Source organism: Petromyzon marinus, chromosome 29, assembly GCF_048934315.1.
Source record: "Petromyzon marinus isolate PM22_M1 ecotype Great Lakes invasive population chromosome 29, UKy_Petmar_22M1.pri1.0, whole genome shotgun sequence".
Lineage (NCBI taxonomy): Eukaryota > Metazoa > Chordata > Hyperoartia > Petromyzontiformes > Petromyzontidae > Petromyzon > Petromyzon marinus.
The window spans coordinates 131,877-192,824 of NC_133695.1; the positions used below are offsets into that span (position 1 = coordinate 131,877).

General features: G+C 40.7%; 1 protein-coding gene across 2 annotated transcripts; it reads right to left on the reverse strand.

The window, feature by feature from the left end:
* Positions 1–17,057: 17,057 nt before the first annotated feature.
* LOC116947394 (pantothenate kinase 3-like) lies at positions 17,058–59,138 on the reverse strand. Of its 2 annotated transcripts, XM_032963077.2 has the most exons (8): positions 58,690–59,138; positions 47,605–47,957; positions 40,623–40,876; positions 39,906–40,082; positions 32,499–32,622; positions 27,819–27,944; positions 24,970–25,021; positions 17,058–18,516 (listed from the first exon to the last, which is right to left on the reverse strand). In XM_032963077.2, exons 1-7 carry the CDS (start codon positions 58,976–58,978, stop codon positions 24,971–24,973), a joined length of 1,374 nt encoding a protein of 457 aa, XP_032818968.1. In that variant the 5' UTR covers positions 58,979–59,138; the 3' UTR covers positions 17,058–18,516; position 24,970. The 2 variants fall into 2 exon arrangements, with proteins under 2 accessions (XP_032818968.1, XP_075926558.1); XM_076070443.1 differs by having other exon boundaries at positions 17,058–25,021; positions 58,690–59,132.
* Between the last annotated feature and the right edge of the window lie 1,810 nt (positions 59,139–60,948).

A 60,948-nucleotide genomic window follows, 5' to 3' on the forward strand; every position in this document is an offset into this window, starting at 1 on the left:
TCACGAAAGCTTTAAATCGAAATTTAACTTCATTTTAAGTTTGCAGAGGCTTTTCTAACAAATATCAATGTTCAAATGGGTATTGGCTCTGCCATTACACAGACAAAATACGAAATATATTGTCTTCAAGTAAATACATTTCAGCAAGGTATAACAGCATTAAGAATGTAAATACACTCTTTGGTTCTTTTGGTAAAGTTACATAGAAATAATAAAATAAATAATAGAATACGACGTTTCGATTGCAACACAAGCAACCGTCATCAGGTATGAATGAATGAGAAAACGAACCTAGTAAACTTAGAAATGTAATGCAATGCAACACAGAGAGTCGGCTAACACAACAGTTGACACTACCTGGTTGATTACGTTCTTCCAAAGATTGCTAAATTTGAGAGAGAGACAAACACAGACACGGAGACACAGAGAGACACACCAGCAGAGAGAGAGAGACACAGAGACACACAGAGAAACAACGACTCTTTGTCGAGGCATTGTCTCTGTGTGTCTCTAGCTATGTGTCTCCGTGTCTGTGTTTGTCTCTCAAATTTAGCAATCTTTGGAAGAACCTAATCAACCAGATAAAGTGTTAACAGTTGTTAGCCAACTCTCTGTGTTGCATTGCATTACATTTCTAAGTTTACTAGGTTTGTTTTCTCATTCATTAACACCTGATGACGGTTGCTTGTGTTGCAATCGAAACGTCGTATTCTATTATTTATTTTATTTTATTTCTACGTAACTTTACCAAAAGAACCAAAGAGTAATTCCTGCAGTCACGAAAGCTTCGAATCAAGTTTGAACGTAAATACATTTAACAGCTAGCATTTGTAGCCATAATGCATTTCCATTATTTGAGATGTACTGTATGAGAGATGTTAAAACATCTCCTTATCCGAGTCAAACTACTGTATACACACAGTATGTAATAAATTACTAAAATATATGCTTTATGGTGCATGGAAAACGTGACTCATCTTGTCCATGCAGGTTTGAAATAGCTTTCGTGAATTGTGAATTGTCTATGTTGCCGATAAGAAAATAAAAGTATGGTAAAGGTGCAGCCTTGTAACACTCTCTCGCGCCACTGCTGACGGAAGCGCCTCGATTCAAGCGAGAAAACCACTATGGAGGTGATTTGGTCTACTCTACCACTACTGGGTAGATGTCTTGAAAGAGGTGGAAGTCCCCACACTTTACCCTACCACATGCCACCAGCTGATCAACTAACCCACACAGTCACTCGCACAAGATGAACATGCAAATGGCAGTGGGTGGGATTGCGTGATACATATGTAGTGGTTGATTTCACTCGGACAACTTTTGTCTTTCTTCCAACACCACTTTATTTACAGTTCTCCACATGTCCTCAATGCTCCACAGTTCCCTTGTTGCCACAGCTCGCTCGCCGTGCTTCACTCGACTCGCTCGCCGCCTTTGTCTCTCCAATCTCTACTTCTCCGTCAGCTCCGATGTCTCTGTGCTTCCCCCACTGCTGGCTGCTTCGCCTCTGCTCTTCGCTCTCCGCTATCACTGTGCTCTCTCCACTGCTAACTGCTTCGTCTCTGCTCTCCGCTATCACTGTGCTCTCTCCACTGCTAACTGCTTCGTCTCTGCTCTCCGCTCTCCGCTATCACTGTGCTCTCTCCACTGCTGGCTACTTCTCTCTTCAGCTGCTCCACGTCCTGCCTCGTCCAGCCCCCGACTCCAACTCCCGTTTCTCCTCGCGTCTCCCCCAATTTATCCCTGCTCTCATTACTCTCCAATTAATTAACCCGCGTCCCAACGACGCTCCGCGTGCCTGTGCGCATGTTACCTCGCCAGACTTCAAGACGCCACCCCAACCCTTACAACCACACCAGCCAATCACAGCCGTTCTTGGCTCCCCCCCAGCTTAATTGGCCCAATCGTTACCTCATCGTCCCAATATGACCCCTACTGTCCTGTTCCCGCGCAATCTCACCAATTACCCCCATGTGCCTATTTATTCCACTACACATATGTAATGACAGTAGAATCAACCTGAGGTGTGAGTGGACTAATGGCCACGGGAGGTAATGACAGGGGTGTCAGCTTGCAGTATGAAGGGACTGGTGGCTCCGGGAATGATCGAGAATGGGAGTGTGGTCAGGTGACGGAAGAGGACGGTAGAGTCTGCTGGTGGAGCAAGCGTCCAGAGCCAGCGAGAAGGTTCGGGAAGGGGGGGTGGCGTGGCCTCGGTCCGTATATAAGGGAGATGCACGGAAGACACGGGGCTGTTGTAGTGGGGTCTCCGCCTGTTTGAGTGAAGGTGTCTCCTCAATAAACAAACATCTCAAGACAAGTGTGTCAAGTCATCATTACACAGAACACGAGTAGGTCAAGGCGCAGCCCTGTAACTGTTCGCTCACGCCATTGCTGGTGCAAGGGCCTCCTCTAGAGGGATCTCTAGAGCCCCTCTAGAGGGTATTTGGTCCTCTTCCATGCTGGTCAGATGTCACATGCGACATGCCAATAAACGAACGCTCGTCTACCCATTTATACTGCTGAGTGAACAAGAGGCTGCGGGATTTAATAAGCGTGCCCATTGTTTAAACTGCCATGCTGGTTGATTGAACTGGCGACCTCTGGATTGCAAGCGCAGTATGCTAACCATTGCATTATAGTAGCATCATTATAACGGGTGTTAAAGGAATAAAAATAACTCAGACTTTGAAACTTGCCTAAAGAGTGAGTGAGCTAATCGTCACAATAATGCTAAGAATTCTGCTCAAAGATAGTTTCGGTAAGATGACTTCTGATGTACGTATGTATAAAATATTACACACTGATGTCGAGCGCATGCCGGACAGTACTGCAACAGCAGACAGCTTGCACAAACATTTTGCAAGTTTAAACAACGCAAGCATTTGCCCAGTCTACAGAAACGCCACACACCACGTGGGCCAGCTGCCTCATCGCGTTATGGAGTCCACAACCAGTTAAAGCTGGTTAGAATGTTCAGAGAAATTAGTCTGCAACTGGCACCGAACCAGCTTGGGTTGGAAGAGTGACTTGTGTACAATGAGTTACTATAAAACAACTGGCCTCGAGCTGTGGCAACGTGGTAAACGCACTGCAATGTGAACGTGGTTACCTGAGTTTGATTCCTAATCACAGCTAACAGTGGCGAGTGATTGATAAACCGGTCCTGAGTCAAACCATTCAACCTGCTTCTGACCAGCGTGGTGAAGTATGTTCAAACAAACCGTTGGACCAACAGGGTGTGGGGGAGGCCTTCATCCAAGTGGTGAACTGATAAAGGGAATATTGCTATAACTATAAAACAAATATTTATCCAAAACTGTACTCACCTTGAATAGCTGATGAGACAGTAGCTCAGATTCAGCAGCACGTTGATAGAGGAAGCCGCTGTAAATTTTTTTGGAGTGAGGAAAGAATCTCACATACGTGTTTAAACGGACGAGTAGGGCCGTGTGACTTCTCACATTGCATTCTCAGAATGGTAGGCCCTGGATAGCAGTGTTGGATTCATGCCAAGCAGTATTCATCGCCACGGCAAGCGCTGATGTCAAGTTACATCTTCGAGCTCATACCTGCTGGCCTTCGGGTAGGGTTTCTGGTTAAAACCTGCGATTCGGAATGCTTACTGCAATGGCAGTCATCACTCTGAACCCCATAGCAACACCACCACTTGCACAGTTTCAGATATTCACCATGCGGCTGCTTATTAAGCCATTCACTGTCTCACCCACCAACCTCAGGACCATATACACGTTCCTTGTCAACTCTCCACTATATGAAAGAATTCGTAAAGCCATGAAGCATGCCCGTGCTTCTCTAAAAACAACGCGTTTGCAATTCACCACAGTTTTTTAATTAGACATGCACATTGCTGCAGGGTAAAAGTTACGGATGATTAGAAGTCATCTTTCCTGGCACTGTCAACAGGGTTTTAGAGATGGGTGCGGCGGTTCATGCAGACATCAAGAACCACCCGCCTACTAGGCTACAAGGTGACCTGTAAAAGGCAGTAAAACAAGGATGTTGGTGACCTATAAGTATGAAATCAATAATGAATTAGCCAAAATGTCTAATTGCAGGACTCTTGTGAAAATGTCTCGAGACTCGCAAAGCCTTTACTTCTTCTCCACTGATGCATGTGTAGTGTAGCACTCAGAGACGCTGTCTTGCTTAAGATATATATATTTTTATTATACAACTAGGGGTTGTTCAGGGGCGCCTTAGGCGCCCCCACACAACCATTTACGGCCTTCGGCCAGGAATGTCACGAAAAAATTACACGAACTGACACATTCACGCAAGCACCCGATGCTCCGTTTTGAAGTTTTAAAATGAAACATATTTTGAATTGTATTATGTTTTGAATTAGATAATTGTATTTCTTCATTAAAAGCTTATATCATTTTACATCTGGAATACTTAATTGAAAAAGACATTTCGTGTGAATTTCCTCTCGTCGTTAAGTAGATGGCCTTGCTGGGGGTTTGGTTCGGTGCGGACTTTTATCCGCCCCTCTACAGCCCCGCCAAGCGTTGGTTAGCTGCTTGGTCCCGGTCACGTGACGCACTTCAACCAATCCGTGCCGCGTTAGTCACAGAATGACAGAATCACAGAGCTGGGTGTTATTAGAATACAGTCCACCCGACTTGATGACAGGTTATCAGATGGACACAGGTTGACTAATTTACAACTGGGTGACTTCTATGTAACTGCTACATGACGCTCACTACATAGCAGACTGACTATATAGGAGCTGTCGGAGTAGTAGCTACGGCGTAAATATATAACTCCCTTCGCTAGCCTTCCAAGACGATGAGGGTGATCCACAGAGATGACAGCGACGATGGTCCGGACCCCGACTCCCCCACGCCAGCTCCGCGCTGCCTTTGATCTCACCTTGGCTCCGCCATGCCCCTTTTCCCAAACTCTCTCCTGTCGGAGATTTCCTTAGCCTCACTAACACCTCGTGGATTCCACCCCTCCGCCCGCAGTGACTCCTCACCCAGTTACCTCACTTAACCCTGCCTGTCCTCATTTCTGCAATCATTATTTGCGGCCACTAGGCTACATACTGCCCTTACATCACCCCCCTCTTAAAAATATAGCTGTCCCAGCGAACACAATCCTAACATAACCTCTTTTTTGGGCAGAACCATCTGCGTAACAACAACCATCTGATGAACACACCGTGTATTAGGACAGATGAGCGGTAAAATCGAACTCACCCGAGGAACCAAAAAAACTCGTACAATGCACGCGGCGTGAACCAACCCGATCCCCACAACAACCAACGGACATTCCAAACAACCGATCGCAAATTAACATAACATTTTTCGGTGATCCGTCAACGGAATATCCCACTCTATGACCAGGTCCTGGACATTGGACCATCATTCTTGGTGGGTTGTCGCACCTCGTTGGGTGGCAGGGGGCTTTCCCACAAGCCATGGAGGGGAAGGCTCGTCCCCAGTCTTCCCTGAAGACATCGACCGATCTCCTGTCAGTGGTCCCTCGCCCATGGCGGAATCCGGGGGCTCCCCTGACTTCAGGGCTTCGTGAACTGCGGCCGGCACAACGCATTTTTCTCGGTTATTCCAGCTCACCGCCCCAACTCATCGGACACACCAGACACCGGCCGCATAGACATTGGGGAGGAATCTGGCTGGGGATGTACATAAGGCTTCAGGCGCGGCGGGTTAATACACCACCGGCGACGTCCTGCCTGCACACACACACACTGCGTCCGCTTAATCTCTATCACCTCCACCGGACCGTGCCATGGACGGTGCAACTTAGGAGATGTATGTAGTGACACCTGCGGGCAGTGAAACCATGCTCTGTCCCCTACAGCCCACGGGAGCACGTGCTCAAGGTGGGCAGCGCTCTTTTCGTTAGCGGCCTGTGGCCCTTGCAGTGTTCTCCTTGGCTGCTTCACGTGCTTCCGATATCCGCTCGAGCGTGACCTGCAGGGGCACAGGCATGGTCGACCTCTTTTTCACTGATGCTATGCCCAATTGAGCCTCAATGGGAGGTTCATTTTCCTGGCCATACATAAAAAACGGGGAAAACCCTATGTAGGCATGTGGGGTCATCCTATACAAAAAATCAATACCCAAAAGGCAAGGCACCACCAGTGTGTTTTTGAGACCAGCACCAGTCCCGACATCTCAATCTCCACAATTTTGATAGAAGCCTCTATTTGCTCCACAATTCCCAAGCTCCCACTGTTAGCTGCCACACATGCCTTGACCACAGGCCTGACATAGCGGTCTCTCAGTGGTAACAACTTAAAATTGTCGGAAATGATGTGGCCTAGGCTCCTGTGTCCACTAAGATTCGCACTTCTACCCGCTGAATGGAGCCGGCGACGGCCGAAGACCCTACTGCGGCTGCTATTACTTAGCGCGCCAGTTTTTGCCATTGCATGCCCAAACTTGGCCACCCCTTTACCGACCCGCTCTGTTGGTTGCGCACTGACCGGGGGATGAGGGGTGGAGATGACCTCTGAAATTTGTGATGGCCTAGGTGCGTGATGTGGTACGTGGGGCCGGGTCTCTGATGTGTCGCGATTCGCCTGTCGGGGCTGGGCGGCAGAATGACCCCCTCCATTGCTATCCCAAATATCTTGTCCATGATGAGGGAGTCGAGTGCCACCTGATTCAAAAGCGGGTACGCCGCCTACCCTAGTGCCATCAATGCGCTGCGATAAGCGAGGGCCGTTTCGGCCTCCCCCTGCCTCCGCTGCAGGAATTTTCTCCGCGTGGTTGATGATGGGTCATAGACTGCCGCCATCTCCTTGTATGTGTCCCGGAGCGTTGCTCGCCTCTCGTCGGGAATAGCCAGGAACGCTGCCAGAACGTCATCATTAAATGCAGTCGGCAGTGCTCTCAAAGCCTCCCCCTCTGTCCAGTCCACGGACAGGTATGCGGCCTTAACTCTGCGGGTTAAAGCAGCACAATCACCCCCCGCACCATTAATTCTCTCACGGGGGGCAGTCTGCGGGGTCGATCAGCTGCCTTGCATCCCACCGCCGAGGTTGCCACCGCCTCCTCCGTCTTTGTTTCTGCTACCGGAGCCGCCGTCACCTGTGCTGCCTCACGCATCCTGCGCAAAAATAGTGGCCGTCGGCTGCGCCGCTTCCCGCAAAATGGCGGCCGATGACCGCGCGGGCTCGGCCGCGGAGCTCTCGGTCGTAGGCGGCCATCCGGCTTCCCCCAGGGGTGCTTGCAGCACCCCCTCGGCAGCTTTTACCGTGCCCAACATCACCATGAGCTCCCGAAATTGTTGCGCAGAGGAGATCAAAATACAATTTACATGGTCACTGGCTCGATTCTATCTCCCATCGTGGCTGTTTAAATAATGGGTAGGTTTCTTAGATCGCCCCATCCGTCCCCAGTAGGTATATACGTGGCTACACCACAGTTCATCAGGAGATAGCGTGCAGTGGAGTAAAGTGTGGGTACTCCCACCTCTTCCAAGATGTCTGTCCAGCATGGAAGAGTAGACCAATCACCTCCTAGACTCCCTCAGTAGCCAATAAATTGCAGGGCTGAACCTTTTTTTGACTAATTTTGCTTAGAATCGGTGACAAAAAGTGTACCGGAACAGCATGTACGCACGAATTGGTCATCTATTGTCATTTCTAAAAGGTTGAGGGGCACTCTTAGGCTAATGCTGGCACAATGTGGAATGCTGCCCAGAAGAAATTGCAAATATCAACCAATGCACTTTATTTAAACAATGACAGTGCTACAATGTGATGTAAAATACCTACCTGTAGAAAATAAAGATTGTTTAATGATGCCCATTCGAAAGTTGCATAACTGTGCATTATAAGATTGAAAGAGCAAGTCAAACAAAAACTTGCACCTTCCATGCAGAATGAAACCTATCCGTGACGTCACCTTGTTGCACAGGTTCGCTCTTGTTGCTGTCCACATCAAGTCAAGGACTTTGAGTTTGTAACCTGAATTCCGATGCATGGTCAATATCACAAAGTTAATTTGTATCAATTGTAACATTTTTTAAATCTAAAAGATGCTGGAAAATGTGCAGCCCTCCAATTGCTTGCTTTCGCCACTACTGGTCGAAGGGCCTCCAACTGGAGGGCGTGCTAGCGAGCGTCTCTTTATGGTGCTTGGCCTATTCTTCCACGCTGGCCAGACGTCTCAGAAGAGTACTCACGTTTAACCCCTCCACATGATGGGTGGACAGGGGTAGAGGGAAATGTAAGAAACTTGTGCCATTGATTTGACTGCCGCGCCAGGAGATTTAACCAGCGACCTCTGGATTGCAAGCCCACAGTGCTCACCGTTACACAAAACAGCAGCACCCGAAACGTTATCGCTTATATATGAATTACACAGGTTGCTTCAAAAAATGTTAACACGTATAATGGGACTATCGTTTTCAATGGAAAAATAACAGATAAGACACTGTAACATGATAACAAATGTATGCTAATCGTTTCAAAAAGTCAAAGGGGTCTCCACTTGTTCGCCATCATTGTCAACACATGCCTGGAATCTTCTCCAGGTGCTCTCCAGGGCCGGAGGCACATTTCTCAGAAGTGTTAAAAAATGTTAAAGCACCCTGTATACGTATCTCGTAATAAGGGTGCCATAGAGAAATAACTGTTTACTTCAACACTGTATTTTTTTCTGCTCTTTCACTTTATATTTGAACGGAGGCTAAATGCGAAATCCACGTGCTGCTTTGCGGGCATGGGGATGTGGGTGCCTCTGTCTAGACCTCGTTAATGCCTCATTAAGGATACCATGCAGAGGCAAATGTGAAGAGTACAACCCTAAATTTTGATTTAAAGCTTTCGTGACTGCAGTAATTCATATTCTTAGTTTTTTCGGTAAAGTCACGTTGAAGAGAAACAACAAAATAACAAAATATATATAAAACAATAAAAAATTCTCACGACGTTTCGACCATAACTCAAACGGTCATCATCAGGTGTGTCGGTTTGCATAAATTTATTTTGAAAACGGCATATTTATTTATATATATAAAAATAACGTTTGCGTCACGCGCAACGATGGCAGTTTGCCAGGACTAGTCCATCTATTTTTTGAAAAGAGGAGGGGGGAGACGAAATTTGTTTTTATGTATGCTGTCTGAAAGGCACTGTAAGCGTGAACAATCAATCAAGAACTGAAATGATTTATCAAATCTTTCCAATGATTGCTAAGATAGAATCCATCTTCTCGGTTGAAATTGTCTCTGTGTTTGTATATGTGGATAGCCTCATGAACGAATCTCTCATGGAAGCCAGATGGCTTACAAAGAACCTCCGTCTTGGAAAAGTCAATGGCATGTGAGCCTACTGAATTAGAACAATGATCTGCTACGGCCGAGGTGTTGGTCCTACCGTGTTTAAGGTCTGCTTTATGTTCACGAATGCGGTCCGAGATATGGCGTTTGGTTTCTCCAATGTAACTACTACCACAGAGGCAACTTAGTTTGTAGACACCAGGGTATTGTATGTCCGGAATCACATCTTTTACAGACGGAACCAGATCACGGATTTTATGTAATGTGTTGAAACGGACCTGGATCTTGTGTTTATTCAAGATTTTGGAGATCTTTTTTGTGATCCCAGCAATGTAGGGTAAAGTGATGGTTTTGAAAGGCTCCTCAAGAGGGTTCTTCTTCATGGTTTGAGTGATAGCTTTGCGGATTGTATAGTCGGAGTAACCATTAGCCCTAAGAGCTTGGTGTACGTGCTTGAGTTCACTGCTTATGTGTTCCTGGTCGGATATGCATTGGGCTCTATGATACAGAGTCTTGATGAGAGAATTCTTCTGTGATGGATGGTGGTGGGAATCCGGTTTCAGATAAGCATCCGTATGGGTAGCTTTCCTGTAGACAGAGTGGCTCATTGAACCATCAGGTCTCTTTTTAATTAGGACATCCAAAAAAGGTATCTTGCCATCTATTTCGACTTCCATGGTAAATCTGATGGCTGGGTGTATGGAATTGATGTGGTCGAAGAATTTGTCTAGAGCAGGCTATTAGCGATAAAAGTTACTTACCAGGGAACCAACAGCCTATGCTACTCCTCGCAAGGTGGCCTCCACGAGGAGCTCTAGAAAGTCGATTCGCTACGCGCCTAGAGATCCCGTGGAGAAATGGCTGAACGGTCTGCTGTCTCGACTGCCTCAACATCCAGCGTGTGTCCGTGGGATGCCCTGTCCCTGACACTTGTGACCAGTATCCGATCTCAATGCTGCTGTTAAATCCTGTGGTGTCATTGAATGTTGTAACCGTCCAAAAACATAATTTCTTAGGCGCTCGTTCTCAACATTTCAACACCCGTTTCATGGTGTGCAATTTTTTCAGATGGCTTTTTCTTCGTCGCAGTGAAAATGTTGTTGCCCTCTGGTTTGGGGGGGGGGGGATCCATTTGCCGGTGTAAGAGTTCGTAAAGAAACATTCCCCATGTGGTCCTGACATTCGTCATTGTGCGTGAACTGCCAGTACTTTTTTCAGGAATATTTTGCTGTTTTTCTCATGGATTTTCTGTTTGCACAGTCACATAGTCACTTTAAGATGTTTTCTTGTTCGTGTTTTTGTTTTTTGTGGTTACACCCGATTCAAGAGCCGAATGGCTCACAGGGCTATACCAAATAAATAAACTGAAAAACTAAAAGACCCACTCGAGGGTATTTGGCCTCATTTTCCATGCCGGTTCGACGTCCTAGAAGACGTGAGAGTACCCGCACGTTACCCCGCCATATACGACTTGCCCCGTTGGTCGACTGTGCCGTACCGATTTGTACTCTTTGGGTCACAGATGCACGGGGGGTTAAACAAAACACTTTACCATTGTTTTCAAATGCCGCACCGGGAGATCGAACCTACATCTGCATTGAAAATCCAGCGTATCAATCATTAGACCACGGCAGCATCCCATAATGTGTGTGAGGTTGCTTCAAACGGCGACCGAGGTCGTTCCGGTTGATGGCGGCTTGGTTGTTGTCAACAAAGCGAGCCGAGGGCTCATAACCTGAAAAGAGGACTAAGGCACGGAGTGTGTCCAGGTAACATTTGTAACGTGTTGCAGTTTACGAGGACGCCAATTATGACCGCGACATTCTTAGTCAAGCGATAGCATACGCAATTCCAGGCCACGCTGACATTTAATGGCAAAGCCATGTCACATTCGCTCGTAAAAGTACGGTGGTAAATGGTGGCACACGGCTGTTGAAAATTCCCTTTAAACCACCAGGAAGTTGCAACATTTAAGTCCCCAATTTTCAAAAACGTGTCCATTGTTTCAACTGCCGGGCGGGGAGATCAAACCGGACTGGCGACCTCTGCATTGCCAGCCCAGTTGGCTAATCATAACACCACTACAGCATCCGACATTGCCGCATAGGATGTATCACACATGTTCAATAGAAACTGAATGAGCCACACAAACAGCACAGTTCGTAATCTGATGTGTTGTTAATGAAAGCAGCGCCCAATGAGAAACAAGACGCCTTCCGACCTGACCAGGCTTTACCAGTGGTTTAACTTCAGATACTGCAACGATTGTTTGGCAACGGAAAGACACTGCTTGGACAACCAAGATGCTCTTTGTGAAACTGCCTTATCTATAACAATGGTGTACGATTACCTACGACTTAATACCCATGTAACCTGTCCACTCCTCCACAAGCAAATATGCAATTTGATTTATTGACAGTTGTGACTTCATTGTTTCCAACACATGTTTCTACATTGTTACTCTTGAAACGCTTCAATGATACATCTGCATATTGGACATCCACTTCCTCACACACAATTACGTTCAAATATACGTCATGGCTCTGAACAACTCATGGAGCATGTTATGTTTGATATTAACGATAAAAACAGCTTAATTGTTGCAAACAGGGAAAATGACAACAATCCATTGCTTATTGAGTAAACCTTAACAGAAATTGGTGCATAAGCTCACCCACGTTCTTGTTTACGCATTCAGAACAACTCCTTCTACTCTCCAGCGCTTGTTGTTAATCAGAGTTGTACGGTGGGTAAAGGTGCAGCGCTGCAATTTCTTCCTCGCGCCACTTCTGGCAGAATGGCCTCCACAAGACAGCTCTTGAGAACCCCTCCAACGAAGGTATTTTGGCCTACTCTTTCACCATGACCAGACGTCTTGGAAGAGATGGGAGTACCCACACTTTACCCCATCGCACACAACCTGCCAATCGACTGCGGTGTACTCATTTACACGGGTGGGTGGACAGAGACAGAGGCAGAGGGGATTCAAGAACCTGGCAGATGGAACCAGCGTCCCGTGTGTTAACCATCGTACCATGCAGCATCCCATACCAGTGTACAGTAATCTCTATATTGTAAAAAGAACATAGGTTTAATCTTGTTTATAAGCACGACTGTCCAATCACATGGTGATGTGGTAGATTGGTGGCTATAAAGATGGCAAAACTATTGGAGTAAAGAAGTCATGCTATTCCTTTTAAAAACAGGCAATAGCGAAAAATAATCAGATGATATATCAATTAAACGTGTAGAGTATAGCAGAGGATAATTGTGCAAAACATGTGCTTGAAGAATTGTTCACAGCAGCATCCTGAAAATGAAACCAAATACAATACCGTACACGTGAATTGGATCGAGCTTAATCTTAGTTCTTTCGGTAAAGTCACGTTGAAGGGAAACAATAAAATAATAAAATATATATAAAACAATAAAAATTCTCACGACGTTTCGACCATAACATAAACGGTCGTCTTTAGGTGTGTCGGTTTGCATAAATTTATTTATTTTTAAACGGTTTATTTATTTATTTTAAAAAACGTTAGCGCCACGCGCAGCGATTTGGCAGTTTATTTAGAAGGACTAGTCCATCTATGTTCTGAAAAGAGGAGGGGGGAGACGAAATTTTTTTTTAATGTATGCTGTCTGAAAGCCACTGTAAGCGTGAACAATCAATTAAGACCTGAAATGGTTTATCAAATCTTTCCAATGATTGCTAAGCCAGAATCCATCTTCTCGGTTGAAATTGTCTCTGTGCTTGTATATGTGGATAGCCTCATGAACGAATCTCTCATGGTAGCCAGATGGCTTACAAAGAACCTCTGTCTTGGAAAAGTCAATGTCATGTGAGCCTACTGAATTATAACAATGATCTGCCACGGCCGAGGTGTTGGTCCTACCGTATTTAAGGTCTGCTTTGTGTTCACGAATGCGGTCCGAGAGATGGCGTTTGGTTTCTCCAATGTAACTACTACCACAGAGGCAACTTAGTTTGTAGACACCAGAGTATTGTATGTCCGGAATCACATCTTTTACAGACGGAACCAGATCACGGATTTTATGTAATGTGTTGAAACGGACCTGGATCTTGTGTTTATTCAAGATTTTGGAGATCTTTTTTGTGATCCCCACAATGTAGGGTAAAGTGATGGTTTTGAAAGGCTCCTCAAGAGGGTCCTTTTTCATGGTTTGAGTGATAGCTTTGTGGATTGTATAGTCGGAGTAACCATTAGCCTTAAGAGCTTGGTGTACGTGCTTGAGTTCACTGCCTATGTGTTCCTGGTCGGATATGCATTGGGCTCTATGATACAGAGTCTTGATGAGAGAATTCTTCTGTGATGGATGGTGGTGGGAATCCGGTTTCAGATAAGCATCCGTATGGGTAGCTTTCCTGTAGACAGAGTGGCTCATTGAACCATCAGGTCTCTTTTTTATTAGGACATCCAAAAAAGGTAGCTTGCCATCTATTTCGACTTCCATGGTAAATCTGAAGCTGGGTGTATGGATTCCCACCACCATCCATCACAGAAGAATTCTCTCATCAAGACTCTATCATAGAGCCCAATGCATATCCGACTAGGAACACATAGGCAGTGAACTCAAGCACGTACACCAAGCTCTTAAGGCTAATGGTTACTCCGACTATACAATCCGCAAAGCTATCACTCAAACCATGAAGAAGGACCCTCTTGAGGAGCCTTTCCAAACCATCACTTTACCCTACATTGCGGGGATCACAAAAAAGATCTCCAAAATCTTGAATAAACACAAGATCCAGGTCCATTTCAACACATTACATAAAATACGTGATCTGGTTCCATCTGTAAAAGATGTGATTCCGGACATACAATACCCTGGTGTCTACAAACTAAGTTGCCTCTGTGGTAGTAGTTACATTGGAGAAACCAAACGCCATGTCTCGGACCGCATTCGTGAACACAAAGCAGACCTTAAACACGGTAGGACCAACACCTCGGCCGTGGCAGATCATTGTTATAATTCAGTAGGCTCACATGACATTGACTTTTCCAAGACAGAGGTTCTTTGTAAGCCATCTGGCTACCATGAGAGATTCGTTCATGAGGCTATCCACATATACAAGCACAGAGACAATTTCAACCGAGAAGATGGATTCTGGCTTAGCAATCATTGGAAAGATTTGATAAACGATTTCAGGTCGTAATTGATTGTTCATGCTTACAGTGGCTTTCAGACAGCATACATTAAAAAAATTTCGTCTCCCCCCTCCTCTTTTCAGAACATAGATGGACTAGTCCTTCTAAATAAACTGCCAAATCACTGCGCGTGGCGCTAACGTTTTTTTATAAATAAATAAACCGTTTACAAATAAATTTATGCAAACCGACACACCGGAAGACGACCGTTTGTGTTATGGTCGAAACGTCGTGATAATTTTTTATTGTTTTATATATATTTTATTATTTTATTGTTTCCCTTCAACGTGACTTTACCGAAAGAACTAAGAATATGAATTACTGCAGTCACGAAAGCTTTAAATCAAAATTTGGATCGAGCTTACCATGCTTGACACTGAATTCTAGCATAATGCCAATTGTTACTTGCCTGTAAAGTATTGCAATTGTTAATAAATGCATAACATTACATCAACTCAGTGTTCCATGTGGTCATGAAAAACACCAGTCTAAATTTGAACCATAAAACACAAAGACAGCACCTTTTAACATTCGCTAATCAACATCTGTTAATGTGCTAGATTCTAAATGTGATTTCTTTTTGAAAAACACTTTGCAATCTACTGCGACATCAGATACAACTAATACTGTACAAGTTGGACAACTTAACTGAAAGTTAATTAACTTCAATAGTGTATGGAAATATTTCTAACTTTGACCAAATGTCATAATACCAATATAATTATTTTTTTTATTACGCAAATATATGCTTTCTTACTTTTCAAGTGACATACTAGGCATGGCCATGAATACATTTTTTGGAGAAAATTTTATTTTTAACAATAGCAATGAATATCAGTGGCCTATTACGCACAAGACAAGTGGCCTATTTTACATAAGATGTATTGGAGTGTATGTAAGTACATTTCATACTCTTTGGTTCTATTGGGTAAAGTCACGTAGGTGAAAATAAAATAACAAAAAATCACGACGTTTCGGCCACAACACAAGCGGCCTTCATCAGGTGAAGGGACGAGACTGTCTGGAGGACAGCGCTGGAGTGGGAGAAGCCACGCTTAGATCACGACCTTTAAGCTGTGAGAAGAAAAACACAAAGCGCCTTGACAAAGGAATTAGCATATAATTTATCATTGAAATGGCTCATTGAAACAGCTAAGTTAAAGTATACACATCCGCAGAGGTACCACTTGACAAAGGAATTAGCATAGAATTTAGCATTGAAATAGCTGAGTGATTAGCTTGTAACTGGTCACATAAATAGCTATGTTAAAGTCAGAGCATATACATTCACCGAGACACCTAGTACTCATCAAACAGGAGAATTTAGCGAAACACAACCGCGCTCAGACAGCGGACCTTTAAACTGTGTGCGAGCAAACAAGGTGTTCTGACAAAGAAATTAGCATAAAAATTAGCATTTGATTGACGGATTTTAGGAAAGAGGTGGTGTACGTGCCGGTGGACTTGCCGTTTAGCGCGGGGGGGGGGGGGGGGAGTTTACCTATTGATGGTGTGAAAAGGGAATTTATAAGAGCTGCGAAAGTTTGGGGTACCACTACTTGAAAAATATACTGTACCATTGAAATTCGTTTAATGTTTAGTTCGATTTAGAACATCTTTCCAGTGGTTGCTTAATTTGAAACCATCCTCTCGGTTGAAATTGTGTCTGTGTTTGTAGATCTGAATTGCTTCATGAACAAATCTCTGATAAAAGCAATTCAGATCTACAAACACAGACACAATTTCAACCGAGAAGATGGTTTCAAATTAAGCAACCATTGGAAAGATGTTCTAAATCGAACTAAACATTAAACTAATTTCAATGGTACAGTATATTTTTCAAGTAGTGGTACCCCAAACTTTCGCAGCTCTTATAAATTCCCTTTTCACACCATCAATAGGTAAACTCCCCGCGCCAAATGGCAAGTCCCCGCGCCAAATGGCAAGTCCACCGGCACGTACACCACCTCTTTCCTAAAATCCGTCAATCAAATGCTAATTTTTATGCTAATTTCTTTGTCAGAACACCTTGCTTGCTCGCACACAGTTTAAAGGTCCGCTGTCTGAGCGTGGTTGTGTTTCGCTAAAGTCTCCTGTTTGATGAGTACTAGGTGCCTCGGTGAATGTATATGCTCTGACTTTAACATAGCTATTTCTGTGACCAGTTACAAGCTAATCACTCAGCTATTTCAATGCTAAATTCTATGCTAATTCCTTTGTCAAGGGGTACCTCTGCAGATGTGTATACTTTAACTTAGCTATTTCAACGAGCCATTTCAATGCTAAATTATATGCTAATTCCTTTGTCAAGGCACTTTGTGTTTTTCTTCTCACACAGCTTAAAGGTCGTGATCTAAGCCTGGCTTCTCCCACTCCAGCGCTGTCCTCCAGACCGTCTCGTCCCTTCACCTGATGAAGGCTGCTTGTGTTGTGGCCGAAACGTTGTGATTTTTTGTTATTTTATTTTCACCTACGTGACTTTACCCAATAGAACCAAAGAGTATGGATCCTAGCAGTCACGAAAGCTTTAAATCTAGAAAAGTACATTTCATATCACAAATTCCACTTGTTACCATGCAAACAGAAGAAGCAGAGGCCAAACCGGTTGCATTAATTTATTTTAGTTAACATAATACCTAAATTACACATCCATTAAATTTGACAACGCTGCACACAATTGAAATCTAAAATACAGAATCACAAAGGACACATACACTGCCTTGTAACATTAATCATATGAACATTATTACATTACTTTGCTATTTTAAAATATATTGAGTTGTTTTGTTTACAGTTAATCTGACTAAACTAAATAAAAAGGCAACATGTGGGTTGATAAAATAACATTTTTTTACCTTGAAGGTTTAAAAACAAATCATGCAATTAACCATATTAGACATCAGTATAGCAAACTGTTCTCAAAGTCTCCAATATGGTCCCCACAGAAATGATCAAATTATTGAGAACTGACATTAATATATTTCAAAGACATTTACAGCTGTAACAAATTTGGATGTCTAAAACATCTAAATTCAATCCCATCTAAAGTTGCATTCACCATTTGGTGCACGTGTTTTACAGGGAGTGTATATATGCACGCATAGGTATTTCATATCGCTGTAGAAACACTGAACTCCTGAATATTTCCCTTAAGGTAAACCAAATAAAGCACATGCAGTGCTCTAAGTCTCCAGGAAAGAGACTTGTATTACTAAATTATGCAATGTATTCAGCTATCAAAAAATATTGATTATTGGTTGATTCGTTTCGGGAAAATGGCAAATTTGGGGTCCATTTTAATAGTGTAAAATCACAATATGAATATATATATACAATGACAACACTGCAACAACAACATATTCTACATAGCTTTAAATACATATATAAACACAGATTGTTAGAACATTGCACTAAACAGGAAAATATATCATGCGTATGTTTTACATTTTTAGAAACACATTTACATTTTTCATGAATGACGGTACTTATGAAGTGTGCATTGCAATTCATTGCCTGTAAGAGTATGCTGTACATAAAAGGATTCGTTTCTGTACAACGCTTAAATGTTACACTACACTTCTGCATCGAGGTTCATAGAAGGGGCAAAACCCAGAAGATGGGTATTACGTGTTGGTAGAATGGTGTTTCTTTACAGAAGAGGTATTCATTATGTGGAGCACAATCCACAGAGGCTTGGAGATGGTCATGCCAGCAACTTCTGGATAACCTCCATTCAAACTTTAATGCATTTTCACCCAACCAAACAGTTGTTCTTAGCGACCGAGAGCTATGAAAATATTTAAACGAGTGGCACTTACGTGACATACACATACCAGAAGCCAATCTTGATGATTTACACCTATGGTTCGCACACTCAGGACAGCTATTCATTTGCTATGGGTACAATATTTTCATGGCTTAGAAAATGTAAACGTATGGCACAGGTGCTCACTGATGTTGAATTGTTTGAGCAGAAATAATAATTAGTGCAGTTTCTTGAATTGTGATTAATCCACATGCATGGGTTTACCTGTGCCTTCAACGGCCCAATCTGATCAATCTGAAATGTGTACATAAATTGTATTGGTGAATGAAACAGGTCATCATTCAATGTTATTTGAATTTGATACAAGTGATGTTCGAGCAAGTCAGAAATCTGTATCAAGATATTCAATCCTGACCAATTTTCCTTCACTTTGAATGACTAATTTTGAAATGAAAAAACGGAGCACTTTTTTTTTACTCACTGCATGGATTGCAACGTGCTCAGCCCCAATTGCAGTTTACCAACTCTGAACGGATGTAGTTCATGTAGACAAATATACCACTTGTACTCAATAAGCATTACAATGCACTATGAACCCGGCTGTCTGAGTTTAATTCCCAGCCAAGGCTACCTATCATATGTTGCGATTGATATCCGAATAATTTATGGGCCACAACTTCACCAACCAGCACGGATTAAAATAACAAATGGTCAAACGCTCATGACCAACACAGTATGTGGATGGGTTTTCATGCAACAGTCGATTGACAGAGGGCTAGACTACTTTGTACATAACCATTGTGTTGATTGTTCATTAAAATCAGAAAAATGTTAAAAGGCATTGCACTCGTGACAGAAAGAACCTGAAACGTAATTTTTACAGGCGTGAAATTATGAGCGTCTGGTGGGAACACTTAACATCACAGTGAAATCCATTTCACAGGACTCTTGCAATTTTTATTTATTTCAAAAATTAATCATACGAAGAAGAGGTTACCATATGGATATTAGCCAGTGTTCACTTCATCCTCACATTTAATAGGAATTACAAATCCAATCTTTTTGTATTATACCAGTTCCAAGGCTGATAACACGAGCAACACAAGTGCTTTGGTGAGCTCATTATGATCAACTTAAGTAAGAACATACCTATTGTGTGCCTTACAGGAAATTAATCTGCGTGTTTGAAAATCAATCACTGAAAAATATTTTGGTAAGTCGATTAAGGTGGGTACAAAAGCCGATTTAATTGCAAGAAAGTAAAAAAACATTGTTAATGTGCATATTACAGACTTTTGGCATGCTAATGATGTAACGCAATTTGTGGGCATTATATCATATTTGTAGGATTGAGCCTGGATAGTACTTGAATGGGTGACCACCATGCATGAAATGCAATGTAATAAGCGTTGTTCGCGGTAGACGGCAGTGCAGAAAAATCCACTGTTTTTCTACAACCCCGCCCTCCCCCCCTTCTGCCTTTACCAACCCGCACCGACCAGCATTATCCCACATCCCCTGTAAGGCACGGGGAGGCATTCATCCAGCAGTAGATTGAGAAAATGGGCTGTACAATGTATCATGTACAGGCATGGCTCATAGCAAAGAGCCTCAGTCATGGGTAACTAACATTTTTTGAACTAATTAATAGAACATATCTCAATATTACCAAAATTTTTCAAAAGTGTACAGACATTTTTTCCTATACCCCCTACACAATTCAAAAACAGTGCGTTAAAATGTAAATATTAGGAGTGTAATAAATATTTCGGTGTTTTAATAATTGCTCATGACTGACCTACCCACTAGAGCAGTGGTTCCCAGCCTTTTTAGAAAGGTGGGCCAATAATTAAGTCCACTGGTCCCTGCATCCCCCCAGGACGAATGTTGAACTTCTTTCGTACAGTACTTAAGTCATCAGAGGTGCGAGGGGAAAAACAAGAAAGTAAACAATAAAGCAGGATAAGATGTCCAAGCCTCGAGTCAAAGTGGGGACCAGTAAGCCATCTGTTTCATGTTGTGTATGAGTTTGTTCCGAAGCCACAACGCACGCCGATATACCCTGCTGACAAACATTTCTCCTTCTAGGTATCCATACTGCAGCCTACACCCCCCACCCACCCCACACGGCTTCTGTGACCTCCCTGGGGGAGCGACCCATGAGATGAAAACCACTGGCCTAGAATATTGTTTGTATATCTGTAATTAATGTTGATGTTGAGTAATGTACTCTTAAAAGTGTGGAATAAAAATTATCTTGTAAAACAATGAATGGGCATATCTGATATGCTGGCTCTAATATGATATATGTATGCCATAGTAAGAGTTACCTTAATATCAGGATATTGTACTTTGCATACAGGCTCAAAATATAAATACTAAAAATATACATGACTGTTTACAAATACTGTATAGTATTGTTGCAAAACTTTCTAGCAAACCTTACATGTTTTAATATAATGCAAAATGTCCAAGTATGAAGCAATATCATTATTTCATACATGTTAATATTTCAGTATTTGTTACCATAATTGATGCTATGCAAAATTAGAGATTTATTATAATACAAGAATGTATTACTGTATTGCTGTTCAAGTTAAACAAAATCATACATTTAACACTAATATTGGACCAACCCTAATCCTTCACAATTACTATTACCACATAATAATGCAGTCTGTGGGAAATAAAAGAACATGATCGATGGAATATTACATTGTACCTTTTTGAAGCAACTTAAACCTTAAAAGACTGCTCTGCTTTCAACCATTGGATGACGAAATATTACCTTCATCCAAATGCTTTCTTTAAAACAAAACAACACAATATTCTTTGGTTCTTTCGGTAAAGTCACGTAGATAGAAAACAACAAAATAAAAAAAAAACTCACAACGTGTCGATCGCAAGACAAGCGGTCAACTAATGATGACCCCGCTTGTGACGACCGCTTGTGTTGCGATCGAAACGTCGTGAGTTTTTTTATTTTTTTTATTTTCTATCTATGTGACTTTACCAAAAGAACCAAAGAATATGAACTCCTGCAGTCATGAAAGTTTTAAATCAAAATTTAACAAACACAATTGTAAGCATACATGTTCAAGTAATTTTACAAAGATCTGCATCATACACAATCACTGACAAAATATTAACCAAATTCGAATAGCAAAACCGATATTAAATAAACCATGGTGATGTTGACAATTTCTACACAGAGGCTCCAATCATGGGCAAACATCTCAAAGTCAAGTTAAAATAACTGAAATGCCCTTTCAGGTGTGTTATGATTGGAAACTACGCTTTGAGACATTGGCAGTGTAAAAACAAGCTAAAGAATATGAAGATGATTAAAAATGTCAAAATATGGACTATTAGAACCAACGCAGAGAATTATACTGCTTTATTATTTTCTTTTGGGGACAATGGATACAGTGTTCACGTCACGCCCTCCCTCAGTAACCCCCCCCCCCCCCCCAGGGAAGCAAATACTACAATTTCGATTTAAAGCTTTCGTGACTGCAAGGATTCATCTTCTTTGGTTCTTTCGGTAAAGTCACGTAGAATGATGAAGGCCGCTTGTGTTGTGGCCGAAACGTCGTGAGAATATTATTGTTATTTTATTTTATCAATTTATTATTTTATTCTCATTCTACGTGACTTTACCGAAAGAACCAAAGAAGACAAATACTACAACTAGCAATGACCAAATTCTGCGAGCTCCAACTCTACGAATACTGGACTCAAATGCACATGCTAAATAGTAATATTATTGTTTAAACGCACTGTAATGACTCGTAGTTTGATGCCATTTACACAATTAAGAGGCATGCTCAAAAACGTGCATTAACTGCTCCATGTTGATGTCAAATTTCGAATGGGGAATCTTCACGGCTGGCTCAGGGCTATAAACAGAGAGGAGCTAAAAAGTAAATGACCTTGACATCTTTATCCTGAACAAGCAGAACTTTATACATTTTCTGAACTGTCATTATAGCAATGAAATGTGGAAATACTGTAACACAACAGACCGCACATCACAGATATGCTGCATAAAAAGCCAAATTCGGTGTGCAAGGAACACATCAGTCGATGTAAGCTATTGGTCCTCATTCGTAAATTTTTCTCTTGTATTTTTTTCAGACTAACATCGGGGTGCACAGGTGCTCAATTTCCATGTCAATTGTTGCATGGTATTACAAAAATACCTTGAAGACGTACCTCTGATAAACTGACACAACTGTTATTAATAGTTAATGACTTGCAGCATGCTATGGGTGGTACAGCCACACTTCCACCAGTAGAATGTCAGTTACTAAACTAAGTCAGGCTGAATCTTCACTTAAAGCTTTTGTGACTGCAGGAATTCATATTATTTGTGTTTTTCGGTAAAGTCACGTAGATAGGTTCAAAGAAAATAAAAAAAGTTTTTTTTCCTGATGACGACCAATTGTGTTGCGATCTAAACGTCATAGTTATTTGTTATTTTCTTTGAACCCATCTACGTGACTTACCAAAAGACACAAAGAATATAAGTGAGGCTGACTAATAAATATAACTAGCCTTTTGCCTGTCCAAGGACGGCTGTATTTCAGTAAATTTGAAACTTGCAAGCGAAAAGCAGACCGTGACGTAATATTCATTGCATCAATTCGTGTGCAATTTGTAAGGGCGCGGTGACACAGACCTATTTCATTTCAAGGTTATAATCCCTTGTTCATCATGACGTCCTTTTACTTCGATGTCTCAATAGCGTTACGGAGATCGCGTGACATGAGGGTTCTGCCTTTGTAGTGAGGGTTGTAAGTTGACGCTGAGGGGGGAGGAGGCGCCGTGCCTCGCCCACCCTCATGTGGAGTGAGGTCACCTGCTCATGATTATTAATGAGGAGGGGTCCATGTGGAGGATGTAACCTGTTCATGATTATTAATGAGGGGGGCTGGTCGACGTGATGTCATGCGTCAGACACACAGACATTCTTAGTTCATTATAGTAAATTAAAAAACATGTATAAAAAGTAAAATATTTAAACAGATGAGTCAAAGTACTTACAAGGGGATGTTGGGAGAAACTGACTCGTGCTAACACCAAAGCATGCCTTTGTTTCCATTGTAACATCACACTCCCAATTCTTTTCCTTAACCAAAATAAATGGAAGTCAATGTTCAGGAATGCTTTTGGTGGAGATGAAAAACTTTAGATTGCTCAAGGAAAACAACAGTATGTTGCAGAAGGGTTGTGGGAGTGTCTTTTTGTTAACTTCATTGCCTACTCCTTTGCTTTGTATAACCAAAACGTTAATATTATATAACATGACAGCGATGTTTTAAGTGAACTAGAGTAACTTAATATAATCCAACTCCTGAATATCCATAGAAATACGTATGCAGTACTCTTACATGGAAAGCCACTAAATAACTATTTAAACCCTCATCAGCCTGGTGATCAATAAAGCTCTTGCTTTGCTAAAGTCGGGCTCTGAAAATTAATATATTTAATATATTTATCACTGTCATGCATCAATCTCATAGCAGAGCTTTTGGGAAAGTATTCCCCCTACTTTGTAAATGAAAGGCCACTGGTAAGGATTTTTCAGAAGTCCCGTGAAAGATTGCTTGTGGGCCGTTCTATGACCCACAGCCGTTGCTACTCATCACATGATGCTCGTATCACATTTGCAATTGGGGAAAAAAGACAACAAATATATTTTAAACAAAAAAATCCAAGCTAAAATATAAAAATCAGGCCAAATTTATTTACGTATCACTAAACATAAAAGGAAGGGCATGAAGGAAATGAAGTATTTATAACTATGTTTCAGACATGCATTTATTTGGTAATTCAAACCTCATAAGTGAAGGCTCGTGACTGTGGCTGGGAATTTTTATCAGCCTACCCTGGTGTTCTGATCCTCAAACATACGTTAATTGCCTTAAGTATGAATCAAATGACACAATAGATGATCATTGGGTGACTATCATCCATCTGTATTCCAAGTGGTCGAGTTCTGTAATTTGTATGAGATGCCAATTGTGTTTTTCAGTATTGGTAACTGTAATATATGGGCGCTTTGCAATGTATTATTTTTGTAATATAACTTTAGCAGTTAAGTTTGGTATTTTCAATGGAAAGGTTATCTTTAAATTGAAGGCACATGTAACCTAACAAGTGACGATTTAAGTAAATAGATTGGCAAAGTGTGCACTGAAACAAATTTTCACACAAAAATATACAACAACAAATGCGAGGGCCTAAAAGGCTATGAAATGTACTCGAGGTTACAGCTCATACAGGCCTTATATACCATCAACCAATTAAGGGGGAAATAATTCTCTCAGATTTTACGGCAGAGATTTAAGGTGGTGCTTCACTTTCATGCATGTGAATGCATGGCCCTTAGTGAATTGTCTGAGTAACAGCAGCCATTACACATTAACGATAATATACACAACTTAAACAATGACCACTGCATTCAAATTATACGCTTGAGAACAACATGCAAAGGGTGGCCACAACCTGGCCCAGACAGTCTGGAACTCGAGAAAGAACACAGCAATGTCTGTTCTCTGACCACTGCTCAATACTCATGGCTGTAAGGTGAGCCATCGTTTAGTGCAACCTTGTGTCGGCTTTGTTTTCGCATATTTTCCCGATAAGTGTGGTAGCACATTGAGCACCGGTGTTTGCTCAGATTATGAACAGTGAGGTCTCAGTACAGGTCAGAGTGGGTGCAGTCTGTGAAGGGACTTGCACCTTAGTTGGATTTCAGTAGTTCTAGAAGAGCTCCCACAGCACCAAAATATCCCTGCCAACACAGAACAGCAAGGAACATCATGAGAAGCACTGCTAACATCATGGTTATAAGAAGACTGCTCTACTGGCATTATGTAATGTACAAGTTATCCAAAGAGGTCATCATCCATTATTCATGAATTATGGAAAGCAGTTTGAACTGCTTGAGAAAAAATGTTTGATACCCTTGAGAGTTTATTTATTTATTTAAAGCTTGAGTGATCTTCAACAGCACATAACATAAGCATTTAGAGCAATCACACCTGAGATGTTGGGGAACACCTCAGACTCTGAAACCGTGATGCGATGCCAAGGCCACGGCAAACATGGAGCTGTTTAGAGAGAGATTAAACTCATAGGATAACTATTCATACCACAGCACCAAGTTCGAGTTGCATGCGTAACGTTTTATTGACCAAATTCAAACTACCGTCTAATTTATGTTTTATAATGGGTTACCCCTCTATGCATACCTTGCATAGTTACAAAAAATGCAATATCGTATCACACAGTTCCATTCGCTTTTTGATATTCACTGTATTGTTGCCCATTAATCATGCATTTTAATATTAAAAATGACAAATCAAAGCTGAAAAGTAAATAATTTTACTTAAATAATATTTATTTTTCGGGGAGCCAAAAAATTTAATAGGGTCACTGAGAAAAACAAGATAGTCTTAGGTATGTCCAAGTTAAAAATGTCAATTAACACTTTAGCATAATTAATTATCGCTATACTGTACCATAGTTTCAATTAAAGTTTAAATTTGCTATAGCAAAAATATCACTGCATGTATGAATAATGCTGCCCTAAATTCCCTTTGAATTCACCATGATCAAAAAAACACAATAACCAGAATTTTTTTTATGAATGCTGACCTTTATTTAAAGTAACTTGAGAATATGTTTAACTAAATAAACATGGCACATGTGGGATTGACTGAATTCCGACATTACATGCTGTTGTTTTAATGACAGGACTGCCCTTTACAGCAGCTGCAACAACACCGAATAGGTAACCATTTTATGTAATGCTTGATTAATAAACAAAATAAAATATTCTGAAAATAATTATAAAATAACACATTTTCCCTGGTTTTAACATAACATGATTAAAATGCATTTATATTTAGACATTAACTCTGAAAAAGAAATGCTTTATTCAGATTAACAAGGTAGGTTGGTAATTACTACTTACAAACCTATCCACTATGTAGTCTTATTGTACAATGCTCATTTAAGCCAATTATCTGCAAATATCAATTTGCTTTATTGAGAAAACAGAGGAAATAATAACGTGGTTTAATGTATTGCTGCATTGTTGCCTGTATGATGGGTGAATGTAAGAATCGTGACAATTTAATATTTCATGTGAAGTTTGCTTGCGTCAATGCCACTGCTGGCAGAATTGCCTCGACTAGATGCTAAACACTTTATCCCGACATCTTGGAGTAAGTGGGAGTACCCACACTTTACCCCACCACAGACAACTTTCAGATAGACAAATTGTAGTGTGTCCATTTACACTGCTGGGTAGAGAGAAGTGGGGGAGGGAAATAATAAACATGCACCGTTGTTCTAACTGTCGCGCCAGGAGAAATGGCGACATCTGGATTCCATGTCCAGTGTGCTCACCATTATACCATAACAGCATCCATATTTCATGTGCTGAGTAAAAGCACGTATGCAGTGTATTCACATTATTACTACACCCATATTTGTGACATAAAACGTTTGAGACAAATGTTATCTTCCAAACCGGCTTCATCGTCCCACTTCAGGCAAACATTTCTACCCAGAATGTACAATAATAAATAAAAATATCAACAGAAATGGCTTGTTTGTGTGTTAACCTAGAACACTGTACATGGGGCGTGAGAAGTAGCATTTGACGTCTATTCATCTATGCCAAAGGTATGCATTGATATTAAAATTTAAAATCAGGGAACCCATTTTAAACATGGCATAAGTGACATAAGCTCTTGGCTAAGAGACATGGTAGGTGGAGTCAAGCATATGACCATGGTTAGTGGTGATCTGAAAGTATGCCAGGGATCCATTTAGGGCTGTTGCTGATACTTCATGTGTAGATCTCCCCTGGTTATTATATTGATCGAAACTGAATGGCAATTAAAATTATTGCAAAGTATTCTCAAAACATTGGCCAAATTTTCCAACAAAATGGCAATTCCCAAAGGACAATTTGGATGTGTTTAGAATGATTAACATGTTAAAATGTTATGGCACAAAGAATACGAAATATTGAGTTATATTTATTGGTATATCAAACGTATGTATCCCATTAGGGAAAGATGACAGGAGATTTAATTTCACTGTGGTGTGCTTTTAGCTATCACCCATGGGAAGTTCCCTGCTTGACTTGTCTTGATCCATATTTTTTGTGGGTTTGGCCACATGGTAGTTTTATGCCAAAATTATTGTCACTAACCCTCCACCACCTTACAAGGTTGCCATGTTTACAAATGCAATATTTAGACATGTCAATGTGTTGATCAAATTCTGACCAATAAAGCGAACCGGTGGCTTGAGACTTTTCATGACTGAATTTAACATCAAGATTTCATGGTTCGCTCTGCTTCGAGCTTTATCAGGTAGTGAGAGCTCAACAACTGAGTGAGGCTGCTTCATCTGACTCTGTGCTTTAACTACCTGCCATGACATCACTAACTACCAAAGGATGTGGGTGCCATTGGCATTTTTCGTACTTTGGGCCTGTCTACTTTTAACGGGAATGACTTAAACATATTTAAAGAAAGCCATTGCCCTGTTTGTAGGATGAAGGCACTCACCTCATGCTCCAGGAACAGTGCTTTGAGCTGGCCCTTGGACCAGTAGTCCATGGCATAGGCCAGGAGCTTCATGGACAGCGTGTTCACTCGCAGGAAGTTTCCTACAAACACCACCCGATCGATTTTCTGTTCGCATTCCACATGCCCAACGTCAAGGGGAGAAACATGGCATGCCAAGGAGCTTGGTTTATTGTGACGATAAGCAAAGGAAAGATCAACAAAATCATGTAATTGCTTTATAAGAAAATAAGAAATTAAACTACAATGGTGCAATTATTTACTGTGTACATTGGAATGGGAATAAAAATGTATTTAGTCTGTAATGTTAACCATCAAAACTGGAAGCAAGTCGCAATATTCGACTTCCTTAAACTAATGTGGCAGTGTTACACAAGTTTAATTGGTCAAAACAGTTTGGTGAGCCAATGTTATACCATTACCAAAGTTAGCATCCGGTCAAACCAAAGGGGCTTGTAATTCAATGCCTACATTCTTGGAACGAGTACAAGTACACTTCCTGCACTCAGCAGGACATTTAATTAGGTGGAAGGATATTCCGATTGCAGACATAGATTGTGCAGACAATGAACACGAGTAGGACTATATATGTACTTCTTATAGTAAGAACTGCACATCAGCATACCTCAGATATGAGCATAGAGTTAAAGAGTTTGAAACATTCATTTGAATGCATACTGTATTTCACACCAGCCTCTGAGCAGCTAGCTTCAAAGTGTCGTCTAACCCACCTTGCACTTTTTCCAAATCAACCACATTGATTCGTTTTGTTTGTCCAATAGCAATTTTATCATAAACAATGATCCCAGCCAGCTTGATGCTCAGAATACGGACCTTTTTGGGACATTACCTTTTACAATTTATACAACAAACATGCCTTTAAAATTGTATTGTTTGATATTTTTATTCTTTTATTGTTTCCCTTCTACGTGACTTTACCGAAAGAACCAAGAATATGAATCCCGGCAGTCACGAAAGCTTTAAATCAAAATTTATGCCTTTAAAACTTTAGATCTTTAGCTTAAGTTAATGTTTTGGCCAGACTTCTAAAAACATTGCATTGAGGTTTTTGGAGACACTGCTACCTTGGGATGAAACCAATAAGACACATGCTGTGCATGCCATCTTGACATCATTATGATTCATCCCATTAAACTCTCTGATGAATAGCAAGGGCAACAATGCTGGCATCTCGATTAACATATCAGAGTATGGTCATCAGTATGACCAAATTACATCCAGATGGCTAATCTCAAATTATTTAAAAACTTAGCAAAAGAATTGTGGCACATTTATAAAAAAAATGTGCAGCAATCTTACGTTTTCAAAACACATCACATGTTTGTATCGCTCTTTATCAACACGAGTTGTTTGCTTGTTGGAAGGCCAAGCTGATTTGCGATTGAAATAGGTTCAGTGTGAAAAATGTTTAATACCATGGCCAGATCGTATGATCAAGTTGTTTTGTGAAGTATAAAACACAATGCAGCCTGATGAATCGTTTTTTCTCCTTTTTCAAGTGTTGATTGAAGCAAGCTAATTAACTGGGCAGTAACAATGGGAAATCAACAGCGCAGCAACAGCTCTCTCCGATGTGCTTTCACGTTGTACCGCAAAATGTCCAACGTTTTGCTGCATGGACTGCTGAACAACACAGCACAACCGTGAAAACCTTCGCGGTAGGAATAGGAAAAAAATCGGATTTAAATGCACACCCTGAGTAATGCTTAACAAAAGGGAAAAACTGGAGTATGTATTTTGTTATCAATGTGCATGTGCAGAACTGACCATGTAAACCTCGCTATATTGCACATGGTGGTGTTTTACATGGGGGTTAGTGCAACACATGCAATGAAACATTCTTTTACACAAAGTATTTGTAAAATAGAATGCTTTTTAAAGCAGGGTGCTACAAGGTCTACGAAGATGCACATATGGATGTGGAGATGCATTTTACGAGCTGAAGCCTTTAATGATTTGAAGAGCTGTCCTTGCTCTCTCATAGCCCTGTACAATGCTGCTTGATTGAGGCTACAAGATAGCACTGTAAAGAGGCCGAGAGAACAGGGTAAACTGCCCAGTTAACTGTAGAGACCTGAAAAATAGTCTGAAATGATTCAAGCCTCTGGCAATTCAATGCATCGTATATATAATGCGTGGCTAATACATTGTTGAACAGTGTTATTTCAATTGTAGCAAATGCGAGTTAATTTTGTATTCTTTTTATGTATTGTGCTCGTGGAAGTACTCATCGTAGAACGATGGTCACCCACCCCCAACATCCCCACCTCCCCATCCCTGGAGTGCCCCCCCCTCACCCCCCCCCCGTATGCCCCCTTTAAACCCAGACCCCACCCCCCTTCCAACACATCCCCCCACACCCTGGAATTATGGCCTTCAGTTAATGAAAAAGTGGATATCAAATGCAGCATCTATACCGTATTAAAAACATACTTTTGGGTAAGCTATTCGATACTTGTATTTTTGGGTCGAAAATAGATAGATAATTTATTTCCAACTGGAAATGAATTATTCCTGTTCGACACTGCTTAACAAAAGTATGATGCAATGGCCTGCTACATTTACACCATGAGACTGTATTGACAGTGATGTAGAAACACAGATTGCATTTTCAGCCTCAGCTTATACTGAGTGTATTAACCTGTAGGATAGCATTACAAAGCACATGGAATGTCACCCCAGTGTGTTGTAACATGACATCATGCTGTCATTGCGAATATCCTTAAGAAACGGTGCATACACAGTCTTTAACTGTGTATTATGTTTTGATTTAAAGCTTTCGTGACTGCAGATATTCATATTCTTGGTTCTTTCGGTAAAGTCACGTAGAAGGGAAACAATAAAATAATAAAAATACAAAACAATAAAATTATCACGACGTTTCGACTGCAACACAAGCAATCATCACCTGAAACGTCTTGAGAATTTTATTGTTTTATATTTTTGTTATTTTATTGTTTTCCTTCTACGTGACTTTACCGAAAGAACCAATAATGTGTATTACGTTCCACAATGGATCTGGAATATGCTTATGGTCTGACTTTTTATGACCAATGTTAATTATTGGCAGTTATGTCAAGAGGTTATATAAACATATGTTAAAAGCCAACTTCATTGAAGTGGCTAGCTAGAGCAGGCTGGATGAGAAACAAAGGTCTTAATGTTATAATTGTAAAAATAAACTTGTTATTTTTTTTATTGTAGTTACCAGTAAGTGCTCTTGCCTCCTATAAACGAGTACAATACATCCTTTGCACACTGTGTTTGGCATCTGTGGCATCTGTTTATGTGAAAACAAACAATACAATGTTAATTATCCACAGCAGCTAATCATTAAGTAAGAAAGTCTATGGTTCAACTTTTTTGAAAAGGGGAGGTTAGAAAGAGTAGGCTGCATGTAAAGAAGATTTTAGTGCCGAAAAGGTGGAAATTAAGAAAATAGAAGAAAATGGTCAGTCATAGGTAGAGTTATAAAGTACTAAGTTTGGAATTCAACAGGGGGTGGTCAAGTCAGCATTGTGTATGACCAGAGGGAGTGAGTTGCAGACAATGGGGGTCTTCTTTTTTTCATATGGCCTATGAAGGGCAACTAATAGATACTCTTCTTTGGTTCTTTCGGTAAAGTCCCGTAGAATGAGAATAAAATAATAAAATAAAACAAAGAAACAAAGAAGATGAATCCTTGCAGTCACGAAAGCTTTAAATCGAAATTTAATAGATATCATTTGTAAATGATTTAGCCATTTCATTGCTTTTTTTGGGAGCTGGAGGAGTGCAGATACACTGCCTTAAAATTTACATTCAGGCTGCGCAAAAGCTACACGGTCCATGGGTTGGAGTTCGTAGCTGCAGTTGCACACAAGAAAGTCTTTGACTTTTCACTTGTGCATTAGGTATCCTACACGTTCTGTGGTTTGAATGGATCCGGTCGAGTGCTGCCCACTGTTTCCGTTGAAGACCAAAATTGAGCAGTCTGATTGCGGGGATCACCGAGCAACAGCTAGAATAGCAGTAGAGAAAGAGTCACCTTCCATTGAGAAGAGGTTGACAGAAAAATGACAAAAAGGCCTCATTTACTGCTCAAGGATGGTCGTAATTGAAACAGGGATTACTCAAGTTTCATGTAAAAATCTAAACTCTGTGAAGGGTTTTTCAGTCAAAAAGGGTCTTAAGCCACCGATGAGGAGCTTTATTGGTCAAAATGATATCGTACATTCGCACATGACAATCTTTTTGGATGGTGGAGGGTTAATATGACAAGATTTTAGGCATAAAACTACCACGACGCCTAATCTGTGATGGTGAGATGTGAACTACCTCGTCTGGTATACAGGTCATGGGTTCAATCTCGACCCTGATGCCTGTATATTTGCAGTTTAAATGTTCTGCCCGTGATTGTGTAATTTATTCTCCGGGTCATCCGGTGTTTCCCTCCACATTTAGAAACATGCGTTTAGAGTATTTGGCTGATATATATTTCCACATAAGCCACTCGGTCGGGTTATCATTTGTGGCCAGGTGACTTCTGAAAATGAGCAATACAGCTCAGTAAGCCTTACCTGGTAAAATATATATTTTATTTAAAAAGTAATAGTTCATTGTACTGACCACGAAAAGCCACGTTTTAAGGTCAGGGTTTACCTCGTTGAGGGCGCACATGCGTGCGATGGAGCCGATGTTGTTGGTGATGGTGACGAGAGTGGCCCTGGCCAGGTCCTCCCGGCTCACTGCCTCCCTCCTCTCCTTGCACATCATGTTCCCAAAGCTGTCCGCAAACATAGAGGTACATCGGCAATCATGACAAGCATTCGCACGGAGGTCAGCAATCTAAACAGTGGAGCACTTGTAGTGGATTTCTCGGGGATGGGAGTCAACCATACACACTGTCCTTTAAAAAAGACACATTGGCGTGTTTAGAATAATGAAAATTGTTATCGAGAAAGTTGATCAAAAGGATACTTTCCACGATCATTTTCCCTAACCACTTTCTCTTTTTAGACAGCATTTTATCATGTAGCTTGTGCAATGCATTTCAAAAGACAAAGTTTTTCAATGCTCTGCATTACCGAATTTGCTATTATTTTTTAAGTTGAAAGTACATTACATAAGAAAACCTTGTTACTTGGTTTAGAACTGTATGTAATTATAAAAAACATGTATATACTACTTGTATAAGTAGTGTAAGTTTATACTACTATAAGTCTATACAACTATAAGTTTATACTACTTATGAAGTCATAACATTTTAAAAGAGAAAGATCTTTTTATGAGCTGACAAATGTGGCGTAGATGTTCTGGTGACAAGTATACAAAAAAAAGCACCGGACATTCATGAGCCTAAATCTGTGGATGTATTTTGCCTTCAAAGGGGCTCACCAGCATGCCACACCATTATAACTAACATTTTCAGTCAGACTGGCAATTCACATTTATTAAAAAGTGAATATATTTGAACATATAATTGACGGCACGTTCAGAAAAAAAGGTTCTCAAAGTATTGTATTCTAAGTTGTTGGTTAGATGTTTATGAATATACATGTAATTCGCACCTCCAATAAGCATGGTTGGCTACATACGGTGTGAAAGAAGTTCAACATACATACATGGCATTAACAGTCTAGGAATTTAAAACGTAAACTAATTCATTTAACCATCAAGTATTGTTAAGCCTATATTAAACTTCCTACAACACTGTGATACACCAAACTCATACCACGATTTACTGAAAAAATAACAATTCAAAGTAAAACCGAAGTTTCTTCATAGCTAATTCGATACTTTGCAAACATTTGAGTGTAACTCTGCATCCATGGTAACCTTGGCACAAAACGTAACTTACTTAAACTTCACCCACTTTGTGCATGTCGTACCAAATTGCAGAACACTGGAGTACATTCTTACATGTCTGAGTGAAGGATTTATGGAGAAATCCAAATTAAATGGGGATTAATCAAGTAAAGAAAAGTACGTGGGCTGCGAGCTTTGAAAATTATTTTCTGTTGGAATTTCGCTAAGGCGAGAGAAAGAGGCATTCCCAACGCAGTATACACGTAAACAGATTATGTCGTACTTTGGCAGTCAAAAGAATGCACTGCAAACATAACTTAGGAATCTAATGGGGTAACAGAATAAAACCATACAACTAATATGATTATTAGTTCTGAGCGAACCCAACAAATTATCATGCGACTCTGAATAGGTTCGTGAGATAGGCGGAATCGCCAGGATTTCGATGAGAAATTGCCAAAGTATGCCATCTAGTGGTGAATTTCATGATCAAGAATTGAATCATTTAAGTGGATACCAAGGAATTGCTATTCAAACGAACAGAAACGCTGTGAAAAATTCCAAGGCAGTCCAAGGGTCTCATTCAAAAGCGATAACTGAATTTCGATCCAAAAGAATGGAATTCTTCAACCGCCTAAGAATGGTCCATTATGTATGTTGAACTTCTCTGCGAAAGAAGTTGAACATACATACAAATGACGATCGGAGTTACCACTGAAATGAATGGGGGTCCTATATATGACTGCTAGGTTGTCAAATAATCGCGATTAAATGCAATGGAGAGTCCTGAATCTCTATTCAAATGAATGCAATCATTGAGGCAATTCTAAGGATAACCACAAGATAGAGCTCTAACTGAATACAAATGAGTCAAGAGAATGGAGATAGCATGGGAATCACCCATAGCAGAGATATTGAGATTCCTGTATGCGTTTCCAACCAACACATTGTAGGATTCTAATACGATTCCTGCAGGAATTGCTGAGCGTTAATGATTACAGTACAGTACCTGGTAATTTTTTTAAGTGTTAAATAAAATGGTACACAAATACTTATTTACCTTTGTCATAAAACCAATAAATGTCCGATTATAATGGGCAATAATGTATATGCGTCATTCATATGTTACCATTTCAAGTATAAATACAAATGGTGTAACTTAGTGGAAAGAAAATACATCAAAAAAACGAATAATGCAAACGTTGGGGGCCTGGCAACCACAGAGTCATAATCATGTTTTGTTGTCTTTCCGAAATTTTATCCCACTTGTGCTATTGGTATCCCATGCTAGAGAACAGTCCACAGAAGGAGATATCACATAACTGCTTTTAAAATCTCAAGTGCAACTCAGGGGCAACATTTCCCCACCTGTCCGGCTATATTTGTCACATGACAGAAACACCAAAATACATTAGAAATAATAGACCTGGATTTTAGCCTAATTAAATGCAAAACCATATTTATTTGTACGTATTTTTGTACGGTCATTGTGTCCGGGCAGAGACCAACAACTCATGAGGCTAGAGACCCCGGTTTAATTGTGGACGGTAGAGACCCCGGTTTACTCATGAGCCGCTGCCCAGATCAAACAGTGGATTCTCAGCAGCGCCAGCTCGGCACCCTGACATCGGAGAGCCACCTGTTTCAAGGATATATTTTATGTATGTTCATATAAAAGATACTACTCGTAAAGCAAGAAAAACAGTTTTCTCTAAGCAGTGGCCAAACTGGTAAAACATTTTTTTTCCAAACTGCAGGTTTTATAGCCTTACTCAAATATCTCTTAGCAAATTATGGATGCCATAGTTAGTCATGTAAGATGTTTTATGTACTCCACCATGCTAGTTAGTGTGGGTTGGTGAAGTGTGGGTTGGTGAAGGGTGGGACCCAAAACTGGTTCAGGCATTATCAATGATATTAGCTGTGGCTGGAAATCGAACTAAGGTAGTTCTTAGTGCAGTGTGCTAACCACTGCGTATCTGCTCTCCTTCTGAAAGCTCATAACAAATGTCACAACCACATTCATGTACTAGATACCTTTATACTCATCTGGGTAGTTGTTTGACTGCATATGAAGTGCCGTTTAAAAGTGGCAACATTCTCCCTCTGGTGGACACATACTTTATTCGCAAATTTGACCACAGCACGGGCACACACTGGTCTCTTACAAAGTTTGGAATTTTTAAAAAAGATTATTATCATTACATATATCTGTGAAAAGGAACAAAAAGCAGAAGGCTCAATTTTTCTTCGTGGACAGACAAAACAGTAATTTGTAATTCACAACACATCATCGAGAAAGCAGAGATGAAAAAAATAATTGCAGAGATGAAAAAAGAAATTGCAGATCCTCAATGTCAATTAACGGAGGATGATGGCCATTCGACCACCCTGCTACCTATTTAATGGCCTAGGGATAAGCCAGAGCCTGTATTTAGCGTGCACCTTGATAGTCATTTAATTGGCTTGTGAAAGCCAAGTGCCCACAAAGTTATTCAAGTTGTTCTCCATGTGTCAAAAAGTAGCGATAGAACGAATTGCAGCGCTGGCGTGACAGAAAGCCGCATCATGTGACAGCACTGGCATGGTAAATCATAAGCGTTGTGATGCAGTGTCATTTTTCAAGGGTGTCACCATGTTCTGCCTAAGGACCTGGGTCACAGGCACGCAACTTTGCCCCACTACCATAATGGAAGTGACATTACGTAGTTGTTTACTGTGCACTACTTACACGAACGTTTAAAGCTCACTCCACTTTCAATCTCAAGACTAGATTGAGTTCTGTAAAAAAAAATTCAAGAGCCGCAATGCACGTTGTGAATATGAGACGGTGGTCTTAATAAACGTCACGAAGCAGCAGTCCTTAAAGAGCCACCGCATGCGGCTCCCGAGCCGTAGGTTGCCGACCCTTGGACTATATGAAAATCAACTAATCGTGTCCAAAGTGGGTACCTGTTACAAATCTGTATGAGTGTAGGTGAGAAGGGCGTTCTTTAAGCATATACACAGAACATGATGATTAAGAGCTTTGCTTAAGCTGAACAGTACAGGCAGTGAATTAAAATACTACACTGATTCATGATATACAATGTAATATATCAGGGATATTCAAAATATTTTTGGGAACATGTAATTAGATATATTTAGTGACTTACACATAGCATTATTTTAAACTGCAGTCACCCTTTGCATTACAGAATTCATTATATTATAAGCTTAGTAAAAATACGTGGCTTAACGTAAGCCGATAATTAGTTATACTTAATTGTCTAAAATGTTTAGTGTTCATTGTACATCTAATATTCATACCCACTAGTTATTTAGGTTCACACTTGGATTCAAGAAGCTTTTTTTATGTGATGAATGTAGTGGCCACTTATGGCTACAGGGATTATGTGTAGTATATACAAATACAAAGTTTTATTTTACCTATGGAATTTTAGGCTACATTGCGAGCTTAAGACTTAATATTAATTTATCAAATCTTTTTTTAATTTCATCATAATGAAGGCATTGTTATAATCCTAATTATATATCTAAATTATATTACATGCATAAGACTGATCTTCTCAGTCTCTGTACTGCCACTGATTCTTAAAAAATGCATTAATCTTATAAAGGTAATCCAATTAATAATGAGCCAAGAATGTCTGTATGAAATGCGCGTGACGTCACTACACGTCGACCAGCCCCCTCATTAATAATCATGAACAGGTGGAGTCCTCCACATTAATCATGAACGGGTGACGTCACTCCACATGAAGAAGGTGGAGCGGAAACGAAAATTTGTTTACGCAAATAAGCTTTAATTTTGACCTTTCTTTATGTAAAGTAAAGCTAATAAATAAATCTACGCAGCAACTAATATAACGAGCCAAAAAAGGCTGTGTGTGTGTGTCCTGCAGATGACGTCACTCCACATGCACCCCCCCTCCCCTCGTTATTATTCATGTGTGCCTGGATTTTTTTTACTAATGCAGGTCAAGCGGCTGTGATAATTTTTTATGCAAATTCGCTTTCGATTTTACGTATCTTTATAGACAGTTAAGGCAATAAATATATTCTACGCCGTATCACAGTGCATTTTGTGCCTTTATTTATTTCTTCGGCACGTCCAACAAAACGTAAGTCTACTTTACGCTTCCAAATATCGTATATCGAGAAATCTTCCACAGTCCTAAATTTCATTTAATAAGTTAAGAAAATATTCTTTATGTGCTACATTTCCTAATAAAATTAACAATCACACAATAAAACGTTAATTTACATATTTAATATTACAGCTTCCGTCCGAGGGCTAACAAGCTAGTATATGGATAAAAACGAAAAACAATCGTATTGTTCTAACATCTGGTTTTTCTTCACTCTGTTAGAAAGGCACATTTACTTATAAATGTTTAAAATAATTCACAATGTTTCAGCAAAGCTGGCATCAGCATTAATGTGTCAGGAAGACGAGCAATAAATCTTCTATACTCACTCGGTAACTGCTGTTAATATTATCCTGGTCAGGCAAGCATTGCAAAATAGTTCTCACACCTTAATGGCTCCGACAAAGTAAAAAAAAAATTGATTTAAAGCTTTCGTGACTGCAGTAATTCATATTCTTAGCTCTTTCGGTAAAGTAAGCCATCTGGCTACCATGAGAGATTCGTTCATGAGGCTATCCACATATACAAGCACAGAGACAATTTCAACCGAGAAGATGGATTCTGGCTTAGCAATCATTGGAAGGATTTGATAAACCATTTTGTTCATGCTTACGGTGGCTTTCAGACAGCATACATTAATTTTTCGTCTCCCCCCTCCTCTTTTCAGAACATAGATGGACTCGTCCTTCTAAACAAATTGCCAAATCGCTGCGCGTGGCGCTAACGTTTTTTATAAATAAAAGCACCGTTTAAAAATAAATAAATACAAACCGCCACTTCCTTCAAATGTTTCTTGCCGTTGGTTTTTCACACCTGATGATGACCGTTTGTGTTATGGTTGAAACGTCGTGAGAATTTTTATTGTTTGATATATTTTATTATTTTATTGTTTCCCTTCAACGTGACTTTACCTAAAGAGCTAAGAAAAAGTAAAATAAGATTTAATTAGCTTTTTATTGATAGGTTTTGTCTTGCTGTGACATTGAAAAATCATGTTATACTCCTTGCACATGCACATGCTGCCATCTACAGGTGCTTCTACTATAAATGTACAAAGATCAAATTAATGTGCCATTTTACTGGATTGATAAAAGACAGTAATGAAAAAAAAAACATTTGTGAAGATTTGACATTAATGGATATAAACATTGCAAATGCTAAGCAGCATTCAGAATCAGACTTTTTTTATCCAGGAGAAATTCGATGAGCTATGAAGCTCTTTTTCATGGATTTCCAGTAGGGGCGGGTTGGAAAGTTACAAATACTTGGTCTATTTTTTATGGGCATCACATTATAAAATCCCTCAACTTGAAACACATTTACCAGTCAACTGGTAATAGGCTATACATTATTATTTACTGTTATACATGCTAAATGTGTGAGCACCATATGTCAAATATACAACCTGAAAAAGATCTTGGGACCCCGTAAGCATTATAGGCGTAACTGTGATCTATTGTCAGAACCATCACTTAAGATAGTGGCATACCCACAAACTCACCTTGGTTGTATGCAGTCATAACAATGGTTACTTATAGATTATGGTAAATGCAACATTTAATCTAGTTTTGTATCATACAGACCTGCAGATGAGCAAGGCTTCATTGTCCAATAGAATGAGACCCAATGTGGCCACACTGACAATCTTCTCGGTCTTTCACACTGCTAATCAATAGCCTTGACCTGAACCAAGTCATCAAGTAAAACTTGTACACTGGAGTCTAATTCATATATATCGAGAGTGGTTTTTGGTAATTGAACCATGAGATTTCAGAGAGAATACCCGAGACTATGCAGTTTATAAAGTCATGGGGAATATCCCCGAATGTCCTGATTTTTCAAAACCGTATTTATATCACAGACTCGACACACGAAACCAGGAGTGTACAATTCCGGTTCTCGAGGGCCACAGTTGCCTTCCGGTATTGTGGTCCGACTGAGCTCTCAATAACTTAATCAAAACCCTCAACACAGGTGGTCAAGCATTTGGAGATTTCAAGTTATCAATAAAATCTGCAGGATGGCATCCCTTAATGGCTCGAGTTGCACACCGCTTGCACAAGACATTGCTATGATAATTAGACTTAAAAAGGGCAGCCAATGAACCCACCTGGAAGCTACGGTAGAGCCGGGAAGGCCAAAGCGACCGTAGTCTCCTCCATAGATGTCTCGCACGAGCTTGTCCACGTTGGTGCTGTCCCCTCTCTCGGCAAGGGACAGTGCCTCCTCAAACGTTTTGCACCCCGTCAGCAGGCAGCTGAGCCCCAGGAACGTGCCGCCTCCCAGGCTGCAAGAACGAATAGGGCAGCAACAACAAAAGCAGTCGTAATTAAAGGATCGCTATAGACAATTGGAACATAATAAGTACAATGGATTTTGCACTTATTTCTGATGAAAATGTAGACCCGCAGCAGCCTATAATACCTGTTCTATGCATGAGGGCCACTCATCCAAGTGATATCCTTCTCGTGAATATCCATATTTCCAACTGCGCTATGTGTATTCACTCAATAACTACCACCTATGAAAACCTGGACCTATGACCAAATCACCCAGAATACAGACACTAAGTCAGGTTGAATCTGAATACTGCTTGGATGAGTGACCACAATGTCCAAATGCAGTAAATGGCAGTGCAGCAGAATCACTTGTACTGCACTCCCAATACTACCATTAAGTCACACTGACCAGCGTGGTGAAGTATGGCTAAATATCCGTCACGACTTATGAGGCAAGGGGAGGCCTCTCATCTAGCAGCGGATTGGCAAAACCAGCCATACCACGTACCAAAACCTTGGACATGATAGCACAGAACAAGGGGATGCACCTCGTGCCGGTGACGCGCTTGTAGTTGTTGGGCGAATGTACGGCCAGGATGCTGACGCCTGAGCCGATGTTCACGAGCAGCAGGGGGTACAGGTCCCCCAGCACAAAGGGGGTCTTTTGGCAGCGCTCGCGCTGCGTGGGGTTTGAGAAGTAGTAGCACTCGGCTACGCCATTGAAGCCCACCGAGTCGATGTAGTGCACGCCCTGGATGAGGCAGTCGAGCTCGTCCAGCTTGTGCAGCTGCAGCTCGGCCATCTAGTGGAAGCGAGAGCCCAGTGCTTACTGCTGCCAGTGCTGTTTGGAACGATAAACTATTTTTATTTGACCAGGTAAGACCCACTCAGCTATATAGCTCTTTTTCATAAGAGATCTGGCCACAAATTATATCTCAACTACGGCGCTTATGTGGACATTTGTTGCAGCCAAATACTCTAAATGTATGTTGATTCTAAATTGAGGAAAAAACCGGAGGACCCAAAGAAAAATAAATATGACCATGAGGAGAGAGACGTGCATACTCCAAATATACAGGCATCCGGGTCAGGATCGAACCCACAACCTCTTGCATACCAAACGAGGACAATAAAATCATGCCACCGTGGCATTGTAAGAGCCCGACTATTTTGATTTAAATTTTCTTGCTGTGGTTTTCACACCTGATGCTGATTGCTTGTGTTGCAGTCGAAACGTCGTGAGAATTGTATTGTTTTATATTTTTATTATTTTATTGTTTCCCTTCTACGTGACTTTACCGAAAGAACCAAGAATATGAGCCCCACTATTGTTGCATCAAATTTTCGTTTGTTACCACATTCTCTGGAGACGAGCCCAAAGGCTCAAAATACAGCCAGCAGCAACACACAATATATATATCAAAGTGTAATAGATGACAGTTAAGACATTCCTTGCATTTAGTACGGTTATAAGGATTTGGGAACAAAATGATGGGAGGGAATTCCAAAGTCGAGCAGTGAGAGGAATGAAGTAGTAAGGGAATGTGCAGTTTGGTGGCGGCACACAACATGAATGAGAAGAATTGGTCAGTCTGGCAGACCGAGTCCTCAACATGGCAGTAGGAACCAATAGGTAAGGTTACGGAAATGCTCGACAGTTTATGGACATTTATTTCACTATTTATTTCCTGTATGGTATTTGCACTCATATTCCTAATCATTCTATTTTAGGGATTACACATTTATGAATACAATTTTTGGAGTTTTAGCAACATTTTCCATGTTTTGTTATATTATGTCCTGCTTTTGTTGCATGATGTTCCACATCAAATTATGATTATTTTTTTAAAGGTGTTTTTCATGCAATTTATTGGTTGCTGCAAAAACTTCTTAAGGTTTGACCAATTTTGTAACATCCCCCTGTTGTCGAGCGCTCACTGGTATGTAACACATTTTAAATATGTACAATAAATCCTAAGTAATATATACACACGCACACTACTGAGCTAAATTCTATTTTCTTACATTAAACATTTATGAAAAAAAGTGCGTTTTTATTGTACTTCACATCTACTTATTTACAAGCGAGGTTTCCCAAACGGTGTCTGTACAATTTTGATTTAAAGCTTTCGTGACTGCAGGGATTCATATTCTTGGTTCTTTCTGTAGTCACGTAGAAGAAAAACAAAATAATAAAAATATAAAACAATAAAATTCTCACGACGTTTCGACTGCAACACAAGCAATCATCAGGTGTGAAAACCACAGCAAGAATTTTTTTTTAAAAGTGGCGGGTTTTTTTAACGTTAGCACCACGGAGAGCGATTTGGCAGTTATTCAGATGGACGAGTCCATCTATGTTCGGAAAAGAGGAAGGGGGAGACGAAAATAATGGGGATGCGGTCTGAAAGCCACCGTAAGCGTGAACAATCACGCATGTCTGTACAATTAATATTTAATAGATCATACCCCTTATAAATCTAAGACAGTATGGAAAAACATAACTAAATTAGCATGACAATAATTTTACCTTGATGCACTCAAAAGAGTAAACTGCTAATAAAAAAAATACCTTAATTGATTCCAGATCACATGCTAAAATAGAAAATTGAGCCAAAATAAGAAAACATTGAATTCCAAATTAATAATTACACAGGAGAGGAACTAACTTGAAACTTTTAAATTGGCTTAGACTGAAATTCGGAGAAATTACCATGCCAAATCACAGACGACATCAACAACTGTTTATTATATATATTTGTGAGCGGGTGCATGACTACAAGTGTTATGCAAATGTATTGTGAAACTCAATACTGTACAGGTGACCCCGACTGACGACGGTTCGACTCGTGACCCCCCCGCTTTTACGACCTTTCTTATAGTCAGTAAAACTCTCCACAGTAGCGACCAGAACTCGTATCTACGACCGCATAATGACTGCTACCGACGTTGAGTCGATTGGCGACGAGTCTGCACGTGTCATGGTGCCAACTCGTCGCCTGATGGCGTTGCTTTGCTCTTCCGCCGTATGTACAATGTACAGTATAGCCCATCTGTCTGCTGGTGCGCCTTAGAGTGAACGCATCTCTTTCACAACGCTCTTCGCTTTTTTTGTAAATATTCTTTAATGTTTTTTAAATGTTTGCCTTTCGCTGTCTGAGAAAAGGAAATGTGATGCACATACAGAAAAGTACTTCAGAATTTTCAAATATAAGACTTTGTTTTTACTTAATATATTTTTGTAAACGTTATGTTAAGTTGCAATAAATGTTTGTTATGGTCATTTTATTTTTGTGGTCAATTTTGGTATTTTTATGGTATGTAATGGGTTTCCAGGAATGTAACCCCAATGTATAATGCTGCGCCTAAGGGAAATGATGGTTCGACTTACGACGGCTCAACACGTGCCTGTCATCCAGGAACCAATTAGGTCGTTGGTGTGGGGGTCACCTGTATATGGTTTCCTGTGTATTGAATGCTGTGTGTAATATACATACTCTACTTTAATGTAGTCAAACAATAGTGTCATCTACCTTGATTTGAAGCTTTCGTGACTGCAGGAATCCATACTCTTTGGTTCTATCAGTAAAGTCACGTAGGTAGCAACAATGAATAAAAATCGAACCGTCGTGACATATTATTTTATATTTTATTTTTCTACCTACGTGACTTTACCGAAAAAACCAAAGGGTATAGTGTCATCTATTATATCATAATTAGATCGTACATGTAAAAGTAATATATACACACACTGACCAGTTAAATTCCCTTTTCATTTTCAGTTATGAAGAAAAGTGTCTTTATTTTTTAATCTAAAGCTTTCATGACTGCAGGGATTCATATTATTGGTTCTTTCGGTAAAGTCACGTAGAAGGGAAACAATAAAATAATAAAAATATAAAACAAAAAAATTATAACGACGTTTCGACTGCAACACAAGCAATCATAATCAGGTGTGGTTTTTATTGTTTTATATTTTTCTTATTTTATTGTTTCCCTTCTATGTGACTTTACCGAAATAACCAAGAATATGTCTTTATTGTATATCACGTCCATTTTCTGGCAAGCTAGTTTCCCAAACAGTTTATATACAATTAATATTTAATGGAGGTCAATGGCATTTAAATCTAGCATGACAATAATTCTACCTTGATGCACTCAGAAGTTTAAACTGTAAAGAAAATACTTTTATTGATTTGCGATTACATGAAAAAGAGAACATTGTTTTTTTGTGGAAAAGATTTCCCATGGTGCAATAGTGATTTACTTCTCGGCATGAATATATATTTTTGATTTTAATGCAGCTACATTAACCGAGAAATTGTTTAAATTATTATTTTCATTTAATGATTCGCTTACAGTGAGGGAAAAAAGTATTTGATCCCCTGCTGATTTTGTACGTTTGCCCACTGACAAAGAAATGATCAGTCTATAATTTTAATGGTAGGTTTATTTGAACAGTGAGAGACAGAATAACAACAAGAAAAATCCAGAAAAACGCATGTCAAAAATGTTATGAATTGATTTGCATTTTAATGAGGGAAATAAGTATTTGACCCCTCTGCAAATCATGACTTAGTACTTGGTGGCAAAACCCTTGTTGGCAATCACAGAGGTCAGACGTTTCTTGTAGTTGGCCACCACGTTTGCACACATCTCAGGAGGGATTTTGTCCCACTCCTCTTTGCAGATTTTTCTCCAAGTCATTAAGGTTTCGAGGCTGACGTTTGGCAACTCGAACCTTCAGCTCCCTCCACAGATTTTCCATGGGATTAAGGTCCGGAGACTGGCTAGGCCACTCCAGGACCTTAATGTGCTTCTTCTTGAGCCACTTCTTTGTTGCCTTGGCCGTGTGTTTTGGGTCATTGTCATGCTGGAATACCCATCCACGACCCATTTTCAATGCCCTGGCTGAGGGAAGGAGGTTCTCACCCAAGATTTGACGGTACATGGCCCCGTCCATCGTCCCTTTGGTGCGGCGAAATTGTCCTATCCCCTAAGCAGAAAAACACCCCCAAAGCATAATGTTTCCACCTCCATGTTTGACGGTGGGGATGGTGTTCTTGGGGTCATAGGCAACTTTCCTCCTCCTCCAAACACGCCGAGTTCAGTTGATGCCAAAGAGCTCCATTTTGGTCTCATCTGACAACACTTTCACCCAGTTGTCCTCTGAATCATTCAGATGTTCATTGGCAAACTTCAGACGGGCATGTATATGTGCTTTCTTGAGCAGGGGGACCTTGCGGGCGCTGCAGGATTTCAGTTCTTCACAAGGTAGTGTTACCAATTGTTTTCTTGGTGATTATAGTCCAAGCTGCCTTGAGATCATTGACAATATCCTCCCGTGTAGTTCTGGGCTGATTCCTCACCGTTCTCATGATCATTGGAACTCCACGAGGTGAGATCTTGCATGGAGCCCCAGGCCGAGGGAGATTGACAGTTCTTTTGTGTTTCTTCCATTTGAGAATAATCGCACCAACTGTTGTCACCTTCTCACCAAGCTGCTTAGCAATGGTCTTGTAGCCCATTCCAGCCTTGTGTAGGTCTACAATCTTGTCCCTGACATCATTGGAGAGCTCTTTAGTCTTGGCCATGGTGGAGAGTTTGGAATCTGATTGACTGATGGCTTCTGTGGACAGGTGTCTTTTATACAGGTAACAAGCTGAAATTAGGAGCACTCCCTTTAAGAGTGTGCTCCTAATCTCAGCTCGTTACCTCTATAAAAGACACCTGGGAGCCATAAATCTTTCTGATTGAGAGGGGGTCAAATACTTATTTCCCTCATTAAAATGCAAATCATTTTATAACATTTTTGACATGCGTTTTTCTGGATTTTCTTGTTGTTATTCTGTCTCTCACTGTTCAAATAAACCTACCATTACAATTATAGACTGATCATTTCTTGTCAGTGGGCAAACGTACAAAATCAGCAGGGGATCAAATACTTTTTCCCTCACTGTAGTTCAACAACATTATTTTTAGGTGGCTCACCTTGCTATAAGTTGTGGAGTATAATGGCTGCTTCAAGGTCACGTTTTGCAATTCAATGCAGCAGGTTATGTTTAATGCATGAGATAACCCATTATTAGAATGCTGTGTAAATAGCCTCAAAACATTAAAACTGAGCTAGTAGGCAGGAAACCTAATTGAGAATTCCAGATTCCTAATTCCACAGGACACGAATTAACTTGAAACTTTATAATTGGTTTAGGCTGCAATTGGCACTGAAAAATGGCCATGCCAAATTGCATATGACATTAACAATACTGTTGATTTGATTAAATTTGTGACTGGGTGCTCAACTACCAGTTTTATGGAATGCATCGTGAAACTCAATACCGTACTGCATATTGAGTGCTGTGTGTAATACACATACGGTACTATGTTGTAAAACAAGCGCTGTCAATTAGGTCACACAGTACATGTATAATAACCCCCAACTGGAAGCAATGACAGAAAAAACAAAGGATATAGGTAGTAAATATTTATATGACCCAATTGAAAAAATGTTGGTTTTAATAAATGCTACTAATAGGCCAGTGGTTAGTGATTTTTTTATGGCATACTTAGAAGAGAGAATGACTCAAAGGAGCAAGGAATCAGACAAGCGGGAAGGCAGCCAGGTGGTGAGCTGGCACCAATAATTTCTCAAGATTTCAGGTCCGTTATATAGTGAGATGTTTTCTGCTAATTCACGAGTTTATATGTGATAGGAAACCGAAGCACCTGGAGAAAAGCCACACGTGTGAGGGGACAACACTCTATACCATGCAGATGAACCAGATGAGTATTAGTCCATATTGCTGAAAGACAGTCTCCTTGGTTAGCCAGAGCATGACACCTCGAAAGCGAAAGGAACAGATTCAGAACATTTGTAATCTACCAACTCTTGCCTAAAGAGCTGAATTACAGGTGTGTGCCACTACCACTGGGATATATATGGCATCTATATATGTATATTGAATACTACTATATAATATAGTGTGAGCTAGTGAATTATAATTAGGTAATGGGAAAACTATGCCTGTTCGATGGAAGTGATGTTTGCTGAGGTCATATTCCAAAAATATGCCTTGTTCATACATTATAGGCTCTCAAGACAGTGGTTGTCCAATGGAAATGCAATTCCCCACCATAGAACTATACAATATCACTACTTGCCCAGGAATAAGTAGAGGCATGAGCATCACCCAATGCTCGTTATCATGGTGGAAACCATTCATGTCCCTCGCTGAATTTCCACAATTAAGAGTCGTGATTCATTTTAAGAATCACATTTATTTCAGCATTGTAGTGAATATAGCAGCCTCCAGTGGCTGGAAGGGATCACATACTCTCATTTCATTCAACATACACAATTGATAAATGTTGATTTTACAAAAGTGATGTATGGATCACGAGCTAAAAGAATGAATGTCAATTATAAATCGATGCATCGTGACATCCATATTTGTCTGGGTAAGACTTGTAAAATGTATCTGTAAAAAACACACTGTCCCATACAGCCAGTCCCCCATGCATTGCTCATACCGTGCGGAAGTCAAGCTCAAACTTGTAGGCGCCCCCCCCGGTGGCGCAGAGAGCGGTGTGCAGGCTGGAGAAGTGCTTGTCCCGGCCCATGGCCAGGAAGGCCGGCATATCAACCGTTGGGAAGCGGATGAAGTGCAGGCTGCCCGTTCGGCCGCACATGGTAAGGCCGTGCAACTCCAGATGCACGTCGCGTACGCCCGTCTGGCCGTAGGCGACGTGCGATGTCAGGTAGTGCCGGATACTCTTCAGGCTCTCCACCTCCTCCTCTTCCTCCTCGGCCGTGATGTCCTTCGGCTCAAAGTACACCAGCTTGACGAGCGTGCCACCAATGTCCAGGCCAAACCAGGGAAACGCTGCCGACAACAGGGTGGTCACTTCACTGCGCGATTTAATAAGCGAGCGATGCCATAGTTGCCCAAAGCCTGCGTGAAATTTGGCAATACCACTGATCATATGTTCTATTTTATACAAAGCAAGAGTTTTTATTTGAGTGGCAACAAATGCTCGTGGCAAGTATTAGGTGAAATAGACTGGAAGCAATACTGTAAAGGGTAAGCAGTGTGCTCTCAGGTGTTTTCAGCAGTCCACTGCCTACCAACAATCCAGCGTCCCTGTCAAAATCAGTTGCCACCCAGCTGCTGCTGTGCATTATTAATATAACCTTTTAATATATGCTCATGACTCATTTAACCCATTAAAACATCATTAGACCTCTTTTGCCAGTACCAAAATATAATAATAGTGTTTTCCCCCTTTTTTCTGGCAACAAAACTGAAACCTTTTTACAAGGATTCATGTCTGCATTAACCACAATACCTGCAGTCAAGATGCAAACAAAAAACATACTATGATAATATATGCATTGTCCTTGAAACTGATTGGTCCACACCAAGGGAAGGCTTCTTTTGGAGCCTCGACCCAATTGGTGCTCGACCAGATGACGCCAAAAGGCGTACACAGCTCAAAGACAATGCACTATCAAAGTAATGAGGGCTCGGGGTGAGCATCTACATCATTGGACCTCTTTTGCCAGTAACAAAATATAATAATAGGGGGTTTCCTCTTATTTCTGGCAACAAAACTGAAAGCCGTCCCTTGGTGTGAACCAATCAGTTTCAAGGACAATGCATATATTATCATAGTATGTTTTTTGTTTGCATTTTGACTGCAGGTATTGTGGTTAATGCAGACATGGATCCTTGTAAAAAGGTTTCAGTTTTGTTGCCAGAAAAAAGGGGAAAAACCCTATTACCATTAAAACATCTTTATTTTATTTACCACAATGTCATATATGCTACTTTACAAATTTTAAACATGAAAGCACATAAATCCTTCCAGTGATGTTTTACATTAAAATGTTAAACAAAGCAATGCCTCCAACAAGCTGATTCACATCTTGACAAGGAAATACTACGTTTTAAGCCAAGCTTAACTTCAGGTGATATAGATGGCCATTCACCACCATCGAGATCACTTGAGACACTAATAAAATGCTAATCTCGTGAGAAAAAGTACAGTAATCTAAACATGACACGAAAACAGACAAGATAGTTACGAGCATATCTACTCTGCAAGTGATTAGGATGTTGCCCAACAACTCACTGGAGCAGAAAAACCCCCCTCGATTTATACGCGTGCTTGACTCAATGTGAAATTATCTCAAAAAAGCATAAAACTAATTTTAGAATGGGCATGTTTACCAACAATAATTTGAAGAACAAGTTTGTTAGTTGGGTACATATTAAATGAACAGAAAATATGTAAATGCTTACGAATGTAAAACATGGGGAAAATATACTGTTTCAATGTAGCATTACATTGTTGCTATGTCCTTTCATCAACTATTCTTCTTTCATATGGCATTTTTGGGGATTGCAACAGGTTACAAAATGATGACGAGATTTGATATCCATTCCACTGCTTCAGGATTCATATGGCAGCCTGAGCTGTACAAGGGATCATAGGCCTCGCACTACCTGTGCCGAGTGTCTTATTTGGCTATAGGAGCTACCTGATTTTCAGCCTGACTACCCTTAGAAACAGTAATGAAGTTTATGGGTCAACATGGAAAATCCACGTAGCCTACGGGAAAACATTCAAACTCCAAATATACAGGCGTCAAGGTCGAAATCAAACATACCACCTCCTGTATACCAGCTGAGATATTTAACATCTCGCCATTCCAGGAAGAGGCAAAGCATGGCTTAGGTCTAGTATCTGTTCGCTGTGGGAATGCAGCATAACATTGTTGGACCATTTCCATTAAAATTGCGTGTCAGCTCAACTCTATCTTCACCTACCTGGCAAGCAATAGTTAAACTGGCATCAGCAGTCACTCAGTAAAACGCAGTTTGAACCAATATGCAGGTAAACTTCAACAGTATTTCAAAGTTGTGCATATTCTGGGACCATTAGCATGTATAATTGGGAAGCAGCCATTGCAGAGGCCTCTCTTCCCAAGCATAGGACACTTTGTACTCCATGCTGGTGTGCCCATCAAATGGCCATGAGAGTCAGTATTAGGTTTCTGACCAGTTAACCTTGAATTCAAATACAGGCACTACTTATAGGCAAGCTCTGCTGCCATGCAATACATCATCCAACATAAGTCTTCTGGACCAAAGGTTAACTCGCATTGTTTTAACTGGAAGTTTACCCTTTGTTGCCAGCATGCATCTATTTATAAATTGATCTAATTTAGACAAATAACCATTATGATGGCTTGATGCAATGTCTTTAAAAACCAATACAATACATAAAGGTGGAGGGAAAGAGCAGTGTTTTTACACACTGAACAATTATCCTAAAGACCTGAATTCAATTCCCAGCCATGACCAACATCAACCGTGAGTTATATCAAACTGGTTCTGGGTTCCCACCCTTTCACCAACCTGCAATGACCAATGTGGTGAAGTATGGTCAAACCCCCCCCATGATGTAACTTCTTCATCCAGCAGTGGATTGACAAAGGGATGAAAAGTACGATAAAATACTTTTTGTAATATATGTACAATTTTCTTGGTTCTTTCAGTAAAGTCACGTTGAAGGGAAACAATAAAATAATAAAATATATAATATACAATTCTCACGACGCTTCGACTGCAACACAAGAAGTCATCATCAGGTGTGAAAACCAACGGCAAGAACATTTGAAAGTGGCGGTTTGTATTTATTTATTTTTAAACGTTAGCACCACGGATAGCGATTTGACAGTTTGTTTAGATGGACGAGTCCATCGATATTCTTAGTTCTTTCGGTAAAGTCACGTTGAAGGGAAACAAGAACTAAGAATATGAATTACTGCAGTCACGAAAGCTTTAAATCAGAGTCCATCGATGTTCGGAAAAGAGGAGGGGGGAGACGAAAAATGAATGTATGCTGTCTGAAAGCCACCGTAAGCGTGAACAATCAATTAAGACCCGAAATGGTTTATCAAATCCTTCCAATGTTTGCTAAGCCATAATCCATCTTCTCGGTTGAAATTGTCTGTGTTTGTATATGTGGATAGCCTCATGAACGAATCTCTCATGGTAGCAAGATGACTTGCAAAGAACCTCTGTCTTGGAGAAGTCAATGTCATGTGAGCCTACTGAATTATAACAGTGATCTGCCACGGCCGAGGTGTTGGTCCTACCGTGTTTAAGGTCTGCTTTGTGTTCACGAATGCGGTCCGAGACATGTCGTTTGGTTTCTCCAATGTAACTACTACCACAGAGGCAACTTAGTTTGTAGATACCAAGGTACTGTATGTCCGGAATCACATCTTTTACAGACGGAACCAGATCATGGATTTTATGTAATGTGTTGAAACGGACCTGGATCTTGTGTTTATTCAAGATTTTGGAGATCTTTTTTGTGATTCCCGCAATGTAGGGTAAAGTGATGGCTTTGAAAGGTTCCTCAAGAGGGTCCTTCTTCATGGTTTGAGTGATAGCTTTGCGGATTGTATAGTCAGAGTAACCATTAGCCTTAAAAGCTTGGTGTACGTGCTTGAGTTCACTGCCTATGTGTTCCTGGTCGGATATGCATTGGGCTCTATGGTGCAGAGTCTTGATGAGAGAATTCTTCTGTGATGGATGGTGGTGGGAATCCGGTTTCAGATAAGCATCCGTATGGGTAGCTTTCCTGTAGACAGAGTGGCTCATTGAACCATCAGGTCTCTTTTTTATTAGGACATCCAAAAAAGGTAGCTAAACATCTTTTTCGACTTCCATGGTAAATCTGATGGCTGGGTGTATGGAATTGATGTGGTTGAAGAATTGGTCTAGAGCAGGCCGGCCATGTGGCCAGATGACAAAAGTGTCATCCACATACCTCTTTCATAAGGTTGGGCGCAGAGTGGCAGTCTGGATGGCGTCAGTCTCAAATTTCTCCATGAAAATGGCTATAATCGGAGATAGGGGGGAGCCCATTGGGGTGCCCTCAGTTTGTTTGTAGAAAGTTCCATTCCAAGTGAAGTATGTATTGGAATGGAACTTTCTACAAACAAACTGAGGGCACCCCAGTGGGCTCCCCCTTATCTCTGGTTATAGCCAACCTTTTCATGGAGAAATTTGAGACTGACGCCATCCAGACTGCCACTCTGCGCCCAACCTTATGGAAGAGGTACGTGGATGACATTTTTTGTCATCTGGCCACATGGCCGGCCTGCCCTAGACCAATTCTTCAACTACATCAATTCCATACACCCAGCCATCAGATATACCATGGAAGTCGAAAAAGATAGCAAGCTACCTTTTTTGGATGTCCTAATAAAAAATAGACCTGATCGTTCAATGAGCCACTGTCTACAGGAAAGCTACCCATACGGATGCTTATCTGAAACCGGATTCCCAATGCATATCCGACCAGGAACACATAGGCAGTGAACTCAGGCACGTACACCAAGCTCTTAAGGCTAATGGTTACTCCGACTTTACAATACGCAAAGCTATCACTCAAACCATGAAGGACCCTCTTGAGGAGCCTTTCAAAACCATCACTTTACCCTACATTGTGGGGATCACAAAAAAAGACCTCCAAAATCTTGAATAAACACAAGATCCAGGTCCGTTTCAACACATTGCATAAAATCCGTGATCTGGTTCCATCTGTAAAAGATGTGATTCCGGACATACAGCACCCTGGTGTCTACAAACTAAGTTGCCTCTGTGGTAGTAGTTACATTGGAGAAACCAAACAACATGTCTCGGACCGCATTCGTGAACACAAAGCAGACCTTAAACACGGTAGGACCAACACCTCGGCCGTGGCAGATCACTGTTATCATTCAGTAGGCTCACATGACATTGACTTCTCCAAGACAGGTTCTTTGCAAGTCATCTGGTTACCATGAGAGATTCGTTCATGAGGCTATCCACATATACAAACACAGAGACAATTTCAACCGAGAAGATGGATTCTGGCTTAGCAATCATTGGAAGGATTTGATAAACCATTACGGGTCTTAATTGATTGTTCACGCTTACGGTGGCTTTCAGACAGCATACATTAATTTTTTTTCGTCTCCCCCCTCCTCTTTTCCGAACATAGATGGACTCGTCCATCTAAACAGACTGTCAAATCGCTATCCGTGGTGCTAACGTTTAAAAATAAATAAATACAAACCGCCACTTTTTTCAAATGTTCTTGCCGTTGGTTTTCACACCTGATGATGACTGCTTGTGTTGCAGTCGAAACGTCGTGAGAATTTTATTGTTTTATATATATTTTATTGTTTCCCTTCAACGTGACTTTACCGAAAGAACCAAGAATATGAATCACTGCAGTCACGAAAGCTTTAAATCAAAATTTACGTACAATTTTGTTTAGAATTAAGTTATAGTATTATATATGGGGAAAAGTGCTTGTTTGGTTTGAGTGTGTAAGTTATAAAAGTATTTATACAACTAAAGGGTGACATGATGTGGCAACATTTATCGGTCAAGGTTATGCGAGTTTTCAAGGACACCACTGCTCCTGTGAGTCAAAATGTAAAATTTTTCATAATAATCAACTCTACATAAAGGCTTCAAGAGTCTTTGCGGATACATTAATTCCATCAGCGTAAAACAACATTTAACAGGGTATTGTTGTTATGACATTATACTTACTTGTAGGCCTACACCTGCATGCTGGAAAAAGGGCCACTTGTAGTAACCATAGTTCAAAGGTCACACTTACAGACATAGCTTGGCTTTGCAGTAGTAAAATTATGGCATTGAGAATTATTTTCATTCTAGACATGACAGGGCAGTTAAATATAGTCCTATGTACCACAAACTCCTTATTACAGTCTGTATACAACAACATTCTCCGGCAGCGCTCATTTTAGCTTTCGTAAACAATTTTATACCAGAGTAATCACTCAAAAAACATGCTCAATCACACGTAAGTTATGTATGTAAATTATGCAAGCATTATGCTGGTGTGCAATGCACCATTAACTACATCTTTGTGGTAGTGGGTAAATGACAACATTGTGTGGTTTCTGTTTTCTTTTGGTTGACCTGGGTGCAATACATATGAAACGTTTATAGTATTATATATTTTAGGTATTACAAATAAACATAAATAAATCTTTTAAGTGAAAGATCTTGGACTGTAAAAACGGTCGTTTGTAACTTGTATTGAAATATTTATGCACAAAAATGTGAAATTTCTAAAGAAAACGTATTTTAATTTAGACATCGGCAATACCAATAAGCTTTGATCACTCACTGCCAAAACACGAGCATCACTGATGCACAAACTCAAGACTACCATATTCAAATTAGCACAAATGGCTTTGAAAATATTTTTATTAAACTACTTTGTAAATGGTAGTGGTTTTGACAAATACACATGTACTGCACAACATTATGATTTTATGTATGAAGTAACATCAAAAGACTTAGAACTGCTCAAGTGGCATGTTTCAGTTTTCAGCAGGTATGTAAGTGTAATGACAGGATAACCACCTGCCGGCCAGGAGGGGTAATCACGGGTATGGGCGCGTTATATAATAACCAACTAGAAGGGGGGCGTATCTGGGTTAAAGGAAAAAGGCGGGGTCAGTCGGGAAGCTCCGGGAACCTGCTCAAAGGTTCTAGAAGGGGGCGTGAGCGGAGGCGGGGCCTGGCCACGCCGGGAAGTGTATAGGGGGGAATTAACTGAAGGTTCGGGGCTGTCACGGGGTCCCGGGTCCTGGCTGCGTCGCTGCTCGCCGTCATCCGGCCGCATGGCCGATCCTCTGCACGGCTCCCATCGTCGTCATCGCTGCATTAGTCAGCCAGCTGTGTAGTTAAGACACCGACGATGGGGCCGTGTAGAAAGGTCGGCTGTGTGTAGCTATGTAAATGTGTTTCTATATATCGCCCAGTGTTTGTGCCCAAGTGTGAGAAATAAATAGGAAGCCTTCTACACGTTGTGTCTCGGAAGTCGCTCATTACATAAGTATTAAGGTTTTCTGCAAAAAACAATAGATTGTTTAATTTTGAAACACTTTTAATAATCCAATATCCATCACAAGAAGGCTTCTGCGTACATCAATACATTTGCCCAATTTACTTTTCAAAACGTGTTGAAATCCGTAAAAACTATTATAATTGCATACAAAAGTACTTGAAACCGATAGCAATGATATTTCTAATAAAATACAAGATCATAGAGTAAGGTACTAGAACAGTGTTTGTTGTGGGACTTGTTTGACCAAAATTCACCATGCAGGCCACTTTGGGCTGGTAGAGAAGGCACCCAGCACCAGTTCAGATATTCTACTCACCCCTCCCTGTCGTTCGTCTTAGCTAACAGGTAGTAGAGTTCATATCGCAGTGTCCTACCGACTGCGCCACCTCTCCACCCCTCATTATATAGCAGTGTTTCGAATAATGTGGGTTTTTACAAAAAACAATGTTATCATGTATTTTCTTTGAAAATTATTACTATGGCCTATATCTTTTCTGAGAGACACTCTCGTGAATATTTGGAATGGAGTACAGTAGACTCCATACACACATGTACCTCTGATTAGCATGGGTGTCTAGGTACGGTGCGAAAGAAGTTCAACATTCATACATGTACAAAGGGTGATCTGATGGTTATTTAAAGAACAGAACATAATGGCAATTCCATAAATGCTACCTTAAAAATATTTTTAAAAGGAATGTCGATTTGATATGAGGTCAATGTCTGCCATCACGGCACAACCCGAGAGTAGAAAACCAGGTTGTTATTATTGATGTCAGCACAAAAGTAATCATCCAGACAGTACACTCAGCATAAACAATGATAGATATAAATTCATCCTTATACACGGGGGAAAAATGTATTGCATTGCCAAGTTTGATCAACTGTGAATGAAGTCAAGGATTGTTCAATACACTTTAATGTGCACATCACCACCCTGTGCAAAGTTCTTCAAAATCAGATAAATGCTGTGCTTTAGTAGTATCAATATTAAAACACACGATGGAGAAAAAGGCAACCAAAGCAATGACATATTCTTGGATCTTTCGGTAAAGTCACGTAGAAGGGAAACAATAAAATAATAAAATGATAAATTGTTTTATATTTTATTAACAAAAATATATAAATTGCTTTATATTTTTATTATTTTCTTTTTCCCTTCTACGTGACTTTACCGAAATAACCAAGAATATGAATCCCTGCAGTCACGAAAGCTTTAAATCAAAAAAGCAATGACAGTTGCATTGAAAACCAAGGTGGGGGGGGGGTTAAGGTTAACCCATGAAACATACTAAATAATCAACTTATGGACCTTTTGATTATTTTAAGTGCATAACAGTCTGCACGCTTGAATTGAATCCACCTGCAGCTGTCTATAGCTATCGAACCGTGAAACTGGCTCAATTATGAATATTAAGTGCTTACTTGGGCTATCTGTGGTAAATAATAAACATTGGAAAGTTGAGACACAAATGATGCTGGAAAATATTGACTAAGAGGACCAAGAGGCCGATGAACGAAATGTAATTGTATACTTTTGAGGATAAAGAGCCTGGTCTGTGTTTGTAATGTATGGCTCAATATTGAGTCACTTCATCACTAGGCTACAAAGTCCGTCCATCGGCATATTACAACACTGATGAAGAAAGAACACTAAATGACGATGTATTACCAATTGATAATGCATTACGTAATCCATAAACAAGCATTTGGGGCTGCACTATTATATGGAAAAGCTTTACAGAGTGCATATGCAGTATACGCAGACAAAATATCTAAACATTTAACCATTACAAGAATAAGTTTTCCCCTTTTTTCTGGCAACAAAACAGGTGTTAAGATATATTCATATTCTTGGTTCTTTCGGTAAAGTCACGTTGAAGGGAAACAATAAAATAATAAAATATATATAAAACAATAAAATTCTCAGGTGTTAAGATATATTCATCACACCTGACGATCACTGTTTGTGTTACAGTTGAAACGTCGTGAGAATTTTATTGTTTTATATATTTATTATTATTTTATTGTTTCCCTTCAACGTGACTTTACCGAAAGAACCAAGAATATGAATTACTGCAGTCACGAAAGCTTTAAATCAAAATTTAGGTGTTAAGATGTTAAAACACCAAACTGAAACCTTTTACAAGGAATCATGTCTGCATTAACCACGATACTTGTGGTCAGAATGCAAACAAAAACACTCTGATGATATATGCATTGTCTTTGAAACTGATTGGTCCACACCACACAGCTTTTTTTCGAGCCTAGTCTCGGCAGAGTATGTTTTTTGTTTGCATTCTGTCCAGAAGTATTGTGGTTAATGCAGGCGTGATTCAATTTGGTGTTTTCACATCTTAACACCTGTTTTGTTTCCAGAAAAAATGGGAAAACCTATTCTCATATTTTGGTATTGGTAAAGAAGGTCCCGTGATGACTTAACCATTAAATATACATTGATATACAATCTGGGCTTAAATCTTGACTTAAAGTTTTAGTGACTGCAGGAATTCATATTATTGGGTCTTTTGATAAAGTCATGTAGATAGGTTCAAAGAAAAGAACAAAAAACAAAAAAACTACGACGTTTCAATCGCAACGTCTTCAGGAAGATGACCGCTTGTTAAGGGATAAGAGTCACTACAGTATTTGCAAAATCAATGTATAAGCCCAGATTCTTCCTGAAGACGACCGCTTGTGTTGCGATCGAAACGTCGTAGTTTTTTGCTATTTTCTTTGAGCCTATCTACGTGACTTTACCGAAAGACCCAATAATATGAATCTGGGCTTATACATTGATTTTACAAATAGTGACTCTTACCCCTTAACGTACTTACCAATGCATTGTTTATATTCGGCAGCGGGGCCCTGCGGTTAGTCCTCAATCGAAAGGTCATGTTTTCAAATATCTGCCAAGGGTCACCTTGGCGCATCACCTTTCATGGGTCGATATTCATACTGAATGGGACGTCAAGACACATCCTCCCCCCCCCCCCCCCACATACAATCGGAGCGATATGGGAATAAATAATTTCCATAACCTAATGAAGATTAGTGCCAACTCCTTTGCTCATTTTGAGCATGGAGACACTGTTATTTATACGTTGTTTTCAGTTATATGTCAGCATTTGTGATGAAGATACTAAAGCAAAAACACACCCACTCCCTTCCCCACCAGCCCAACAAATCCTTCCACTATCCCCAAAACGCAATTGACCACCCAACACCGTTGCCTCCACTCAAATCATCCCCTCCAGCACCCCTAAATTGCCATTGAATACTCCATTGCCACCCCAAGACACCCGATGCCCACTCCATCACGACTCCATTTCTCTTCAGCACCCCATTCACCTCATCCCCACTCTCTCCCGCAACACAATCAACTAATCACCACTCTTGCTCCACCATGAGCACCTCATCACCACTCTCTCTCCACTGAGCACCTCACCACCACTCTCTCCACCATGAGCACCTCATCACAACTCTCTCCACTGAGCACCTCATCACCACTCTCTCCACTGAGCACCTCACCACCACTCTCTCTCCACGATGAGCACCTCATCACCACTCTCTCCACCTCATCACAACTTTTTCTCTCTCCACCATGAGCACCTCATCACAACTCTCTCTCCACCACCTCACTCTCGCTCCACCACTTACGCGGCCTCCCACGGCGCAGAGAGTCGAGGCGCTTGCGCGTGGCGGCGCAGCAGCGTGGGATCTTGCTGGGCGAGCAGGGCGAGAGAGGGGAGTGCGGCGAGGCGAGAGGGGATCCCGGAGCCTCCCGCGCCGCGCCCGCATCCTCGGTGCTCCCTGCGGTCGACGCTATCACCGCCGTGTCCTCCAAGCTGACGCTCGGCAGGCGGTGACTGCGGCAGCGGTGCAGCCCATTTGGCAGGTCCGTTCGCCCGCTCTGCTCCCCCATGTCGTGCTCCGACGGCTGCTGCATGTGGTATTCTATTCCGTTTGTGGAGGATTTTGCGTTAATTTGCAAGCGGCCCTCCTGAGACAGGGCGCGCTTCGCCTCCGGTGGGGGACGTACGGACAGTGTGCGCACTGTACGCGGAATGAGCGCGCGCGCGCGGAGATCGTCAGCGCGGGTGACGTCATAACCAAACACGATCTTAAAATAGAATTAGTTTTAAACGCATTTTTATTAATTACTATGTGTGCCCTTACGGTATATTTCTTGTAAGTTTTTTACATTTATTACTTCAAAGATTAATATTTTAAGTGAAAAGGAAAAAAGTAATAATGCGGAAATTATGCCGCGCTATGATTGGTTGGCAGTTTGGCCAATCAACAGTGCGGACTGCGGTTTCCGTGGTGATGGACCTGGTGCACTCAGGAAAGGAGTGGGGGCGGTCCTTAATTAAATGGATTACAATTTTAAAGATTTCAATTTTAATATCAATTTTAAAGATTCTTATGGTATATCGATTCTTCCATGTACGTAAAATATATATTGTTTTACCAGGTGAGGCCTACTGAGATGTATAAGTCTTTTTTTAGAAACGACCTGGCCCACAAATGATAGCTCAACGAAGTGGCTTATCACGTGGACATTTAAAGCAGCAAAATACTCTTAAACGCACGCTGATTATAATACATTTATAGTGATAAATGTGGAGGGAAAAACTGGAGGACCCGGAGAAATATCCATATTACCACGAGGAGAGATATAATATGCAGCAGGCGTCAGGGTCTGGATCGAACCCACGACCTCTTTGTGCACCAGGCGAGGTAGTTAACATCCCGCCACACCGCGACGCCCCCTGTGCACTACGACACAGATCTGCCATGCTGTCTCAGTGTGAGGTTAGCACACCGGACTTGCAGCTAACAGGTCGCCGACTTGGTCTCCTGATGTGGCACGTTGATATCATGTTTCGAGTTTCTTGAATATCCTCCTCTGCCCACCCAGCAGCATGAATGGGCACCCACCAGGGACGTGCGGTGAGGGGAGGCAGGGGAGGCAAAGCCTCACCTGTCAGACTCCAATGAAAATAGCTGTTACGAAAAAAAACGAATCAAATAAAATACATATTTAGATGTTTCCACTAAACTGTGTTATAAATGTAATTTCTGTACGATTCCAATCATTTTTATCGTCAAAATCGCCAGATTTGCGGAGCTCCGCTGCAAATAGAGGAAGAGACGAGAGGTGAGGCAGTGACGAGCTCAGCCTCCCCTCTGATTGCGCAACCCCTCAGTAACTGGATGGAGCGCGGGCAATAAGTGCGTGCCTGTTGCTATCTCACAGTATGTCAATCAGGTAACTTATTTCACGTATGTGTATAAAGATATTTAGGCTCGCCGGTCTCGTCATGAAACTGCAATGAAAAAACACCAGGGGAGGCGGCTATCACATCTGCCTCACGGAGGGGGGCGTGTCTAACACGCCCCCCTCCGTGAGGCCACGCTCCCCTCTGTGAGACCAGCCATTGACCTCACCGCACGGCGCTGCTATGAAGTGACCTTAGTTAAGCACACACAATTAGTCTGTTACAAATGCTTGGCGACTCACCGTCCCAACTGTAGTCGTGAATAGTTATGCACTACATGCCTAAAGATTTACGAGGCCATACCAACAATAGTCATATTGAGAATTAATATGCACGGTTATTAAAATGTGAATGCATTATACTTTAATACAGCTAAACAAATACAATTGCAATAAGAAATAAAGTATAGAAATAAAAAATGGTATACAGTGATTCGTCTGAGATTTGCTTACACTGTTATAGAATTTTAAAATGCTGTAAAGTGAAAATCGGGTTAGTCTTCAAGTATATATTGACCACCTAATATGGTAGTAAAACAGGTAATATGACTAGTAAACAACAATAATTTGAAAATATATTTCCAATTGCGGTAACCTCAATATCAACAAAAGTGTGCACATGACGTTACACATTT

What these genes read in the sequence shown, in the direction of transcription:
- LOC116947394 (XM_032963077.2), bottom strand. Translation starts at nt 58,978, where the DNA reads ATGCAGCAGCCGTCGGAGCACGACATGGGGGAGCAGAGCGGGCGAACG. An exon ending in TCTGCGCCGTGGGAGGCCGC is followed by an intron (nt 47,958 to 58,689) that starts GTAAGTGGTGGA and finishes TGTTGTCGGCAG; the next exon opens with CGTTTCCCTGGTTTGGCCTG. An exon ending in AAGCGCGTCACCGGCACGAG is followed by an intron (nt 40,083 to 40,622) that starts GTGCATCCCCTT and finishes TCGTTCTTGCAG; the next exon opens with CCTGGGAGGCGGCACGTTCC.